Raw genomic sequence first — 69,953 nt, forward strand, 5'->3', positions numbered from 1 at the left:
ATTTGTAATATACATGTAGGTTGCGGTGACATTAAAGTGTATTTTCTTTGAAGGGGGATCACGTGGCTAAGTGGGTAAGACGCTAGCTCGCTAGCCTGGAGGTCGGGTGTTCGATCCGTGCATTGGCCGAGAAAGTTCATCCAGATTTTCCGGCTGACAAGGAAAGCTGTCTAGTCGTTCGGATGGGACGAAAAACCGAGGTCCCGTGTACACATTGGCGTGCACGTAAAAGATCCCTTGGCAGTTGGAATTCGATATAAGAGTAGGCCGTAGTGCCGCTGTCCGGGCAAAATTTCCCTCATAGCACACTGTATGGCGTATGCCCGTCTTCATTAGCTCAGGTTAGGAGCGGAACAGTAGGACGTTAAACCCCATTTCATTTCATTTTCTTTGATTGATGTTGTAATCAAAAATTTATTAGCAAACTTATTAAGTTGCAATTACTGTTCAATGAAACCCGTTTCGTATTGTTTTGTATGCATTAAATTTTGATTTATTAGTCTATAACACGACAGTGGGGTGTGGACGGAATATTTTTAAAATAAACTTCGTTCTCTTTGATATACATGTATTAGCCAAGGAAATGGTCTATTTAGTCGAGACTATGCTACTTTTATCAAAATTTTGTTCAGAATTAAGTAATTTGACTGGGGTGAGAAGTGGTATCCAAGTTTCAGGACGTCCAAGCATATTACACAAATATCTGTTTTTCTTGTAGTAGGTCAATAGTTTACGATGTCTAAATAGTATAAGAATTCCTTTAAGAGTAAATAAGTTTAAATTGGAATAAAATACAGCGGAGGACGCATAACTACACATTTTGAAGCTCGGTGTACTCTTTCTGGAACACTTGATACTCATCCAATCTAATAAATAGTTTGAGGTTGCTCCATGTGGCGGTTAGCAGATTTTAAAATACAGATGTGACGTCACCCTTTGATGTTGGCGTACCATTATTTCAAATAATCGTACGGGCAACTTGCCAATCGTACCTAGTCAAATATTAGACTCGAGTGACGTATTTCACTTTAAACACACGTGCGGGGTGTCTGTATTTTAAGATGTTTAATGGTCTCGAGCTGAGACATTGCGTAATATATTGTAAAAACACTCGGACCTGACGGTCCTCTTGTTGTTACAATATATTACTTAATGTCTCGCTCTCTACCATTAAACAATACCTAATGTTGTTGTATATTCTTGTTGAAGATTTATATGCTTTGTATAAACCCTGATGCCATAAGGACATGCTTGTTTTGTTTAGTGGTTAACCCAGAGTTGCGTGATCTGAGCATAATATAATTATATCGTAAAGCATGTCCCGACCACATTTTAGATACTTTCCCACAAATGAATTTATCGGGTGGTTATTTCAAACAAAAGTATGGCAAGTTTGGTATATATGGAAAGTGGAGACACCCAATCTTTCTAGAAAAATACTGAATTCCCTGAAAAACACCCATGGAACATGCAGTCTGACAATTAAGGGTTGTCTGCTCAAGTGACGTCAAATTTTGCACGCGAAGGTTTTCTGATCTCTTAGCGTTAGGGAGCGCTTCGCGTATATGTTGATAAACATGATGGTGAGCGGACTAGGAAAAAGTGAGAGATTTAAAAACGTTCATCAATTTCTGAGATAAAAACCACAAAAAGAAATAAGACGTGGGCAGTGGATAATCCCAGAAATTAAATAGGCTTCGATATTTATCATAAATGAATATAGGCCGCATTCCATGGGCACAAATTGTCGTTGCAAAAATATTTTCGTTCCTACAAATCCGGTCTAGAAGAAATTTTGTCAGTGTATAGTTCATATAGAGATATTCGTTTGTTGTAATGTTCCCCCAAAAATTCCATAGTTCTTCGGTGATATTCTTCGTTGAAATCCGGACTATTTATTGATAGTAAAATTCATAGTGCGCGAGGTCACTGGACATAATTCAGCGTTGTTCGCCGCGTCACGTGATCGTTTTTTCCACAATCGACCAATCACGTTATTGTCTACATTCGCGTGTGTTGTTGGTAAACACAAAATGGCGTGCTTCACGAGGAACACATTGCAGTTATACATGTAGAAGCTACACTAAATGGCGACAAAGGCTCAATTAACTTGTATTGTTCACTTAGACAGTGTTAATAAGGTAAGTGCAGAACCCTTTACAAACACAAGGTGAGATAAATGTCGTGAGGTAGCTATAGACTGGTTTCAATTGGATGGAAATGACCAATCCATTGCAGCATTTTTCGATACAAATGGATATTTTATTACGAAGGATATTATATTGAAGATACAGTCGGCAGTGGTTTTAGATTTCATCCAACGTTTTATAGATGTTTTAAGAACAAAACAGTTAAATGATGCGAGAAAGAAAGAGAGTGACTCAGTGATAAGGCAGCGTCTACATTCAGTCCAACCGAAACTAAACTGTCACGACATACATACAGACTATTAGTATTAGTATTACTGTGATGTGGTCATAATATATTTTACCAAACATTATTTAACAACTTACTATTAGTATATTAATCATTCGACAAAAATAGCAATTCACTCATAACATAATTTAGTCCAGTGCGAAATAAAAACAGCATTTTTATTATTTTATTTAAAGCACCAATAACACTTTTGCTGTTTTGATAAGTCCAGTGAAACAAATACCGGTAGCCTTATTCTAACTACTAAATGCGTTAGTGTCTTACTCTTAGTGTAAATCCTCCATTAAATTGTATTTTATTGTCCCCCGCCTTTCGAAGAAAGCAGGGGACTATTAAAATGGGTTCGTCCGTCTGTCTGTCTGTCCGTCACACTTTTTGGGACACAATAACTCTCTTCCTAATTGAGCTAGAATGTTCAAACTTGGTGTATGTGTTTATTAGGTCAATGCCTTGATGGAGTTCGAAGATGAGCATTTTCCGCTTAGGGTAAGCAGAGATAAGCAATTTGTTACTCCCTAGTTATTTCCTTTTTTTTGTCCCCCGCCTTTCGAAGAAAGCAAGGGACTCTTAAAATGGGCTCATTCATCTGTCCGTCCGTCTGTCTGTCCGTCACACTTTTTGGCACACAATAACGCGCCTTCTAATTGAGCTAGAATGTTCAAACTTGGTGTAAATGTTTATTAGGTCAATGCCTTGATGGAGTTCAAAGATGAGCATTTTTCTTCTTAGGGTAAGCAGAGATAAGCAATTTGATTGGTTGATGCTTTTAGACACGATAACTTTAGTTCTAATTAAGTGAGAAATGAAATGAAATGAAATGGAGTTTAACGTCCTACTGTTCTGCTTCTAAGCTGGGCTAATGAAGACGGGCATACGCCATACAGTGTGCTATGAGGGATAATTAAGTGAGAGTGATGAAACTTGGTGCATAGTTTCATTACATCAATACCTTGACAAAGTTCGATAATGAGCATTTTCTGCTCAGGGTAAGCAGAGGGATAAGCAATTTGATTGGCTGAGTCTTTGGAACACAATAACTCTCATTATAATTGAGCTAGAATGTTCACAATTGGCGTGGGTGTTATTAGGTCAATAACTCTCCTTCTAAATGAGCTAGAACATTCAAACTTGGTGTAGGTGTTTATTACGTCAATGCCTTGATGGAGTTTCAAGATGAGCATTTTTGCTTGGGGTAAGCAGAGATAAGCAATTTGATTGGTTGATGCTTTTTGGGACTGGATAACTTTAGTTTGGGGGGTCACGGTGGCTAAGTGGGTAAGACACTAGCCTGGAGGTCGGGTGTTCGATCCCTGCATTGGCCGAGAAAGTTCACCCAGATTTTCCGGCGTGGTTCCCCCTTGTCAGTGTTGCAGGAAGGAGGGCCTGACAAGGACAGCTGTCTAGTCATTCGGATGAAATGGAAAACCGAGGTCCTGTGTACACATTGGCGTGTGCTTAAAAGATCCCTTGACAGTTGGAATTCGATATAAGAGTAGGCTGTAGTGCCGCTGTCCGGGCAAAATTTCCCTCATAGCACACTGTATGGCGTATGCCCGTCTTCATTAGCCCAGTTTGGAGCAAAACAGTAGGACGTTAAACTCCATTTCATTTCATTTCTAATTAAGTGAGAGTGACGAAATTTGTTGTATAGTTTTATTACATCAATACCTTGACTAGGTTCGATAATGGGCATTTTCTGCTCATGGTAAGCAGAGCGATAAGCAATTTGATTGGTCGAGACTTTGGAACACAATAACTCTCATTATAATTGAGCTAGAATGTTCACACTTGGTGTAGGCATTCATTAGGTGAATGCCTTGATGGAGTTCGATGATAAGCATAGTCTTGTCTGCTTACTGTAAACAGAGCTAAGCAATCTGAATGGCTGATGCTTTGGGACACGATAACTTTGGTTAGGCTATAAGTAAGTGAGAGTGATGAAACTCTGAGTATAGATTGATTATATCATTACCTTGACTAAGTTTGATGATGAGAATTTTCTGCTTAGGCTAAGGAGCGATAAGCAATTTGATTGGTCAAGACTTTGGAATGTAACAACTCTGCCTTTAATTGAGGTAGAATGTTTAAACTTGATGTAGATATGCATTAGGTGAATGTCTTGACTGTGTTCAATAATTAACATTTTGAGCTACAGCTAAGCTAAGCTAAGCAATTTTATTGATCGATGCTTTGGGACAAGATAACTTTGATTCTGTCTGATAGAGAGTGATGAAACTTAGTGTATAGTTGATAATCAGTTTGATTGCTTGATACTTTTGAAAAAAAAAAATATGCGATTAATTAATATGTGTCATCTATTTATTTTGGGATTTCAGCGGGGAACATCAGCCTCACTATTGGCTTGTTTATCTTAGGTGATCAAAAATATTTTTCAAATCAAAGGTAATTAGTTTTGGATTTGATCGACTACATGTACAGTATCTGTTATAATTGTTTAAAAAAATCAGAATATTTATTAATCAGAAGCAAGATTCCAACATTGAAAGTGTGTTTGGCACTATGTCGTAGGTGAGCCCCATATTGATGGGGGGGGGGCATCTGGTTCATTCGCAATTGCAGACAAAACCCATTTTGAATTCATATATCTATTGTAAGCTTATACATTGTAGATGCAAAATTTTATTTTGTCCATATGGGCTTTTCCCTGACAATTCTGAGCTAGTTCAAATTATTTAAGCATTTCTTCTTAATATTTCTGCAACTTTTTAAGTTTTCAACCTTTATTTCAAAATATGTTTTTTCATTCTTAATCTTAGCTATACACTAGCCTATCCATGATCATTATCAAGACAGCAGGCTAGACAGGTTTTAAGTATTTTGTTATGTAAAATGAATGATTTTATTAGAATTACACTTATAGAAGCAGTGACCTTGTTGCATTCTCTGTAATCTCCCTTGATATTAAGGCATTTTTCTAGTGAAATAGACCGGTCCAATATCCTTAATCAGTGTCGAAAAAACCTGACTGACTGCCACATTTTATGTCAGTGTGATCTAAATACCTTTTGTGGCTCTCATACACCACTTCTTTACACGGATGGGACGTTTTTGGGGTTCATTTGATCTCTGTTCGTCCCAACCGCGAGCGATTTGCAAGGTAAATCGTTCGCATGGCTTTTTTTTACAAATGCTATGACCTGGCACTTGACCCCAGAATTTTTGACCGCAACCCCGCAAGCGAGACCGCTGATTGGATAAATTTTAAATAGATGCGCAGGATCCAACTCACATCTACGCAAATATGGCTCCGCACTATAAAGAAATAAGTCATCGATTTATAGCCTATTTCGAGCTTGAACTATTAAATTGGCAGATTGTATTGGAGAACTTTGTTGACATATTGATTGCACGATTATTGATAGTCCGATTTGCAAACCGGTTTAGCGAGAGCGAAGGTGACAAGATTTTCACCCCGAGAATACGGCCTAATAGCGATTAAAGACAACATGCAGAGAATTCTCCCCCCAGCTTTGCACCCGTTGCTAGGTACTGCGACAGCAGGGTCACGTGACAAAAACATGACTTCTTTTATTAGATTTTTTGTAGCTTGGGGTATTTCCTCGCGGATACAATGTTTTGAGAAGAACTTGAAACAAAATTTTAATAGATTAATTAGTTTGAATATGTATTTTTGTCCAAATATATCATCAAATAACCCTCTCAGTACATGGGAAGGTATCTTTGATAAGAATAGATCTCGAGCTAAACGAAAGACTCGCATATATATACTGTATATTGTCTGCTAGATGTATTTGAACGATATTGAAATCAAAATGCCAATGGTGTTGCATTTTTTGTATCATCTTTCAAGAGCCTAGAATAAAGACGGATGTTTTTTGGAAGAAAACCATTCCCCTTTTTTTGGCGCGTGATAAGATAATGGATACCATTTTCTATTAGTTTCACATTATTTTGCTTTGTGTATTATATTTAGGTAAACCAAATCTATTTATTTTTACAAAACAATTATTTAAAGGGAAATTATATAAACCATTGATGAATTTGTCTAGTATTTTGGTTTATAGATAAAGTTATCAAAGACAAACGACAATCTGATTAAAACACAGATCCTATTTAGTTTCATTTTTTATAGTTCAAAATTTCGTTTTATTTGTCTGTACTACACTAGGATCTGGAAGAGTTGTTATATAACAGGGGTTCTGGACGGCACGGGGGATTAGCCCAGTGATTCTCAACCTTGTGCCGCGGCACACAGGTGTGTCGCGAGATCTTCCTAAGTGTGCAGCGACATTTTGAACGGCACACTAAGAAATTAGGGAATATAGGTGTGTTGGCACGACTGGTCACAGCTTAATTGGTGAATTATAACTTGATAGATAAAATTTTACTAACTATTCAATATTAACTAATAATTATATAAGCTATACACAATAGTTCAATATACATTCTTTTTACTTCAATATTTACTGATAGTTTAATATACGATACTTTGCACAGTTTAATATTTACTGACAATAACTCATTAACATGAATTTTCACTGACATTTCAATATTTACTGATAATAACTCATTTAAGATATTTACTAATAATCCGTTCGAAATATCACAAAATTAACAGTGTTCATACTTTTTTCTGCAATTAATCTTTCTCTTCAATACAATACCAGTGTAACTTTACTAATAACTGTAACTTGGTGTATATATATATATATATATATATATATATATATATATATATATCCAGAAGTATTAGCACAACCGTAAAGCAGCACTACTTTGTTTCACGGTAAACGATGAAAAGATAAAAGGTATGCCGAGACAAACTGATTTCAACACTGGTTTAATAACATTTTAAAGTACTTTTCGTCCGTCTTGGGACTATTCATAAATAATGTCTTTTGTCTTTTTTTGGTGACTATGTCTGATCGGTGACCGTTAATTCTTTCTTTGAGTGCAGTCTTTTAGAACACAATTATAATCCAAGACCTAACATATCATCTCTTCTCTACCACCCCAGACCTAGAGTGGCTACATATGTTTTGATTTTCCGCTCTTGCTACGACATAATTTGTAGTGAATTGACAGTATTATATATAAGTTTAATAATCATAAAAGCCATTGTTGGAAATTTCAATCTTGTTTTTCTAATAAGGTTCCATAACGGGTTCCATATGTTGGGTTTGTTTAATAACGTGTAGCCTACGTGCCAGAAAGTCATTTTATATAAAATAGATTAAAAAGAATAAACTGAGGGGTAAACGGCCTATGTCAGTTCAAATTATTATAAGTTTGAAAAAGGGGGAAATGGGGTTTAACATCCACTCGACACAAACTAGGTAATTTCGGGACTAACATATTGTTAAATTTTATTTCAATAATTCGCTTGCGCGTAGGGGTCTTTAGCAGTGGAAGGAAACCGGAGGACCCGGAGAAAACCCACGAGGTTGGACAGGCAACCCTACTCCTTGTCACGTACAACCGGGGATTCGAAACCACGCCAGTTGACTCAATGACAGGCCTTATGATACAGCACGCACGTGCTAACCATTCGACCATCCACCCACCCCACCCCTATAAGTTTGATAAACCCAACACGAAAATAACTTCTATGATGCAGATAGAAATTGTTAAAGATGTACAAATTGTTATAAATTATTGCACACGCATTTCATGAATGGTAGCCCCGTCCATAATATTTTTTGGATTGAAATTTCGAAAAGAATCGTATGACCTGTGGCCATTGTCGTATTCCAATTTATACAATGGCACTGATTTATGATTGTTCACTGTTATAATTTGATGATAATAATGTTGTTTTGGGTGTTTCTTTTGTAAATGTTTTGGATATTCATAAGCAAACAGTTATATCGTACTTATTCTATCTTGCCAGACATGTCAGTCAACACTTTATTAGCAGATAAGTAACTGCTGGATAATCAAGCCTACAGTGCATCACGTTAAAGTATGCGTCATTGATATTTTTCGCTAAATATCAAATTTATCAAGGTTTAATCCACGCTAATATGTACTCATATTAATTTTTTAAAATTTGATTAATAAAACAACATCAAATTATTAACTAGATAATTCCCGGCATGGATTCAATCGGATTTAAAACAGGCCTATCAATATATTTTCGCGAACAAAATAAATAATGACGACGGGCATATTACATATATGAGCAGCATAGATCGATGAAATTACAATTCCACATAATTTGTAAATACTACTACTAATAATAATAATGTATATTTATAATGCACTCAATAATCCAACCATTTACGCATATTCGAAGTGCTACATTCAAGGAGTCTCTCGTCAATTAAAACACACATAAAACTAGATAAGAGAGTTTTTAAACAAATGAGTTTTTAGCTGTGACTTAAACATTCTGAAAGTTTGAGATTCTCTAATGATTACTGGCAACTGATTCCAAATGCGAGGTGCAGCAGCACTGAAATCACAAAACTGTTTCAGTTTTGTTTCAGGAACACCAAGTACATTCTGTTATGCGATATTGGTGTATGTTTGGGTTTATAGTTTGTCAAAAGTTTAGTCAAATATATAATGGAGTGAGATCATTTTAACATTGATAAACTAATGACTAATAAATCCGGGGTTCGATCGGCAACGAGTGAAGATAAATTCATGAATAGCTGATAAAAGGTGGCTGGCCACCATACAAAGCCGTTTACTAAACGCAGGAAAAACTGGAAACCATACCAATCAAATAAAATCTGTACCGAGATCTATAATTACCTTCCGCAAAAACATCTCTATACTGGCCATGAGGTAAAACTTATAAATATTCTCATTAATTTTTGTAGAGATCATGATGTCAAATCTATATTTGTAAGAAAATGCGAAAAACCACGTGATCCCAATTGAGTATTCACCGTTGTTCATAGCTATGTTTTCTTTATTTAGTTTGAGTCTTTCTATGTGTCTATGACTAGTCTCTGTCTACAGTTGTATGCCGTCTGACTTAGCATGTTTTTATTTTGCAAAATTCAAATTCTTTTCATATAATATATTTAGCCAGGTGTGTTGCTATTTTCCCATGCATTCCAATGTATGCCGTTGGCAAAAAAAGAGCGAGAACCACTGATTTAAGGTCTTTTTTTTATCTATAGACAATCGTTTGACTATCACCTCTAGTGTAGGAGCTAGGTCAAGTTTCATCTCAAACTTGCGTAAGTTGTCCCAAACGGTTCTGGTATGGGAAAAAATCGGTTCTACCTCCTGTCAGATTTTTAGACGTAAGATTATTCTGCCAATAGAAACGATTTTTACTACACCTACACCGAAAAGAAGCATAACATCTACCGAGTAGGTGACTTTTATATACGAGTTTGCTGCTTTAATATAATGTTTTGAAGACTGTTTAGTTATAATAGAATCATTAATTGTGGTCTGACTCTAGGGCGATTAATTTAGCCAATAAGCAATAATTTATAGCATACATTTACGCCTAAAGTGATAATGCCAAGAATTTCCCATCTAAAGTTGCACTGTAATAATCAACTATCAATGCTCCATCTACTTCCCAAAGCAGAATAATTTACACGTGTTCGATTAAAAACGGCTTGAGTTGTGGGCTGCATTACCATAATGGCATTACATTGCGTCTTATCTGAAAAAACCCATTCCTCAAGATTTCTTTAGCGATTTTGTTTCTCTAGTGAGATAATTCTGATTTTTTTGGCATTCAAATTAGGTGTTCTATTAAAAATGCCTCGTGCTAGATGGTACTAGTGCCTTCTTTAATACTACGTTCTTGGAATGAAATGTTTACTTCGTATTTCGATTGAAGTAGAATTTTACGCCAACTCAATGATGCGTGACTGCTAAACCCCAGGAATGAAACACTTTAGAAATCCATATTTTGGGATCACTTACCAAGTACCTACCCACATTTGAGATGAAACCTGACCTAGCTCCCACACTACTCGCTGAAATTCAAGTATGGCGTGCAAAGATAGAAACAAATAAATACAAAAAGCAAAGAGGGCGTACACGAGTATTTCAAGGGTCTGGATCATTTATAGAATATCAATGGTCTGAACAGTCAAGACGAAGCTTCCAGTCATCGGATTGGACAAAAATTATTGACAAGTAGTCTTTAAACCACCAATAATATTGCTATATGTTGGTATAGATATGTGAGTCATAATTATTGCTAAAATTATTGAACGGTGCTTTACAGTTAGAATGGGTAGATTCCAGTATGTGTTCAGATACAGTTATTGTCCATTGGTACTTCAATGTAACAACAATGTCAGACAACAAATGAACCAAGTTTCAGTATTCATTATTTGAATCTTTAATATCTGTTATAATGTATCTTTGTATATATGTACCTATCATATTCTGTTTTTAAACATCTGATTTCTATGTACAATATAACATTTCTTATCAAATATTAATAAATAATCATTTTCATCCTAATCATGTATTATATGTTCTATATTCCACCGTAACTTTAGCCCTGGTTACTTATTCCGTTTTTGTCACCAATAGCTAGTTTATTAAAAGTACAATGTTAACTATTATCGTCGTTTGTGTTGAAATAAACTGCATCCACAAGAAAAAAAACACTAGGCATACCTACCGTTCATCTTCACGTCTCATTCATTGGCTTAACATCCATTTAATACTTGAATAACCTCCATTTCCATACTTCTTACGAAACTCCCTTTGGTATACAGCCAATTAGATATATGTCTCTATCAATCAAATTCATTCTTTTCGCCAATGACCATGATTGTTTGCTAATAAGGGGTATATATGGCAAACATCAAAAAATATATTTAGGAACTTCAAACATCGAAGTGAAATGTGCACCAAACCTGTTGCAGGCCAAAGATAATAATTTTAATACGACCCAATGTCCTCATTACAGACACACATTATGTCGTCATCTTCATGGCTACTGTGACCATTATTATTCTGTTTGGCGCATGAGGTATTGAGGCATTTGAACCAAAATATCAGAAACATTTTAAAAAACAATGTACTAAAACAAAACATACTTTATTTTCACATTATATCACATGTTAAACTCTTTCTTGTTATATAAATATACACATTATCACATAACTTCGTTTCATGGTAAACACCTTACATGTATACTGGGGGTTGGGTGTCATTGAGTCAAGTCGAATGGTTTCGATTCCTCCCACAGCTAAAGACCCCTATGCGCAAGCCAATCATTGAAATGTTAGACCCGAAATGACCTAGTTTGTGTCAAGTAGACGTTACCCCCCCCCCCTCTCTCTCTCTCGTTACATATACACATACACATGGGAACCTTTTTGTAGGGAAGATGACTTTATTCCGTTCTGTAATTGACAAGGTTAAAATATATATTCAGCGCCAGCTTTTCGAAACTATTATACAGATTTTTACATGGAATCGATTGGTTGTCATTTATCATGTAAAGCTGATATCTAAGACTTTTTGTGGACATACTTACACACTTGTCAGCTGGGCATAATTTAAAAAGAGCCAAACCAATATTATCCGTAATCTTCGATATTAGAATTGGAATTTAATAGTGTTCCATTTCAACCAATATTGATGTTGTTATCGTACCGTGAAAATATCAGTTCCCGACGGCCGACAAAAAGACTTGATGAACAATTAATTATAAAGCAAAACATATCACACCAGAATTATATAAAAATGGCTGATCCATAAAAGACTAAAAGTTAATAAACAGTGATAACAGTCATATTACATTCGTCGATTTTAAGGTTCCAGAGACTAGAGATTAGCATCTTTAAAATAACGCATCAGCCAAGGTTAGCCTAATTAGTATTTTTTCTTTTTTAAATTGCTTCGTGGGATTTACATTAATTTTGGTCATTAACAATGAAGCAATTATCAGCAGCTGTTGATTGGTAACAGAATAATCAGCAGCTGTTGATTGGTAACAGAATACACTTGGATTTGTGGTTGAAAATCTATTGGAGAATGTGAGATATGCTGTGTAATAAGACGGACCCAAGGCATCCAACGGTTTACGAGTTTAACTATCGCTGATAGCTGAGTCACACCCAATATAGCTGCCCCCATGTGCTTGACCATCGATATCTTTTTTTCGTATTATGATCTATTTCGTTATCTTTGAAGTATACTTCCAAAAGAAACCGCAGAGGTCAACACTAGCTAGGGGACCTCACATCTTTCTTTCAAAACAAAACATTTGCTTCTTCGCGAACTTTTGTGGTCGATGTGCTGTATCCATTATTTGTGGCAAAAAGTTTTTTAAGTTCTGAACGGAAAACTTTTCCGGATAAAATGTAGATGAAAAAGTTACAGGCATAATTGAGGTCAGAAACCAATGCGAACAAATCCTTATATGGCGTTATTTTCATGTAAATCACCATCGACATTGGTGATTTTGATACAATGGCAACGTGAACGATGACTGAAATGATGATTGAAGGCATTAGAGTTATGACGTAGAAAAATGAAATGGCGATCAACATGAGCGTGGCTTTGTGTCGTTTGGAGGCTGAGCGAGATGTCCTCGAAAACTTCCGGTCCTCCTTGGCTCTTAATTTCTTAACTCTGTAGATTCGGTGGAGAACTAGTCCATTACAAATCATTATGACACCGATGGGCAATCCACAAATGAGACTGAATTGATACAGGTAAATATGTAGAGAAGTATAAATATTCAGATAATCATCAGTAGCCCCACAGTTACCCATAATATTTCCTATCATAAAAAAACGAAATATTTGTGTGTATGACAGCAACATCAACAAGACTATAATAATGATCACGGCACCGGTTTGTGTGCAAAAGTACGCTTTTCGCAAAGGATAATACACGGCCACAAAACGTTCTGTTGCCATCGCAACCACAAGCCACGAAGACATCAGATAGCAAAGATGGCGATAAAAATTGTACACAGAACATCCCACGTCACTAAAATTGTCGTACAATCCTGGGTCATCTGCATATAGTCTCATGTCATGTATAAGTTTAATCTCCCTGTTTATAAGAGTCAAGGAATCGAACACAGCCAAAGCACACAGGTAATGACTGTATGATTTATGACGCCAGGCTTTAGTCTTCATGACAATAAATGATAAGCAATTTCCAGCTAGTCCAATAACCACAACAACTGGCGTCAGTATCTGTTTTATCCACCAGCCCCACTTTTCTATCGTCAGTGTTGTTTCTGTGGGCACACCTGAAAATAGTCAAAGAAAAACACATTTTTATTTTGATAATTACAGTAATCGTCACAATGAAAACCATATTCATAAACGCGAGGAAAAAGGAAATGTTGGTGTAATATGCCATATGCAACCATTACAACAGGAATGCATAATTCCGTATCTACTAGTACTGGAAATTTAACAGCCAGTGACGTCAAACATACAGTTTTTCTACTTAATTTGGATATATTTTGTACGCAGTTTCAATATTATGCCTTGAAGATAGAGTCTTTGCAGACAGACCATCAAGTAAATAACATTTTTTTTTAAAATAAAAGAGCGCGTTTAGTTTTCTCATACATTGTTCCACATGTGGGGATCATAAAGTTGGTACCCACATCACCCAGCTCAGGTGAGTTACTGCGGGGAGACATCATGTAGTTCCTAGAAACTATACATGTACATGTAGCTTATAACTTAATTCCTCAAGTGACGTGCGCCCATCACTAGTGTCATTCTAGCGTTCCTCTAATCTCAGCTGTAGAAAGTTTTCTACCTTTATCCCTTAGGGGTTAAAACGTTATCGAGATCAAAAGTAACATACAAAAAGTTATCTAATTTTCATAAAACGTTGTTATTCTTTCGTCTAATATCATTATTCAATATTAAAAGTCCTTCAATATTTATACAAAAAACTGATATTTGTTGGGTCAGTTCTTTTGAAATAAGCCAAGAAATTATCGAACCAGATAAGCGGTAGTCATGTTTAAATTTCTTTCGGGTAACACTAGTTTTGTCTGGAGACTCTACCTTGTAATTTTATCCACAATTGAGTGAAAATAAATCTGTAATTATCTCCCTTTTGGGCTTAACACTTAATTTGAGGTCAAAAGATAGGAAAATAGTTATACTAGTGTTACATTACGTCATAACTATTTACTCCAACACTACATTTGACCTCTCCCAATGTTTTGAGAGGGATTTGAAGCAAATATTTGATAGATTAGTTTTTTGAATATGTGCTTAGTCAAAATATATCATCAAATCACCCAGTTTGCACGCGGGAAGGTATCTTTAAACTTCGTTATCAGTAATCACGGACTGTCCCTATGCTCTGTATATAGAAACAATCATTTTTTTGTCCGCTTTTGAAGCCTACATACAAAATGTCATTTACTACAGGAGTTTAAGTTTATTTGACGAGAAACCCGAGGTGAATTGATAAAACAAGCTAAGTTTAAAATCATTAAGTGACAATAACGACGTGCTACATAAGTTTAATCATCTTTAGATGACAGTTATAAAGCACTTGTTATTTATTGCTCAATTTGATGTCCAAAAAAACAGCTTCGGATTGAAATTGGCAGTATAGATCAGAAGTCAAGAGGAAGCTAATGAACAAAAAAAGTGTATGCAAAAACATAATAAAAACTAAATTAATTAATCAACACGACAAAGATGTGAGATTTCACTAACCCTGTTTTGCAAATAATAAACATCGCTTGATTTACTTAACTGGCTTTTATTTTGCCTATACAAATTTAAACATGCATCATTATATAATGCAAGAGCTAAATCTGCCTATTGTAAGTCTTTTTTTAGGCCTGAAATTTTGTCTAAATTATTTAGACATTAATTAACTTACCAAGACCATAATCAACTCTCGGAGTCATTGGAAGGCTGCGATATTTGGCGGATTCAAATACGTTTTGACCGTTTTGTGGTGGATGCGGTTATCGTAAAAATTGATAATCCAGACTTTGTTTATTATCGTAACAACAGTATTAATGACAATCGAGGCTATATAATCATATCGCCGATTCCCTGGCCCAGAGTGAAGTAATCTGACTGAAATTTTCAAAATATTTTCTTTTCATTATCTATTTTTTAAACTTTCACAGCGAGGGTCTGTAATAATATTGCTAGAATTTTTGCTCGAGAAATAACATATTCGCATAATATGTGATATGTACTTAAAATACTTAAATCAACTTAGTCTGTAATTGACAGTTGACACATAAAAAGAGCTATTTATCGAAAACATATGTCAATAATTTACCACCAGAATTACACGTGAGTGGAATTATTCTAATTGCATCATTTGGTTTAAAGTAACCAATCATAGCGTTAATTGCACAGGTTCAGGGCCATGAACACGCTTATTTCTGCGTGATAAACCTGGGTGCTATATAAGATATCTATTTGAACCTTTCAAGCAGACTTCTATTAGGTTCCAGAGAGCTTACATCTGAGTTCTTAGACAGCCGCGAGGCTGGCTAGGGTAGAGAAATGGTTTTAGCTAGTATTGTAATTTGTGCCATGCTTGTATACCTGTATTCAGCTATATATATATAAAATGTAGAAGCAAACTGTTGCATTGTTATTCTTGGTAAGACAAACGTCTTAAGAAAACCATTAAGAAGTAAATACACAACGTGAAGCAGAAGTAAAGACAGCTAGAGACAAATTCTAGACGATCACAAGGCTACGGAAATATGTAGTAAGAAAAGATGCATGGGTCGTACGTAAGATGTGGCGACCGGTTTCCTCGTCCGCTCTCCACGTCAGACAAAGGACTTATGGTGCTTACATATTTGATTTGGTGCCGTAACGCAGTTTCGAACTTTAGGGTAAGCAGCAAATTTGGAAGAAGAATACATATTCGATTTGGTGCACGTGACTACGAGATCGAGTAACCTGGAAGAAGATTAGAAGAAAAGAGAGTATGCATCACACGTTGGATGTTGGAGTTCTCCCGGCATATTTCCCACATCTAACCAGCGACTGCATAGCACTGCATAGTCTTACATATTCCATTTGGTTGCGTGACAGTTTCGACCTTTGGGGTAAGAAGTCACTTTAGAAGAAGAATACATATTTGAAGACGTTAAGCAGCAAATTTGGAAGAAGAATACATATTCGATTTGGTGCACGTGACTACGAGATCGAGTAACCTGGAAGAAGATTAGAAGAAAAGAGAGTATGCATCACACGTTGGATGTTGGAGTTCTCCCGGCATATTTCCCACATCTAACCAGCGACTGCATAGCACTGCATAGTCTTACATATTCCATTTGGTTGCCGTGACAGTTTCGACCTTTGGGGTAAGAAGTCACTTTAGAAGAAGAATACATATTTGAAGACGTTAAGAAGAAAACCTGTACAATCCAGCAACAGAAAAAGTCTGGTGGAAAAAATCTGGTGGAGATATTCGAAAAATTGGGTAAATACATTTTGTTTGGAAAATTAAATGTGTTAAATTTGTTTAAAGACCAAATAATATTAATTTAAAGTTAAAATCTGATAAGAAACTAAATATTTAAAATTTAACTGTATAGAGAATAAATTACAGTCATTCATAAGTTTTGATTAATAGGTATATTAAACAATATAATATCACTGGTTAGGTGTGTATATTGCCAGGTTAACATGACCAGTAGTAAATTTGAGTAAAATTAAAGTTAAAGTGAGGGTCTTTATGGAGTAGGTTTTAAAAAATAATAATGATAAGGAAACGGAATAGGGAATAAAGTAAGGAACTAATGTTGTCTCCGGGTCGCAGTAGAAAGACGGCAGATCTAAGGATGAAGTTTGTGAGTGATTAACTCTCGTTTCCAAGATGGCCGTGCTTTCTACTGTGATTCGTTAATTTGTGTTTTTTGTTGTTTCGTATACTATATAATTTTAAGGCCCTTAGTCCAGGCCTTAGAGTTGTTGTAATTTAACTTTTGATTAAAAAGTTAGGTTATGTTGAAAATCCATATGGTTCATCTAGGGATGTTGGTTGTAGTTTTCCTGGGAAAAAACTAAAATTAAAGGCTCGTTAAATTGTGAGATTATCGCAAAGTCATTAATACGAGTTTTATAGGAGGTTAAAGTTAAGAATACGACACTTTTTTAGAAAAGTGTAGGTATACGGTAGATTTTGTCCGTATATAATTTTATGTAATTAAATTTTTGCTTTAGAAACGTAATATTAACGTTTAATATATACTGCTAATTGCTTTAAGCTGTCGACATGTACGCAATGATTAGGAATGTGTTATTTGACATGAGGTCGAATTATAATAAACAATAGTATTCATACTGTGTTAAATTTGACGTGTGTAAAAGTCACGGATTGCATTAATATAATATATAGGATATAGTTAACTGTATGTGTTATTAAAAGTTAGGTATGTTCTAATTGTTTTGTTTATAGAATATGGACTGGTGTTCCGAGGGAGTGAAGTGCACGTCACTTGCTTTGAACATGATTCTAAATAATGTTTATATAATACTAATAATGGAATAGGTAACACGTGGCCTGTTTCATGTATTGGTTTTTTACTAACATACAAAATGGTGGATTATAATGATTAGGTCAAAAAGGTCACATTACTGACGGTGAAATATAAAATAACAATGTAGGAATTCTAAAACAGAAACGGAAATTATAAAACATAAACGCAATTATAAAATTGTCCATTACTGATCGAGTTAGGTCAGGAGGTCAAAATTAGTTTGAAATTTATAATTAAAGGGACACATCAAAGTTTATTAATACTTAAATAAAGTTAATTTTAATTAAGAGTAAGATTTACAAATAATTTTTCGAAATAATAATGTTAGATTAATATCAAAATAAAGTTTTAATAATTTAGGAATAGTTAGTTCTTGGTCTGAAGGCAATGACATGTTTGATTGACGGATAAAATTGTACAACCCAATCATACTTAGAAGAAAAATAGAAAGTTTCAATTTGATACTATGGTAGCTGGAACAGACCAATACAAATCCAAGAAGAAGAAATGGTTTATCAGTTTACCAAATTGAGATTTCCTGAGACAGAATTTAAAGTGAAACCTGAACTTTATAAATATTACGTGATGTGTTATAATGTTTTGAAATTAGGACACTTGGAGATTTAAAAAAGACAATTTGTGTTTTCTGTGTTTAGGCTTAGTGAATTTTCATAGGATTTTACAGTGATGAACTTTTTGGAGAACTTTTGCATGCAAATTTTAACTTTTGATTTTTGATTTTTGATTATGTGTGTTTGTGTTTTCACAGTTTTGTTATATAGTATAGTATCATTGATATTTGCCTGTTGCATGAATAATTATAGGGTTTAGCACATAGAAGTTTTAAGAGCCTCCTACCTGTTCTTTTAGCATAAATCTTGCAAGTGGGGGAGGTGATATATGTTGATTTTCTAGATTTCTGCTACATTTATGAATAGTTATATAATTCTACATATGTTGGTATGGTTATTGTAAAGGATTCAAGGGATCTTTTACCCAATACCGAGCAAAAAGTCTTAAAGGAAGGGACGAATGTAATAATATTGCTAGAATTTTTGCTCGAGAAATAACATATTCGCATAATATGTACTTAAAATACTTAAATCAACTTAGTCTGTAATTGACAGTTGACACATAAAAAGAGCTATTTATCGAAAACATATGTCAATAATTTACCACCAGAATTACACGTGAGTGGAATTATTCTAATTGCATCATTTGGTTTAAAGTAACCAATCATAGCGTTAATTGCACAGGTTCAGGGCCATGAACACGCTTATTTCTGCGTGATAAACCTGGGTGCTATATAAGATATCTATTTGAACCTTTCAAGCAGACTTCTATTAGGTTCCAGAGAGCTTACATCTGAGTTCTTAGACAGCCGCGAGGCTGGCTAGGGTAGAGAAATGGCTTTAGCTAGTATTGTTATCTGTTATGCTTGTATACCTGTATTCAGCTATATATATATATAAAATATGTAGAAGCAAACTGTCGCATTGTTATTCCTGGTAAGACAGACGTCTTAAGAAACTATAAGAAGTAAATACACAACGTGAAGCAGAAGTAAAGACAGCTAGAGACAAATTCTAGACGATCACAAGGCTACAGAAATATGTAGTAAGAAAAGATGCATGGGTCTACGTAGGCTGTGGCGACCGGTTTCCTCGTCCGCTCTCCACGTCAGACAAAGGACCTATGGTGCTACATATCGCCAGCTCTATATCTAATCTTACCTAACCTCGCTTTAAATTGCCTTTTTTTAAAAAGAAAACATATTGTTTTGAGAGCCACACATTATGAACATCTGGCAAAGCTGAATATGGCTTCACTGAGGTATTAAAACGTTGGGCTAATCCTTGTGAATTATCAATAAGATGTGTTTTAAATGATTATCAAAACAAATCCCGTAGTTAAGTACAAATTTGCGACTTTCTCATATCTAGTAATGGTTTAATGTGGGATGAGCTAAATATTGTTGTGAAGATGACAGGAACCATCTTCAAAATCCTCGCCGCTAATTAAAATTGTAACGTCTGTGTATATAGTTTATCTTCAACAAGGATCACATGGTAATATTGTGAAGCAGTCCAATAAAAACTAAAAGCCACATACTGTCTATGACTTGAATGACACGCGAGAGATCAATTTGTCTTTAAAATTCAAGACAGGTTTGTTCTATCTATCTATCTATCTATACTAATATTTGTGACTGTCGTTTGTCTGTCTGTCTGTTCGGGGTTGGCGGCTACACTAGGTCTGTTCCGAGTCTGAAATTTGGGGTATAGGGGTAGCTCAGACCGGCTAGTAACATAGGCCAGGTGGCGTTAGTCTACCACTTCCGGTTTCGGAGTTATGACCCCCGAGCGAAGCCGGTCTGTTCGGGGTTGGCGGCTACACTAGGTCTGCCCCGAGTCTGAAATTTGGGGTATAGGGGTAGCTCGGACCGGGGAGTAACATAGGCCAAGAGGCGTTAGTCTACCACTTCCGGTTTCGGATTCATGACCCCCGAACGATGTCTGTCTGTTCGGGGTTAGCGGCTACATCTGCCCCGAGTCTGAAATTTGGGGTATAGGGGTAGCTCGGATCGGGTAGTAACATAGGCCAGGTGGCGTTAGTCTACCACTTCCGGTTTCGGAGTTATGACCCCCGAGCGAAGCCGGTCTGTTCGGAGTTGGCAGCTTCACTAGGTCTGCCCCGAGTCTGAAATTTGGGGTATAGGGGTAGCTCGGACCGGGGAGTAACATAGGCCAGGTGGCGTTAGTCTACCACTTCCGGTTTCGGAGTTATGACCCCCGAGCGAAGCCGGGTATCCTGCTAGTATATATTTAAAATACAGATGTGGCGTCACGCTTTGATGTTGGCGTACCATTATTTCAAATAATCGTACGGGTAACTTGCCAATCGTACATTATTTATACTTGTGAAATATTGGACTCGAGTGACTATTTCACTGTAAAAGCATTTAAGTCGTTTAATGGTCTCGAGCTTAAGACATTGCGTATATATTGTAAAAACATTCAGGCCTACGGCCCTCTTGTTGTTACAATATATTACTTAATATTAAACAATACATATACTATATTTCATTTAAATTAAAAAAATATATCTTCGTAAATAATATGATCTACGTTTTAAGTCCCTGGGCGTGATTTGAACGATATTACATTAACAATGCGTTACAAACTATATTTTATAAAATTTGGATTATTTACACAGAATTATGAAGCGAAATTATATCGATCTATGCTACTTATGTAAATGGTACACGTTACAGTATTTCTCACTTCTCGCTTGCTTTTCTTGAGAGAATCTGTCAACAAAACAAGTGTACTTTTTTTCGAAGTTCAACTTTACGCCATCTGAATGTGTTCGTGAAATCTGATTGATGGGCCCGTTTTTAATCCAATTAAATCCAAGCCGTTTTTGTTTTCTTAATTAAATGTTAAATAACCCATCTGAGTACGTATGTGAGTATTATACAAATGTTGGTGTTCTTTTTGTAATTTTACATAATGGTATTGCAAGATCGACAAATGTGGCTTTACATTATTATAAATAGTGAATACGATAGCAATGTCAATTGCACAATCGAAGACTGACAAAGCACTATACCACAATGGTCTTTTGGTTGTTTTGTTTTTAGAGAGAGAGAGAGAGAGAGAGATATCTAATAATTTAATCCTTTAATGTTGTTCAGTAAGATGTTAGTATTAGAAATGAAATAAACAATTGAAAAACGTTGATGTGCGATCTAAATAACCTCCATTCGGTGAGATTGGAGAAACGATGGTAATTTGAAGTTAGTGTGGCAAAGAGAGAGGCCTATACAAAATAAGAGAATCAAATGAGGATTACGTTCTGATGCATCGCTCAAAATTAATGTAGATCATACGTTCACATCATCAAGTGTACGTTTAATAAAAGTGACATACCAGATAGTTTTCTTCACAAAAATGCTATTCCTTTTATGTGATATTGTTAAAAATGTTCAACACAATTAAAACTCTCGGCATAGGATGCGAATCTCTGAATCGCGCTGTCGTCAACGCTGGGAATCCCATGTAGATAGTAAAGTAATAATTGGGATCATGCATTCGATAGTTTATCTGATCATCTGTTAGCTAAATGCAAATCGTCATTGAATAATGCCATGGTACGAATGTCGAATATCCCAACAAACAGTTTATCTGATCATCTGTTAGCTAAATGCAAATCGTCATTGAATAATGCCATGGTACGAATGTCGAATATCCCAATAAACAGTTATCAAATATTATATTTTACCGACACGATCTCCGATACTGAATTACAGATGAAACGTAAAATGACATATACATCCGTTAAGCGATGGTTGGAATTAGACCATGATTTAAGATTTAGTTTTAAATGGTGTTTACTATGGTGGTCTATCATTATCATTCAGGATTTAACAAAATTTATTTTACTTTTGCGTGAAAAAAAGTTGAATGATAGCGATAGGCCGACAAATATTTTTATTTTGCTTTTTACTTTTACTTTTTAAAGAAGTTTTGTCAAATCCTGAATGATAACGATAGACCACCATAGTTTACCGTTATAATTTAGTATTTCATACAATATTCAAGGCTATGCTATTTTCTGTTAGGGCTACTACGGTTGTTACGTGATCATGTCCGCTGTGAACACGAATCAATGATAGATAGAAGGGAAATAGTTTTAACAAATTTCGATAACTTTATTTAATACGGCACTCGGGTGATTATAGACACAAAAACATCGCTATTACCCGGTAAAACCGTTGAGTTCATCTGATGATTTGTCGACAATATGCGCCTGTTCTACATTGATTCGCACTTGTCAGGAATTTATTAATAGTGCCTATTTTTATTACAGGTTTGCCCGGGGCAGTTGTGGTCAAATTGTTCATATCAAAAGACTTGTCTATCAAATGCTGAACAGCAAATCATCGGTGGTTGCCATATGGCTGGGGTTTTTTTTAAATGACGCTCACCCCAACCCCCTCTTCTAAAGTTTAAAACCACTAACAAAAATGAATCGTAAATAATGATTCTTGACTAGGTATTTTATTTTAAACATACGAGTATGGTTTACCAAAGTTAAGAAATGTACATTTCGTTCAGTTAATTTCGGGTCCCCGATTTTTTCGCGAAGGCGGCAACTAACCAGGAGGTTTTACGATCAAATAAAAGTAACTTTAAACATCCAGTATGCAAGAGCTAAATCTACCTTTTGCAGGTCTTTCTTAGCAAGTATTTCATTTACAGCCACGTCCCCACTACCTTAAAACACGTTGCTGGAACGAAGCTTCTGGTCACACGCTTGCTACGCTGTTACGACCTTTACGTTTATGAAGATACTGAACACCGTCCGTCAGCTTCAGCTTAGCGTCCAAAGAGGAAACATCAAGAAAACTAAAAATTTGTTCTTGATTGCTTGACTTTTGGTTGTTCTCTGCTTTCAAAGTGAATTAGGACGGGTGAGCATGGCGCAGTCTCTATACGTTCTCTTGGCCTTCATGCCAGGAGACCGAGTGAATAGGCTTTTCTTTTCCAAGAAAATCAATATCAGCGCAGTGGAATGAGGAATTTTCATCGTTGGATAATGTACCAAATGGGTACGACACGGTACCGGCTTTCGGGAATGTGATACAAGCTAATGGCCTACGTAGCAGAATTGGACTCAGAAACCTGTAAATAGCAACAAGTAAATAAATGATAATGATGTGTTTAGAAAACGTCCCGCCATCTTGGAAATATGCTAAATTGGTGAAAATACGATCATTTTACGCAGTTGTATATGGCAGAAATCGAATTTGCGCCCCCGCAAACATATATACTCTTCAAAAAAAGTAGGGGATATTCAGAAACAATACAAAACTGCGGAAATGCACTGCCAGGTAACCAGGTAACCAGTGTATGTTAATAAAGGAACAATTGCCTACACATGAACATAAACAGTTCTTATCTGACGACCCCATTTCACTCGCAAAGAGATACACTGTCAAAAATGAAAATGGACGTTTTTGATTTTTGTCTTAATAATGAGTAATTGCTCCACCAATCCTCAGACATTCAGCAATTCGTCATGGCATGCGCCTAATCAACCGTCCAATCACGATTTGTGGCTATCTGATACACTCCTCTTGCAGTGCTACGGTCAATTCTTGCAGTGTTGTCTGTTGACGTTGACGAACACGTCTCTCGATCAAATTAAACGTAATAAACTAAAGCAAAGATACGCTAAACAGTAAATCTTATGCAAGAACCGATAGGAAAGCAAACATGGATAGGATAAACCAGCAAGCGCCAGTTTTTATCAAACCTTCCTTGAAGTGTCAAATTTGACAATGAACCACTCCCACGTGTATGGCGCTATTGCGTATCGCAAATGCAGCTCAGTGGTTCTGTTGGGGCGATGAGTTCTTCATCTGTGAACATACTCTCAATGATGTCAAGTGTCCATGATTATTTATCATATCACAGCCAGTATAGGTAATTGCATTTCAATATCCCCTACTTTTTTGGAAGAGTATATATTGACACCAAACACCACTACTTAATCAAAATCTGCACATCATCTCATTTTAACGCCTAAAATGGCCGCCATCTTGGAAAAAAGGGCTAAGTGTGTGAACATGTGATCATTTTAAAAGGTTATAAATGTCAGAAATGGGTTTTGCGCCCCCCGTAAACATATATATTGACACCAAACACTACTACTTCTTAATCAAAATCTGCACATCTTCACATTTTCCCACCAAAAATATAAGTCGGAATATTATCGCAAAATGGCTGGCTTTCAAATAATGGCGTCCCATACTATGAAGACCTACTCAGAAAAAATGTCAACGTTAGTTTTTTTTGTCATCAAACATCAAAACCTACAAAATAAAGCTTGTTCCACGATTTCTACCGAAAAGCCGACGGATTTACATTAAGGATCGGACTATAAGCTGAAAATTTGCTGCATCTATAAAACATCTTGTAAACTGATGAAATGCGTGTACAACTTTTTGACTAATTGTAACACTGTGTCCGGAGCTTTGAAACAAATACCGTTATAATTAGAAATGAAATGAAATGAAATGGGGTTTAACGTCCTACTGTTCTGCTCCTATACTGGGCTAATGAAGACGGGCATACGCCATACAGTGTGCTATGAGGGAAATTTTGCCCGGGCAGCGGCACTATCGCCTACTCTTATATCGAATTCCAACTGCCAGGGGATCTTTTACGTGCATTCCAATATATACACGGGACCTCGGTTTTTCGTCTCATCCGAAGGACTAGACAGCTATCCTTGTCAGGCCCTCCGGTTATAATTAGAGGGAATACATTTCAGCAGTTGTGCTTTGTTTTATCTCTTATGCCAAGGATTATACTTGCTGTGATATTCGCAGACAAATTGTTGTGTTTGAAGGACCATTATTTTAAATCAATACACGGTACTAGATTACACAATTATTGGCTGTACATGGGGTGATCGAGCCGCAAATGTGCGATACCTTATTAAAAGTCCAGTTGTTTTAATGATATAACATCTTATACCAGACTGTCAAAGGATTATAATTGATCGTTTTTGCACCACATGACATTCAGCGCTTGTGTTTAAAACGGCCTGATCTCTTTCGACAATTTTTTTTTTCATTATTATTAAAATAATGATCGGCTCATTTTCACATCGAACATTGTGTATGAATCCACGAATCGTGTCATTTCGGCAATCACCAGATTTCGAATTGCAAATTACGTTCGAATCAAGTTATAAGTCACAAAATAGGAAACTCAGTCCGAATAAACACGACACCATATCTATATCTCACCATGAATTTCCAGATGTGTCTCACATTCTTCAAACAAGCAAATTTTAATGTGAGCATCCTCGACGTAATCGTTTTCTACAATGGCGGCAAATAAAATATTTTCTTCTTTAAACTGACCATTGTTTTTATTAGATAAAATACAAAATTAGTTGACATAATATTACCCAGAGAAATTTTTTTTATGGAAAATAGAAATATATATTTATTGTAGTTGACATTGGAATTACCCAGAGAAAAAATTTGTTATGGAAACTGTCTGAGGAACAAATAAAAATATATATTTATTACATGAAAAAAAAAGAAAACAAGGTTTATTATTGGCGCCATGATTAATCGCTATATTATTATCATTCAACACGCACTTTGAGTGGAAGTAACACTTTTGTGGTTGGTTTTACAACTTTACTATTTCACGCATATAACGTTGCTTTTTTTAAAAACAATATCCCGGTCATTGGGAATTATTGTGCGGAATATAAACAGATTAGCATTTGAAGGAAATGTAATTTTCAATAACAACCATTATAACAGCAAACCACACATTTCTGGATGAGGAATTCGATACAAATCAACATTAAAGTGTATGTTTTTTAAAGATACTTACTTTCTCCCATTATCATAAAAGTTCAAAAAGGCAGAGAATTACAGCTTTAAAGTTTTTGTTGTGAATCAATATCTAATATCTGCCAATCTGATTAAAACACAGATTCTATTTTTTTCGTTTTTTATAGTTCAAAATTTCGCTTTACTTGTCTTTATTACAATAGGATCTGGATGAGTTTTTATATAACATGCGTTCATATTGATTTCAGGAATTAGCCAATGAAATGGTCTGTTACGGCGAGTTCTAGGCGTTCTCTGCACGAAACTTTGGGTAAACCCCTAGAAACGTCCACGCTGATTGATTAATCAATGTCGGACGTCATAGGGGCAGAAGCCGCTCGTACGAAATATAAATCTGTATTTTAATCAGATTTAATATCTGGGTTATCCATTTTCTTCTTATGAACTTTAAACAAATAATCAAAGCTATAGAATCGTTGGCGGGTTCTCGAATGCAGATATATCAATAGTGTTATCTTGGTGATATGATTTCGTATGAACAGATTGGATGGGATTCAAAGCCCTAAACCTTAAAATAGACGAAATTGTCTCTAAAAGCACATGTCAATGTAAATATGAATGTATATAAAGTGATTTATATTCAATTTTTTAATCATGTATTGTAATTTTCCATCAATTATGTTCGATAAACAGCCCAAATTGAGCGACAATGGTTTACGCCTGTTTAACCATTCTACACGTTTTCATTATAATTCTCTCGTTTGTGAATCAGTCATTACTAATTATTTTCGCATTGTCTTGTATAATGTTTTTCTTTGTTTATTACAAATGATGCCCGAAACCATAAAGTACACTCTGTCTTAAATATTGGATATTATGATCCCATATTTTCATGGCAAGTTAACATCAATTCTCTTTGAAATGAGCCAATATTGAATTCCAATCCGTGTTTTTAATTTCGATTGTTGTCAAGAGTGTTCCGCTTCGAGCTCTAGCTGTCCGGTCACCTCTGTCTTGCGGTCGCGGTTTCGATCCCTAGTGTGAGCATGCGCTAAGCATAATAAAACAAGACATCTTGTCTGCTATATCACCATTGAAGGAAGCATACGTTAAACACTAATAGAAGACAGAAGTCTAATCAGCGCAGGGTTGGGTTAAATCGAAAGACATTTTATTATTGAGTTACATCTAGACTTATGCCTGTGAATCCTGCTTAATATAAAAGCATATTTTAGAATAACATTCTGTTCCCGAGTTTTGTATTTGAAGTCATACTGAAGTGATATTGACGTCATTAAAGTATGTCTCAAAGCTAAAGTGAACGCCCGTTTTTAAACAAAGCGTTAAGCAAAGCATTTTCGGTCGTTTTAAGGCTTTATATTAAACGCATGCCTTTAAAAGAATGCAATTATCGCTTTAATAATAATAGTGACAGATATGCAAAGTGCAGTATATTATGCTCTATCTTTCTAGAACACTCCTCCTTAGATACCTAACAAACGTTTGCTGAGCTTTTGATAGCTTTTGTCCCATAAAGTCTGGCATTGAGTCAACTGGCGTGATTTCGATTCCCTGGTTGTACGTGACAAGGAATAGGGTCGCCTGTCCAACCTCGTTGGTTTTCTTCTGGTCCTCCGGTTTCCTCCCACTGCTAAAGACAATACGCGCAAGCGAATTAGGGAAATAAAATTGAACCATATGTTAGTCCCGAAATGACCTGGTTTGTGTCGAGTGGACGTTAAACCCTCTCTCTCTCTCTCTCTCTCTCTCTCTCTCCGAACTGCACGGAGCGGTAAGTAGTGAGGTGTTTCAAACTTTCTGTAGCACATCTTTAAACTTGGGCAGTTCCGATCAGTTAATTACATTCCTACAAAAGTATTTATCGAGTGGTCATTTCCAGTAAAAGTATGGCAAATTTGGTATACATGGAAAGTATAGACGCCCAATCTTACTAGGAAAATACTGGATTACCCGAAAAAAAACTTTGGAAAATAGATCGGTGTAAACGTATAACAGACTCTGCAATTAAACGGCAGAAAAACAAGTTGGCAGAAAATAATTCAAGAATTTACTTCGGCCTCAATATGTACAGTAAGTGCCACTGGGCTAAAAAAAAAAATGGGCATACGCTATGAGGGAATTTTTGCCCGGGCAGCGACACTATGGCCTACTCTTATATCGAATTCCAACTGCCAAGGGATCTTTTACGTGCAAGCCAATGTATACCCTCCTTCCTGCACCACTGACAAGAGGAAACCACGTCGGAAATTCCCGATGAACTTTCTCGGCCAATGCAGGGATCGAACACGCGACCACCAGGCTTGCGAGCCAGCGTCTTACCTACTTAGCCACTGTGACTCCAGTTTTGAAAGGGATTTGAAGCCAATGTTTGGTGGATTAATTAGTTTGAATATGTTTGTAGTCCAAATATATCATCAAATCACACAGTTTGTAGACGGGAAAGTATCTTTAAAGCTACAATTTCATATTTTTAAGTTATATTTTTAAAATTTATGAAAATAAAGCCTTAAAATAGATGGTATCCATAAACCGTCCTACCTTGTTAAAGAATAATCCTATTAATCCTATAATTCACTATTGCCAGCTGAGAAATTGGCAAAAATATCATTTTCAACTTCAAATTCCAACGTTTGAAGGTAGCTAATGCATGGAGGCAATAGGAAAACAAGGGCGGTAATTGTGTTATTTCCTGTGTCAATGATTTTTAAGGGTGGGAAATAATGCCCATGGTCGTATAATAGTGAGTTGATAACCTATTGAGCAAAAGACATAGAAATAAATATGTTTTGACTTTCTTAGAAAATATGAAATTCCCGCTTTAAGCTCTTTAAAACCCAATCATATAGAGTGGGCGAATTGGGTTATACTTTGACGGGTTGATATATAGAATGTCACTGTAAAGCGTATGCTGGTTGCAATTTTTTTTATGTAGTCTAGAAGGTGAAATGTTTTTAAAAAAAAAACCTCTACGCAATATCTAGTGGGACGCTTGTGGTTGGAAACTCCACGGACAAAAGAAAAATATGGTAGAATTATGCTTATAAACGTTTGTTTCACTTAATCTCAGGGGACCTCTAGCTACAGGAGACCCCCCCCCCCCACACACACACACACACACACACCACACACACCCTACTGTGTTTGGGGTTTGTACAGTCGTTAAAGCCCGCGACTTAATCTGGCACTGTAATATACTGGAACAATGGGATAAATTATCGTTAAGATATCATTACAAAATTAATGAAAATACAATCTATTGTTCGGACCGATCCTCTACCAACTTCACAACATTTTGTCTTCAGAATTATCAACTGAACATCGTCTGTATGAATAGACCAAGGTTAAGGGGGCAAATGCGCGAGCTTCAACTAGGGAGATGGGCGCCTCCCCTAGAAATGTTTATAGTAGGATTACAGCAGGATGAGTTCGGCAAGAAATCACTCGGACTGTACATAGAAGTTTATGATTGTGTGGGAATGTGGGATTTAATTACCGTAGAGGGTAAACATTACCAAAACATTAGGTTTTTTTAAAATTTCGGGTGGGGGGGGGGAGACAGGCCAGATTTATGAAAGGGCAAATGCCTCCTTGCCACCTACCCCTTGTCTCCCCCAATGTATAACATCTGTGACTCTATTCGTCTGTTGGTAACAACTTCCAGAATCCTCAAGTCGTTCTGGATGAATCGTGGTAAATACCCCAATCTACCCCCATCCCACATTATTTCAACCCACATCACAATAATTTATATCGGTATTTGATAATATAGCTTTCTTTATAAGTAAGCAATTTAATTATAAACGTGTCAGTATATTGGTTGTTGTTTCAAATCACATCCGCAATTCTTTAAAAGAGCTAACCACCAGCTTCCATTTTATTTAAATTCTATAACAAACAGAACACGAGCTTTGAAGAAATGAGCAAGGTAATAATTTTCTTCCTCGGGTTATATTAATAGTTCTTTTTTTTACAAATGAACCTCCGCGTATTTGTAACATTGATTTAATTAAAGATGCCTTCCCGCGTACAAACTGGGTGATTTGAGGATATATTTGGACTAAAAAAATATTCAAACTAATCTATCAAAAGTTTGCTTTAACCCCCCCCCCCCCCAAAAAAAAAAACCCCATTGTATTCGCGAGGAAATACACCAAGATATTAAAAACATCTATTTTTAGAAGTCATGTTTGTCAAGTAACGTGATTGAAGGAGGGTCCATTTTCTGAATCTATTTGTCGTTACTTATTTTCCATTTGTCATACAATATTGAAGCCTAAGACATTCTTCTTTTTCCACCATTTAAATGCAGAGTCGTTTGTACGTGCAAGGGGGGTCGGGGGTTGCGTGGCCGAATGGTTAGCGCGTGTGCGTTGCATCATTAGGTCTGTCTGTATGTGACAATGAGTAGGGTTTCCTGTCCAACCTCGTGGGTTTTCTCCGAGTCCTCACGTTTCCCCCCCCCCACTGCTAGAGACGCCTACGGACAAGCAAATTATTGAAATAAAATTGAACATTATTATGTTAGTCCCCAAATAACCTAGTTTGTACATTTACCCCCCCCCCCCAATTGTTCCCAAAAACACCTAACCATTCGATCAAGAAATAACAAGCGCTAAGTCAAGCCGATGGGATGGTAGTTAGTGATGCCCTGACATTTTTGCCCAGTGATTGCCTCATGGGTGCTTTTCGGGTAATCCAGTATTTGCTAGTCTCTGCTTTCCATTTATACCAAATTTGCCACACTTTTATTAGACATAACTACCATATAACTACTTTCCTGAAAATGTATCTTAACATGTTCGTGATATTTTATAAAAGGCTAAGAGATAAAACGATTCGAATGTTAATATCTTTGACTTTAATCTTAAACACAAGCCTGCAAAACATGATAATACTTTTACGATGTCTAAGAAAAGTTCCGCGAGATTAAAAAGGATGTGATCAAAAACTCATTAGCAAGTTGAATATTAACAACTTTCTTGTCGATGTTTGTACTAAAAGGAGCTCGTCTTTCATTTCTTCCAAACGTAGAATAGCGTTATCAGCCAACAATACTCGTCCTCTAGCAACGCTTTGGTGTTATAGTAAAGATAATGCCAGCACAGTTTTATGATGTATCTTGCAAGTCACATAATAAGTTACTCTATTTCAAAACTTTCATTGCCACAGGGATCACACTCTATTACTTGTAATTTTGGTCAGCAGGGGCAATCGGGATCACAGAAAGGAGGCTGGGAACTTTTAACGGTAAGACAGCAAAAATATGTTTAAGATTGGAAATGAATAGATAGATTTTCCATCTGAATCGAAATAAATGCCCGTTCAATCGCTCTTTTTGACTTATTTCTTAAAAATATATTGAATTGTCAGTTAAATTAAACCGCCAAATAGTATCTTTGTGCATTGAACTGAACATCACAACTTTTTTAAAATATCAATTTAAAAAATCCCTTACGACGCTTCGCTGAATTGTTTTGTTGTGAAGGATTATCCGAAAATCGGCTTGTTTTAGCACAATAATGCTGTGTGTGTGTGTGTGTGTTGAAAACATTCCCTATAAATACTGAATGCCTTTCATCATTCATATTAAAGAAAGATATTCAGTCGGTTATATTTTGCTAAAACTATGACATCTGGACTTTTTGATTATTCAAATGTAATTGTCCTTCACGGTTGGGGTAACTTTATCAACACTGTAATTGGCTTGCGTTCACGGCGAATAAACGAGCAGGGTACAATCGAAATCAGTGCCAAAATATGCAGGGTACATGTATTACGTGAAGGCCTTGATAAGATGTAGCTTGTGTAGATAACGACCTTATTACCTACACTGGGTTCGGCAGGCGAATAGACGAGAGGCTTGCGTGGATGAAGGCCTGTGATCTAAATTGTACCCCTTAGATCTGAACCTGAGTACCTGGGGTTGCGAGCGACTAAACGAGAGGCTTGTGTGGATAAAAGCCTATTCTACATTGTCCGCCTTAAACCTCCACTTACAAACCCTCTGGCCAATAGTTGGCTTAGGTAGCTATCCGATTTTGGCTATAGGATGTAAATTTAAGTTTTTACTTTAACAAAAGTTCATGAAATTAACCATTGGGATGATGTGTGAAAGCAGGAAGATTTGTATTCTAATCATTCATGGCGGCGAAACACCAGTTCAAGAAGGATCAAAAAATTGAAATGGGGTTTAACATCCTACTTTTCTGCACCAACCAAGATAATGAAGACGGACATAATCCATGCAGTGTGCTATGAGCGAAATTTTGTCCGTACACACTGGTGTTCCCGTTCATGGGAAGAAAAGGTATGAGCTTTCCCAATGGTAACTTATTTAATAGAACTGTATGAGGAAAATCCCTGCCTTTATCATACTAATATTAAAGCGATAATAAGTCTATGCAAGCCACATAAATCATCTTATGATCACACTAATTGTTAAATATGCATATATTCAAACAGTTTAAGCTCCAGTACTTCTTTAATCATGCCCTTTACTGTAAAGTGAGGAAACCTGATGCGCCCTTAATTTCTCGGTCCTTCATAATCGCCTTCTTGATGCTTTACATTTTGCCTCTTGACTTCTCGCTGGGGGAATTTGAGATTATAAAATGGACGCAACAGGCTTGCACAGTAAACAAACCGTATTTTGGTAGCCTACCAGTTTAAGATTTAGGGTTTTCTAACATTGTACTTGAGAAATGAAGAGGTTTGTAAGATTCCAAAAGTCTGCAGATGACCATGATATAGTATGTTGAAATCAGTCCATAAGTTGGCGGTGGTTGGTGTTCATAAATTAATAACAATATTATTTCTTTAAAGAATACAAAGGTGAATAAGATTGCTACAAAATTCAATACTACTTTACCAAAGCGGTGATCGAGAATTTTAAACCGTGTGGACGGAAATCCAGAAACATTTCCAAGAAATCTGGAGATCATCTTTTGGAAACATGTATGGTCGTCTGAAGAGGGATTAAATGTCGTGGTTTATGGATAAAGATGTTAGTGGATTTTCCTATTTCTTGGAGAGGCATGACACTTTGTAAGATGAAAGGAATTTTAGACTTTTCTGACCAGAAAGTTATTTTTATTCAGTTTATTAGTTTTATGACACTTGTAGATACCAGGTTTATGTTCATTTGTGACGAAGTTCAGCCAAGTTAATGACTTACTTGACTAACGTTTAATGAGGACAGTCCAGACGTCTATAGATTTGTGGTGTGACGTGTAAGTAAAATATATTATATAGCCAGGAACTCATCAGGTACATACAAAACTGACAAAATAACTTCAGTTGGCTAATTTAATACTTTGGCCAGTCACTGTTTCGTCTGTAAAGAAAAAAGATATACTATATTGTCAAAGATGTTTCATTCTGAAAATGGAATTATTCATTTTGTGTAAAATGGTGTAAAATTCAAAACTGAAAACCCAAACTGACCAAGATTATTTTGTTAGAAAAACTACATGGAGGCCCGTTTGATGAAGGTATTTCCAAGTACTTAATATGTTGCCCTTGAAGATTTGTTCGGAATTGTTATTGTTTGAACATTTAGTCTGTTTCTAATGGGGAAAATCACATGTTCGACCCTCTATATCATATAATCCGCATCTGCGAATCGAGTAGGCTATGACATTCCATAATGTAGACTGGTAGGAGACACCCCAACCTGGGGAAAAATCCGAAATAAATGACTGTTGCTTTTTTGTAAGGAGGTATGTACATATTATCCCAAGAAAAATATCCACCGTAATGGACGATTTAGTTTTGGTATCCGACCTCAAAATGAATGAACCTTGTAAATCCGCCTTAATTAAGTTATCCTCGACTTACACACTCCAAATGTATTATCAAAGTGTTAGTAACCAAAAAAGCACTCAACACCATGATTTTTAATATATTCAATACATAATATTATGAGGGCAACTATTAAGATCCACCATACTCGTCTGATCTGGTTTAATAAACTGGCATTGAATTGTATGCTGGCGCGGATGGGTGATGGTTCAGGTCTTGTTTATGTAGATGTTCTTGGTTAAATGTTGATAAACATTGTTTAAGATTCCATTATGTACATGTAGGAGATCGTGTCCACAAATATTGAGGAAAGGGCTTCTGAATTTAGTGATGGTGGCTTTCTTGGTCTGATGTTGGTGGTTGGGTTTTTAATGGAGATACTGATGTGGGCTGATTTCCTATAAACTAAAGTTTGGAGCGATTTTTTTGTTTCTTCAGACAATGACACATAGAAAGGGAAGACTATTGTCTGTTTCTGTTCCCGTGGTGAACTTAATTTCATTATGCTGTGTGTTGGGGTGATCTAATACGGAATGGGGGTCGTGACCAAGACGACAACATCACAGGAGATGAGCTTAAATTGATGTTATTACAGAAGTCTTTGGAGTCAAGTGAGAATAATAAGATATTGGACTGTCTTGTAGTAGACAGTCTCGGGAGCATCCATGTAATCGGGCTTTAAGTGGGTTTTGTTGGTGGCAGACGTATTTCGGGTGTTTGGTTTGATGAGCAAAATGGGGTCTTTCGTTACCCGTGTGTATTTTGATGGTTTTGAAGACCACGAAGCGCCCAAAATGTCACAATCATCTTATAGCGACAGTAAATAAGATTGTATAAAGAGCTGACAGTTCTCGTTATAATATTTAAATTCACTCTGAGACAAGGAAACGGCGATATAATTATAGGCTAGCCGCGATTATCATTAATACCGTTGTTACGATAATAAACAAACTCTCGATTATCCATTTTTACGGTACTCGCATCCAGCACAAAACGTATTTGCACAGGCATCCGTTGGCATCGATTGGCATTCGTTGGCATTAATAATTTAGATAACATTTCAGGCCCAAAGAAAGACTTGCAATAGGCAGATTAGCTCTTGCATAATGCATGATTTTTCGCTACACCCGGCCAAAGAAATCCATACGCTCTGACGTCATTTACTTCTTGAGCCTTCCACCTTAAAATCGTACTATTCACCCAAACCTGGAAGAATATATTGATTCAAATACTTTTCTTCAGTTATAGACAATAAATTCAACAAAAAATGTCTTGGAAAAGATGAAAAAAGAACTGCTATAAAAAGAGGAGGTGGAAGCAATTACTAGCCGTAGTCTATAAAAATCGAGGTGAAAACGGCACCTCGCCTGTATTTAATCGAAAACCGCCCATCTATTATGTTTGTTAAATTTAAATAAAGAAAATTAATGTAAGTCTTCCGGCGCATTAAAGCTTTACGGTCGTCTCTCTTTTCATAGTTGTCAACCGGAAGTGGTAATCTGTAATACTGATCGATTCCTGTAATTGAATCTCAAAGTAGATTATATTGTATGACAAAAAGTTAACCAGCCGTGATTTTCCATAGTCTTTGCGACATTAATACCTCGCTTCTTCTTACTGATCTGAGCATAAGTTGGTGGTGCGTTAAATGTCATTAAATATTAACTTTGAGAATAAATTACTTACTAATATTACGGACAAAAAGTCCTAATCTTAAGCTTTTCATTACGGTAAATGTATAAATTGAGAGTGGATTCGTTATTAAAATTTCGATTTCATTTTAGCTTGTTATTCTTAATTAGTTTAAACAATATTTTATTCAATAAACTGAATTGGATTGATCAACAGGCAAAGGCCTATATAAGTTCTCTCCAAACATATAAAAATAGTTAAATATTATGTTTACAATACAATGGTGGACATATGTAGAGGCAGTACGTTACAAACATTTATACATTTCTTGGAGTGTAATTTTAACTTTTAAATATTAAAGTGTTAAAATCTTTTATGTATGTTTGCACTATTTCAAATGTTAGAATTAGTATTATCTGAAAGAGTTGGTTTGCCATATAAGATCAGATCAATTGTAACATTTTGTTTAAGGTGGTGTAGATTATTTTTGAGAATTGTTCTTGGGGCAGAGTATGTTGGACATATGAAAAAATTAATGGTTATTATCTTCGACTGCAGAATTACACCCAGGGCACACTTTAGTTTCACGAATAAAACGGTAGAATATGTGATTATTTAAGTTACTAGCTTTATTACTTAATTGGCAGTGGATAATATTCTCTCTCCTATTTCCAGTATTATAATATAGTAGTGATCTAATTAAAGGATACACACGTGAAAGGCCGAATTTAAATGTACTTAACGTTTGTGGGGTATTAATATTTTCAGGTAAGTTGTTCCAAAGTTTAATTGTGTAGGGAAAGAAACAATTGGAATATGAACTGGTTTTACAAAATGGTAGATTGAGGTTCAGATTTTCATTACGAAGGTTATAATTTGATACCGACGGTTCAAATTTTTTAAAGGCTTCAGACAGATACATTTTATTAAGTGAAATTATATTAATTTTATATTTCAGTATACGCAAAATATTTAGTCGACCACAAGCTTTCTGGTATAAATTTGAAATGTGTTTTGACCATAATTCATTAGAGTGAAATGTTAATCCCAAATCACAATGAGTAGTTAAGTTTTCTATTTGTATTTTCAACAATAATGTCTGGATGGATTGTATTTTTTCTAGTAAAAATAATATTTTTAGTTTTATTAGGGTTAAAAGTTACACAATATTGTTTAGCACACGATGAGATAATATTCATATCTTCAGAGTTCGTGCTACTTCGAAGATCATTATGAATAATGGTAAAAAGTAAAGTATCATCGGCGAATAGTCGTATGTTGTTAATTATATTATCGGGGATATCATTTAAATAAATTAAAAATAGGAAAGGACCCAGCACACTTCCTTGGGGGACTCCAGAATCAGTATGCAAATAGTTAGATTTGAAATCTTCCAAAACTACACATTGTTTTCTATTACTTAAATAGTGTTCAATTCAATTACATAATACATAGGGAGAGGAGTTTACTATAGGCTATGCCTGTTCCCCAATCCCTATTCAGATACAAATCTGAATAAAAATATTGCTTATAAAAAATTTACATAATATTTTATTAATTCCATATTGTTTTAATTTAGACAACAAACCTACCTATATGCCAAACTTTATCATACGCTTTTGATACATCACAAAATATAAATCGAATTTGCTTTCTTTCATCAAGATTACTTATTATAACATCACGAATTTCTAAAAGTTTATTTATTGTAGAATCGTTAGGTTGAAAACCAGACTGATACTTATATAACAGGTTATTTTCTTTTATAAAATTATAAAGATTTTTGAATAAGATTTTCTCTAGTATTTTACATAATGAGCATATTAATGAAATTGGTCTATAGTTGTCAGGGAACTGCGGATCACCCTTTCCTTTATACGCTGCAATGATATCTGAAGTCTTCCAAATATCAGGTAATAATTGGAGTTCTAATGAAAGATTAAAAAGTTTAGCGAGAGGACTTGTGATTGATGGAGTTATCTTTTTCAATACAGCTGGACTAATATTATCGGGACCAGAAGGCTTTGAACAGTTAAGAATTAGTAACTGATCTTTCACTTCTTGCTCACTTACAATAAAATGCTGTAATTCGTTGTTACTGCGAGAAGCAAAGTATGGAAGGTCGGGTACATCATTTAATTTTGAAATCGAGGCAAAATAAGAGTTTAGGATATTTTCCTTATCATGTGGGTGTGTTTAGACGCAGTTTTAAAATAATAATGGGGGAGGTGGGTACCTTCTCATTATCAAAATTTGTAATAGATTTAGCTATTTTCCCCCATTTATTTGGAGGCAAGTTTTTATTATTTATTTGTTGTTCTAAATTGTCTTTAGAATTATTTTTAGCTTCCCTAATTTATGTTATTACTTCATTTCTTCTTTTTTTTCTAAATAATAGCCAATGATTAGGACTATTTGTTGGGGGGGGGGGTTGTTTTTGTTTTTTTTGCGTTTGTGTGCTTTATTTCGTTTTCGAATTTTTATACGTATGGCGTTATTCATAAATGGCTTATCATTTGGTCTTATAGTTACTACTTTTGTTGGGATATACTGTATTAACGCGTTACTTAAAATATCTAAAACAACTTTGATAATTTTTTAATATCATCATTTTTAAAAAAAAATTGACCAATCGACAGTTAATAATTCATTGTTTAAACCTTCATAATCATTTCTAATAGTTCTTTTGTATGTTAACTGTTTGTATGCATATAGTGGCATTAACATTAGTATCCGATATACGTGATTTCCTATTAGTAATAAAAAGATCAATACATGAACCTGGTATTTATACCATAACACGAGATAGGATGTAAGATCACATATAAGGCATGTTGATTGTTTCGTTTGAGAGGCAAAATATTATTACTTTTAATCGTGGCTATCGTTAAGTAATATTTTACGTTCACATGTAAAATCAGAACAATCAGACATATATTTATTTGGGTACGTATCTATAAAGATTACTTTAAATATAGAATTAATACATTTTACACTCCTAGAAGTTGGATAAATGGAATACGAAAATGTGACAAACAAATATACAATATATTACATGACAATAAAGAAAACATCAGAACAGTATTTACAATCACAATCACAAACCAATTCATAATTATATCGAGGTATGGGTTTACATCTCCAACAGTTAAATTACTTTCTTTTTTTATTTCAAGTTTTGGAGTCGAGTAAAATTAAGATATGTGTAGGAGGGGGGGGGGGGGTCTACCAAAGAAATGAAATGAAATGGGGTTTAACGTCCTACTGTTCTGCTCCGAACTGGGCTAATGAAGACGGGCATACGTCATACAGTGTGCTATGAGGGAAATTTTGCCCGGACAGCGGCACTACGGACGAATCTTACATCGAATTTCAATTGTCAGGGGATCTTTTACGTGCACGCCGATGTGTACACGAGACCTAGGATTTTCGTAACATCCGAACGACTAGATAGCTGTTCTTGTCAGGCCCTCCGCCCTGCATCACTGACAAGGGAGAACCACGCCGTAAAAACTGGATGAACTTTCTCGGCCAATGCAGGGATCAAACATCCGACCTCCAGGCTAGCGAGCCAGCGTCTTCCCCACTTAGCCACCGTGATCCCCCGGGGGTCTAATCATATATGCAAGTAGGTAAAGTTCGTTGATAGTAATCTATATATAAATTAATACAAATCGATGGAACTTATATCTACAGTAACAAGGACACTTGGATGAAAGTGTGCTATTCGATCAATATTACAAATATTTTCAATGTCAGAGTACTTTTCATTGTTGTAGAATACTGGTGAGTACAAGATTTCTGTATAATTTAATTGATTCTAGTTCGTAAAAAGATATTCAATATACCTATAATAGGTTGTGTCAATAACTACAATATTATCTTTGTATTAGTAGAATAAGGTTGTTGTTTTTTTTGTTTTTTGGGGTTTTTTTTTTCAATAATTTAAGTTAGTGAACTGTCATCAGGATATAGTATTATTTGATATACCATCTTTCATTCAACACTATTTTCATTTCGTTCATGCTGGTTAAACATACATTATGCAAGAGCTAAATCTGATTATTGCAAGTCTTTATTTAGGCTTCAGATGTCTATAGAAATTATAAATTAGATCTTTATTTACACAACAAGCACAAAATCAACTCTGTAGACCCTCGGATGGCTTGGATTCGGCTTGGATTTAAACAGGATTTCGTTGATTGATTAAATTTTTAAATGGCGTCGTAAGCGGAGATTAACCGTTACGTTGACGTCATACTCCCGGAAATAAATTTAGATCGAGGCTAAATGATAGATTGTACGAAGCGAGGCCGCTGTTGAGCGAGGCCGCGTGTCAGTCAATTTGACTGAAAGTTTGATATATACGGCCTTGATATTATGTTTAGTTGTGGTTAAAATACGAGTTTGGATGTCGGTATTATACGCTCTTTTGTCACTTGCGTTTACAGAAAAATTGCAGCTCCATTGGATCACTATTCGGGAGTTACGTAGGCCTACCAGTTACAGTACAAGAAAGAGTACACGCAGGCCAACAAGAATTCGGCTATAATTATGCCTCATTGATTTGGTCCATTCCTTTCAAACTTTCGCTTCTTATCTATATATGAAAAGTCTTATTTTGAAAACGTTACTTGATAATTGAGATTATGTAGGTGGAGTTAACGCCTGTCAATCAAACGATTGTTTTTTCTCGGAGACAGTGAAGGGAGAGTTGACTCCTATTTCTAGTCAAAAATTACAATAGTGATAACTTTGTTCAGAATAAAGTAATTTGACTGAAATGTTCAATATGTTCTTCTTTCATCATCTATTTTTGAACTGTTATAGCAAGAATGGCCAACTCTCTATTAAAATCCATAATGTATCTTCAATTATTAAATCTTTGTATATTGCCATGTCATTTTGGTAAATCAATCAATATTTTTTATTTATAGTAATCAAATTATAAACGACTAAAGTTTGGGGGTATAATGTAGGCAGCTTTCAGTTTTATTATTTAAAATACACTTGGAAGTTCACTGGCGCACATAACATGTTGGTATTAAGTATTTACTTGTATGATCATTTATAATCAACCTTATTTATCATTTTCATTCGGTTTTGGATTGGGGTGTAGAAGTAAATAAACCTAGATCTAACTAGGACTGCTGTCGTAACAAGGGGCTTGTTTGATTTAGTTCAGCTATATTAACGGGTAGGGCTGTGGATACAGATGAAGTTGGTCTAGCTGTTTGTTGGTTTAACGTGGCTGATGCACTATCCAATGTCAGGTGATCGGGCTGAACAATCTTCATTTGCTGTTCAACAATTGCTGTATCATAAAACTGATTGATGTCATCTTCACAATTGATTAATATATTTTTGTCATCATTTAGATTTCTGACATATATCCAGCAGTTTTTATTTTATTTTATTCAGTTTGAAGAGTTCGCGTGTCTTTTTATACAGTTGAGATTGTCTATGTGTCAAGGCTTCATTAATAAAGATTTTTGTTTTATTTGCTATGTTGAATTGTTTTAGCCTCTTTTTATTGCCATATACTGCAGCACGATCCCTGTCGGTGATAAACCCAACAATTATATCTCTGTTGTAATCTTTATTACGAGATCCAACTCTATGAGTACGACCTATTTGGTTAACTGTTAAACGGTCATCTCGATCATTTAAAACATGGTTATTTATAATATCAAGCATGAGATTATCTGTATTTCACCAGCTCTCTCATTTATACCACTGAATTTGAGGCATGTTCTTCTAGAATATTGTACAAGTTCATCAATTCTTGGTCGATATTTTTACGTGTGGTTCACCAAATCAGTGGTCAGGTAGGAGGGCCTACAAAGGACATTGACTAGATGGGACGAGACACCTAGGTCCTGTGTAAACATTGACGTGCACGCAAACAACCCTTAGACAGTTGGAATTCAAAACAAGAGTAGGTCGTAGGCCGCGAACAATTGGCCTCATAGCACACTTGTGTGGCATAGGCCCATCTTCATTAGCCCAGTCGAGAGCAGAATATGTAACACCATGGGTCGTTTGTCAGACGTGAAAAGCGGGCCCTCAATTCCGGTCGCCACATCATACGTATGACCCATGTACTCTATTCTTACTACATATCTTAATAGCCAGGTGATCGTCTTGTATTTTCAATTGTCTTCTTCGGCTTCCTTTTCACGTTGTGTATTTTCTTCTTACTATATCGTTAAGACGTTCATCTTGTCATTAGTTAAGACGTTTGTCTTACCAGGAATAACAATTCAACAGTTCAGTTCTACATTTTATATAAAGCACTGAGTTACGTAGATTAGAAGCATAATAGATTACATTAGCATACTTAAAATTAACATCTTTCTCTCAACCTCAACTCCTGTAAAAGTCTAACCAGCATGGCTAGACTCAGGAAACTGCTACATCATATGGTCGTCTGAAGAACCAAGATGATGTCTACCCTCTGTGAGAATTCAGAGGCAGCCTCTAGGAACTCAGGTGGTATCTGTACGGAACCCAACGATATCTGAACTCAAGAGGCATTGCATGGTCTCTTTTATAGGACCCATATGGACATCACGCACTGACCAGGCTATTCATGACCCTGAATCTGTGCAATTACTGATATGATTGGTTACTTAAGCCAAATGATGCAATTAGTAAATTTCCATTCACGTGTTAAACATATTTTGATTCCCTCGAAACCAGCTATGTTTACCACATGATAAATCTTTTTATGTGCAATTCCGTCACTCATTATTTGAGTGCATTAGATACGACTAAATTATTTATTAAAAATATAATATAATGCTATCATTAAATTCTACAACAGTATTACAAAAAGTAAGTCTTGGTGTGGTTTTCAGCGTACAGATTCTAAAATGAAACGTCGTAATTTAGATGATCTTTAAATTAACACGACAAAGTTTACTAGTTACAAGTAACCATGACACAAGAACATTACTGATGGACATTGTACAATACCATATCGAACAAGCAAATGTCCATGTTGATCTTTAGAAACAATTTAATCGTATATGTTTGCCCTTTCATTAACCGAAATAACAAATCATCTCAACATTATAACGTTTAGTATCGTTTAGCTCCTTTAAATAAGTATTGTTATCCAGCGAACACAATTATTCTATTCCAAATGAAACCCAGTGGTGACTTAACATTGTTTTCGTTAATAGCATGCTAATTAACCATTGAGTATAACGATATCACATGGCTTCAGAAACCTTTTAAGTATTAGCTACCAGCAACAGCAGATATCGGATAAAAACAGATTGTGATGCATTAAGATCAAAAGAAAGAGATAACCTATACTAAATTGCTCACTTATTGGCACAAGATTATTTTGAAATAAATAGGGAACAACGAAAGATAGTCACACTTGTCTACGATATCACCTTAGGTGGAAGTGGACGTAAAACACCAGAAACGAACGAACGAAAGATAGTCACATCTATTATAGAGGGCATTAGGTTCAAATAAAATAAAACAATTAGATAAGATTCGAAGTCCTAAAAAACGGTATAAGAAAAGTAGTGTAATCAGCAAATAGACTGCGATCTAGAGTGAAAAATAGAAAATCAAATGTAAGAGTGATATTTTCTTGGACCGGAAAATAAACTTACACCTTTTTTCAGCTTTAAATCGTCCGATTCCAGTTTCATCGAGAGAATTTCTACTCTTTACTGTCAACTATTTCGATTTTTTAATTCAGACATTCTTCTGTAGATTTTCTCCAATAGAATTTATTTTACCGACCAGCATATTATGAAAATAAATGATATTGTGGTGTAACGTTTTAATCCCCCCCCCCCCCACCGCGAGATAATGGGGGAGAGAGAGATGGGATTTGACGTCCATTCGACACAATATAGGTCATTTCGGGACCAAAATATTATGGTTCAACTTTATTTCAATAATTCGCTTGCGCGTAGGGGTCTTTAGCAGTGGGAGGAAACCGGAGGACCCGGGCACATGCTAACTATTTGTCCATCCAGCCCCCTGGCTAATGTATGTCATGCAATACGTGTGCTATGGGCGACCAGTGACATGTGGAAACTAAGCAGGAAAATCAGGCGAAAAGGGTATCACACTTAGACATGAACTTCATTTATGTTGATATTTAGCATTTTTTGTTCAGCGATTTGACGCAGTTATTCTTTTTCTGGCGTGGGAAAAGGTCCTCTTGACATCAAACTCATTAGTCAGATACTTGATTATAAAATCCATGAAATACTTTCTCACACCTCCTTGACTGACTTTTCGCCTTTAAAGGAACCTATGATTACTAAGGCTCGATGCGTCATTTGCATTTTCGCTAAAATATCAACTTTCTCGCGGCGTGATCTGCGTTAAATATGTGCTCAGATTGATTATTTAACAATTTTCTTAAGAAACAACGCTAGATAATCCCCCGTTTGGATTCAGTCGGAGTTAAACACGGCCCACCATATTTCTCCACTACCAATAAAATACGACAGGGTCCTCTTTCTATAGCGAGCAGCATAGATCTATGAAATTTCAATTTATCATAACTTTGTAAATACTGAACGGCATTGGACCATTTCTGGACTGATATTCCTATTAGAGATCAAAATTATTGTAGTTTGCAGGGGATTAATTTAGGACTAATTTTAAATAAATGACACATTGAGTATTTATATACATTATCTGATTGTCATGTGGTTTAATCCCCATCATCATGACGTTTTCATTTTCAAGTTAAATTTTATTTTATTTTATTTATTTATTAAAGTGTCACAAATCATAAAATATATCAATATATAAAATTCAGTACATGGTGCATTAAGATTTCCGGCCAATATTGGCCTACGAGACACTGCAGTTAAATACTATATGTTAGTGTAAAATGTCCGGACATACTAAGACTTAGTAAAAACAATGTACTGTAAGATACTCTACACTATACATAAAATATATTAAGGTCTATTATTCTACATACATAATAAAATACATAATATACATAATTAAAACGTGCAACAACCAGGGTATGTTGACACGAAGAATCGCTTATTATAAAACAAAATCAAAGACAAATATATCATAGAATACGGTATGGGGAAATGTTTACGGTTAGACGGAGAGCTGTTTTCGAACATTACGTCTGTTTTGATTTAATTATATTTGACAGAGAACATCGAGGAAAACTAGACTGCGATTAACGTCACCAAAAGGGCGGAGACTCTTCAGGACTAGATCTTAACCTTATCCCATCCGATGCGAACGTTCTTAAAATGTAAACCCATTTGGATTATACCATTTCTACTCACGCGTCCTTCGTGATTAAGAAAAATTGCACCCCGTTTCGGTCTGTTGTGTTTAATATCCGAACTCTGAACGATTTAAGGATAATATGTTTATCCGTTTAGTGTTCTATCGAAAAACTAAATGGCTAAATTTTGTATTCAAATTACGGATAGTTTGTATTCCGGTAGAATGGCTGATGACAGAACCAGCGCTTTATTTTAACAGATTCTACTTGGTATTGGTGCCAGCGATAAAATCTTTATCTGGAGTTGTTCTGTTAAAGGTTGAACTTCGACTCGAAGACCAGTATCTTGTTTGTGGTGATCAGGGTTATGAAACTCGTAGCAGATTAGGTTACTCAGTATAAATTAAAATAAAATTGGAAATCGTCCCAGAGTTCTCTGTTAACGCTGCTAGTTTCATTCTTTGTTAAACTCTTCGTTTATATAGTCGTTGGGGAACGGGGTGAGCAGAAACATCATAAAGACGTGCCGTTATACAAAAAATGCTTATTTGTACAGACTTTAAACTCCCGGCCCGTTTAAAATAAATTAACATAATCACTATCAGATGGTATCATAATGGTTGAAAAGAATCATTAAAAGACAGTAATGGCTTACCATAGAGCTGTTTCATAGAAAAACAGGATGTTCCGGATGTTTTCTAACAGAGGATCTTTTGCCTTAATACCACCTTACATACAGGTCAACGCATGCTACCAATCATATCTTTTCGCCCAGTCTCGGGCTAAAGACTGCTGGTTCCTTTTTGTCTGAACTCTACTCTTTTCATACGCTCATGTCTATCGTGGGATTTGGGTGGCCGAATAGTCTATGTTCTGTCATATATCAAGTGGCATGGTTTCTATTCCCCACTTGTAGGTGACAATCAGCAGGGGCGCCTGTCAACCCTCGTGGGTTTTCTCCGGATCCTCCGTTTTTCTCCCACTGCTAAAACAAACGCAAATGTGTTATTGAAATGAAGTTGAACCACGTGTTAGTCAGTGTCGAGTATTGACAAACCTCATTAATCATTCAGTCGCATGGATTTACATTTGTATCGAATATACATAATATTATATCCTGTCACGCTAGTGCACTCCGCAATCTTGAGTTTATATTTTCAGTTTCTCGCATGAACGGAATTTTTTGGACTATGTTCCTTTCAGATATTCAATTTTTGCAATACCGTCATTTACACACATTATATTGAAACACAAATCATTAAGTGGGGCTCGCTTTAGGTTGTTGGGATATGTGTACGACGTGGGGACCTGGAAGGTGCCCCCCCCCCCATTAGCGCAAAGAAATTGTACGTTTTCAGGACAGAAGCCAGTTATTTTACTTTGTAAAGAAAGTATTAACCCTCTGTCATACTGCTAATAACCAAGTAAAGCCATCGCCGTATGTGTCACAAGCAGCAAACCTATAAGTCAATAAACTTTTGGAACACAAGGAGACCTGTAAAATCGCCCCACCTCCTCCTATGAAATAATAATTAAGAGCATTTTCCAAACTCGATCAAACGTTTACTTTAGTCTGTTACTTCACAGCCAACACAGATAAAAAAATATCATTTAGCCGTGATTACAAATTTGTTTCTTGTTAGAATGGGGAATAATACATACTTAACCCATTGCGTATAATCATTCATGGGTTCTATATTTTGTGGTAATACGACGTTACTTTAATATATAAGCCATTAAAGTTGTTACCTCCAGTTTTTACAATTTCTTCAATATATTACACTACACAAGGCATGTATAATCATTCATGGGTTCTATATTTTGTGATAATACGACGTTACTTTAATATATAAGCGATTAAAGTTTTTACCTCCAGTTTTTACAATTTCTTCAATATATTACACTACACAAATTTAAATTAATACAAAGAAGAATATAAAGCACCTGTTTAACTATTAACTAACTATATAACTTCATTTTCATGATTAAGTTCATGTACAAGCGTATATCCCATAAAATCACAGAATTTGCAATACAGATATTTGTATTTCAGAATATAGAATTGTTTAAGTAAAATTTGAAGTCGTAAATATATAAACAATCATCTAAATTTGCAATGTCAGTTTAAGTTATAAATTTATAACTTGGCAAATGTCAGATGGTGTAGACAGTAAGATTATATTAAGTGTACACTGAATTTAACACACCCACTAGTCCGTACACCACTCCCTGTTTTTGAAAGCATGATAAACAAATGGACAAACAAATTTTGTAACTGGTGAGGCTAGGTCAAACAGGTGGTATATTGATTTTGACTTAGGTAGCCAATAGCCTTGGTGGCATATTGATTTTGGCACAGGTAACCAATAGCCTTGGTGGTTTTGGGTTGTACCTTGGTGGTATTCGACTTTTAAAGTCCTGATGGAAATAGGAAAGCCTTGATGGCCTGAAATTAAATGTGCGGCAGAATTAGTAATTTTCAGTGGAGAAATTTATTATTGAATGTTATTTGTAGCAATATTAATTAATTATGAGAAATTAAAGGTACAACAGAGTAACTCAGCGTCTTATTTGTGTGTAAATTGTTTACATGCTTGATAATGGTTAAGTAGGTCGGCACACATGTTTGTATTGAATTGTAGTGAGTGTCATCGGTTATTTTCTAAACGATAGGTAAATACAAGTTAATTTGGGTCTCTAAGCAATAAATATGAACTCGAAAATGGCACACACCAGGGTTCTGTTATTAGCCCGACACTTTTCAATAGCATGATTAATGACCTTCAGTCTAATAACTACATTAAGAAACTTATTGACGTAGCGGTTTATGCAGACGACAGTTAAATCTGGCATGCAGCGAATAACTACGCTACCGTTAGAACGAGCATGCAAGAAGCTTTAGACAAATTGTCAAAATTGTCTAATGACAGGGGATTTCGAATATCTGAAAGTAAAACAGTAGGTATGCTTTTCTGTAGGGATCATATAGAAGTGTCGTCTATGAAAGTTGAATTAAACAATATCCTAACTGAATTTAAAGATCAGGCAAAGCTTCTAGGGGTCACCTTTGATCGCAAAATGACTTCCATACCAGTTTGAAAATGTTGTTAAAAGGGGACAGAAAGTTCTGAATATAATTAGATGCCTGATGGGCAAATCCTGGGGAGCCAATAAAACCACCATGCTCATGATATATAGTCCCATGATAAGATCAATATGTGACTATGGCTGTGTTGCTTTTGCGAGTGCAAATGAAACCGCTCTTGCTAAATTAGACAGTTTACAATTCCAAGCGATAAAGATAGCAACAAAATCTTCATTTGACACAAAAAGGGAAGTAGGTGAAATGTGATTCGAATTGAGGCGCAGCTGGGCCAAGTTATAGCTGTACAAAATCATTAACGAAGAAAATTAAAAGACATGTGAAATCGGAGACTCAACAGTTCGGTCACAGAGCAAATGATTTATTAAAAGATCTAGGATTAGACTACTATCAAATTACTGACAGGGTATTTTCTGAAAATCCACAACATACTCAAATGATCCCGAGGGAATTCTTGAACGAAAATTGGTCATCGCCTGTGAAAATATACACGAACGGATCACGCTACCCCAACACAAACAAAACTGCGTTAGGTGTCAGCACTCCCGAATTTAACGTTGATATATCATAAAGGTTACCAGACGTTCCATCTATACAGCAGAATTAAAGGCAATATCGACAGCCCTTGAGCGGCTTGTGCCATCCACCGTTCAAAAAGCAGTCATCGTTTCAGACACCTTTAGCAGTACAGAGTCAATAATACATGACAAAACATCAAGACCAGAAATTGTTCACAATATTCGTGCAAATGTTGATTCCCTTCAAAACAAAAATAGAACCGTAGAATTTGCAATGATAGCATCCCATGTCGGTATAGTAGGAAATGAGTCTGCCGATAATCCAGGAGACTTAAAATATAGCGCTCAGGAATTTAATAGCATTGTTAAAGCTAAAATTAAATCGAAATGGAAAACCAAGTTAACCAGAGCAAATACTTTTAGATTCAAATTAAATAACGATTTGGTTGTAATGACGGGAGTCAATCACCTGCCGCACAAAATTTGTGGGTTGATCAACTAAAGATTTAATGCGGACAACTGTTAACCGGTAATCATGTCATCACTGCGTGCAATAAATTGGAAGAAAAACGATTAACAATTACAGTGCATATAAATCTATACAATTTGTATTTAAAAATCTAGTGAAATGTATTATTCTTATAAATGTTAAAATTGTTCTGTGTTTCTGCTGGCTCATCTTTCCCTTTTCAGGTAAATTTTATCTGGGAAAAGTCACACACAAAGAAATTTTGTTAATGATCTGTGTCAAAGGACTTTTAACTAACACGGAAAGAACTGCACGAACCTTTTTATATGTATATATTCAATGGGTCCAGCTATGTGGTTTTTACTACGAGAACTTCGCTTTTCCTCATTAAAACGGCGGATTCTTTTCCCCACAGTGGAATTTATATTCTAACAAGGATTTTATATGGTATTGTAAAAGGTTATTGATATTAATATCAAACTCATTTAATATTTTAAGAATCACGGCAGACCAGGAAAGTCTAGGTAGTTTCAGGGCAATCTTAATATCTTCATCAAATGCGGCTGTCAAGATAGTGTGGGAACAAGATGAATTAGATTTTAGACCATACAATCATTTGTAGTATAACAACATTATTTGGTTCACAGAGAAATGAAGAGGAAAAAGTCCAAGTAGCCAATATTTGAGGTTTTGGTGGGGTGGGGGCGCTGCATCAGGATTGATTTTGCAGTTTTCTTTGTTATTGAATTTAATTCAATTGTTCCAGTTTTTTGTGGTATTGTTTTTGCTAGATCAATGTAGCGATGGGTGTGAAAATTGCATCATATACTTTCGGTAAAACTTCAGATGGTAAATCTTCACTGTCACAAATTTTATAACGTAAACTGAACCAGGGCCTTCTTGCTTAAGTCAGTCATAGCTGCTTTATATGAATCATTATATTTGTAAATTATTAGCTCCTTAATATTGGTATTAATATGATCTATTTTGCTATTTCCGATATTAAAATTAATGACGATTTTACTTTTTTGTTATATTTTTGGTTAGAACATATAACTTCCAATCCTTGGGGAGTTGTTTATGTTTGTTTAAACTGTTGCGTAAGCCAGGTTGAGTAGTTGACATAAGTAAAAGGTCATCCGCAAAAAATAGATGGGATATGTTATAGCTTTCCAGAATCGGAGCGTCATTATTTTCATTATGTAGGTAGGACTGTAAAACTTGTATTTGCTTATTGTTCACGTTCTTGACGGCTAAACCACGGTGCATTACTTTATTGCTGTAATTGTGTAAAAAAAATATATATTTATACTGGTTACAAATTCAGTTGTCTTACTTCTTTGATTTCTTCCAGACCTTGAATTGTAAACACAATATTGTCAAACTTGCTGGGACTGTTCGGAGACGCAAGTTGCGTTTTTCCTAAAAAAAATGTGTTTGATTTTATATAGCCACTGGTACTTTGACAACGGATTCTTCTAATTTAGAGAGGCCGTATTATATTTTGGCATCATATAAACACAACATAGTGGGATGTTTAGCATATCCGATAGAGAAAAGAAATTCAACGAAAATCCGGCGATTAAAATCACGAGATTACTATTTTCAATCATGCTAGGAATTCTGACTATTGGTTATAACGAACAGAAAATAGTAAATTATTGAATAATTACACGCCTTTTAATGAACATATTATTTTGAATTCTGAATATTTTGCTAAACTACAATAAATCTTGTCTTAAAGATGCTTCTGATGTTAAAATACATTGCGTTTGGGTGGGAACATTTCTTTTAAAAATTCTACCAAAAGTAAACATCTAGCAGATAACACTTGTGGGAATAGGTTTCCCACGCATATTAGATCAGCGGATAATTCTGCTCATTCAAGAACATAAAACTAAACTATCAATCAGAAACTATAATACTGATAATAGTTTTAATCAGTCAAACTGTCGCAAATATCATGTAAATATATTGATGTAAACAACGGAAACGGCTTAAATTCATTTTTTCTTTCCAACGTGTCTCCAAAAATAACTGGAAGTTAATGCACCATTTACAATTCACAGAGATATTGATGAATTGCAATAAAATTAAAAATATCACTCGTTCAACCTTCTTTGCTATTATTGAAATACATGTAAAATAAAACTAAGTACGAAATGAGAGCAAAATAACGAAATGGATCTTTAAGACTGATGACAGGTTGGTGATACAAGTGTTCAAGAATAGAGAACTAGTGGGCTTATTCACAAAAACTTAACCTGAAATATTTTAACAATCCAGGTTTTCATTGGCCAAAAGCTAACATTTGTGCCTGGATTTTAACTCTCAACCAATGAAATGCCTGCATCCTGAAAATAAATTAGTTTAAGTGAATTAGGTTCCAGTATACAACAAATATAAATTAGAGAACAGTATAAAATGAATAGAAATTAGAAATGAAATAAAATGGTGTTTAACGTCCTACTGTTCTGCTCCGAACTGGGCTAATGAAGACGGGCATACACCATACAGTGTGCTATGAGGGAAATTTTTCCCGGACAACTGCAATACGGCCTATCCTTATATCGAATTCCAACTGTCAAGGGATCTTTTACGGAAACGCCAGTTTGTACATGGGACCTCGGTTTTTCGCCCATCCGAATGACCAGACAGCTGTCCTTTTCAAACCCTCCGTTCTGCATCATTGACAGGGGGAACCACGCCGGAAAATCTGGATGAACTTCTCGGCCAATGCAGGGATCGAATACCCGATCCCCAGACTAGCGAGCCGGCGTCTTACCCACTTAGCCACCGTGACCCCCCCCCCCCCGAATAGAAATTAGAGAAAGGTATACAACAAAGAGAAAGAAGAGAACAGCATACAACAAAACAGAAATTAGAGAACAGTATACAACACAAAGAGAGCAGTATACAATGAATATAATTTTCTGTTCGATACCCGCTGCTACAGATTGTACCGTTCCTTGAATCATCTTTAAGTGGCATTTAGTATTTAAACAGTAACACATCACACAATATTTATGGTATAACAATTACTGGTTTATTAACATGCAACGTTTCGACGATGATACTCTCGTCTTTTCAAGCAGAATTGTTCATTCATCATGGTGTTAAACCAGTTCTATCACATATGTGATAATGAGTGATCAAATATTGTCCTTTAAGCCGCGGTCACATCTTACAGTCACGCACGTAGATGACCGTAGTTCATTTGAACGTAGTTCACTGTAGTGCCATTACGGCCAACTAGGTTAAAGTAGGGCTCAGTAGGTTCAAAATTGACAAAGACCTTACCGTGACCGTAGTTTAAACGCAGTTGATCTAGTTAACCTTACTTAACTGTGAACATACTTCACACGTGGTCAAACCCTAGTAGTTATCCCTAGTTTTAAGCGCAGTGCCATGTTACTAGGGTCTTGGAATCAAAGATCACCGTTGATATATTTTGGACATGTTGAGAATTTTTGGGCTAACCACTGTCAATTCATGGGTTTCTTGAAGTTCACACTACGGTTAACTACGTTGAACTACGGTCATCACCCACTATGGTCAACTGCGTGCGTCACCGTAAGATGTGGCCGCGGCTTAAAAGGCAGCAAAAACTATGAAAGTGAAATACGGTATAAGAAATTAGTGGCCTCGGGTTCGCTCCATGTGTTTGCCGAAAATTTCACCGGATTTTCAATCAAGGTGATAAAATGGATTTTAATGAAATGGGTAGGTACACACAATGGTAGAATTCGGTCTCCTTTTTCATCAGTTATAAATAAATAACCAGCGGTTGCCATGCAACAAACCCCCACATTTTGCAAGCTAAAACTTGATTTTTCGTACAATCAGGGGTCATAATCACCCAGGATGTCATCGAAAGGAGCCAAGATCTATGAGTTATAAATATACATTTCAAGTTTCATCAAAATCGGATAACAAATGTGACCTCTAAAGTGTCCACAATCTAAAAACATGATTTTCATACCATCAGGGGCTATAATCAATGAAGTTACGGTCCGATACATGCCAATATCGAAAGAAGCCGAGATCTTTGGGATATAAACCTGTATTTCAAGTTACGTCAAAATCGGATAAAATTGTGACCTGTAGAGTGTCCACAAACAAATTGTGGATAGACAGACAGCGGCGATAATATACGTCCACATGAAAATGTGGGCGTATTAAAACTCTAATGCATATTCATTGAAATAATTATTCAATACTTTCTTTTATCTAAACTATTTTTTTTTTTAAATATTCCAGATATCTAATATAGATTGTGGTACTGACATGCAACAGCACAGTAATATTATATTAGATTTGCACAATAGATAACCAGAACCATTCAATTTTATCACCTTCAGTGAACGTAGTGTATCAAAACTGACAGTTTCTGTAGCGAAATAAGAAATATATGATCTAACTGTGTTGAAAGTGAGGGTACTGATATGTGAATTACTGTATTTCTAATTAAGTCTGGCGATATAATTCGGTCAGTAGAATTCATTGGAGCAAAGTAGCATTCAACTTGGTTTATTCAAGCATACTTATAGATCTCGTGGCAGAACATCGTTGGAATAATAATTGGTCTCTTCAGGAAGGTTGATTTCCGGATCCAAGTAATAGTTAAACTGGTGGCATATGTACAATAGATTTTATTATTTTATAATACGTTATGTAGAGAATTACTTAGTAGCCGAGATATCGCCTTCGGAAACTCTATTTGGAAATAAGGAGAATCGAGTTAAATGACTAAAGTCGTGTGGCCGTAACTGCTTTCCAGAAACAGACAAGTACACAACTAATAACTGTAATCGTAGGAAATGCAGCACCGAAAACTGTGTATCGGAAATTTCTACATATTGAAAATGTTCTATTTCGACTAGCCACTACGAACTCTTATATTAATCCAGAAACGTTTACAACAATACAGTAAATACTTTCTTTAAAAAAAAAAAAGCAAAATGGAAAAAAAATATTCTGAACAAAAACAATAGTGTTTCACTACGCGCTACTCCATTGTGAAAACCTAATAACAATACAATAATCCATTGTTAACAACCAATTAACAGCGGATCTGAGAATTTAGAGGTCCTAGAAGACAGCGCTGAGTCTCATTCAGAGAAAAGCGAGGGGAAATCCAAGAAAGATGTCAGTCCTTGTCTAAGCGGTTTCAGAGGGTTCCATGTCTCCTCAGCGGTCTGGAACGTCTCCTCAGCAGTCTGACGGTAAATGGATGGGGGCCAAGAGTGGTTATTGATTTTGTTCCTCAAATTGGGCGGTCTTCGCCGACACCGTGGTCCCATTTCGAGCGCTTCACGTATTAATTTTGATTTCCTAAGACATTCGGGCAGATTCTTGTTTATTTCGTATTGTCCTCGTGAAGAGAAAAATGCCCAATGGCACCGATGATCACACCAAGTAAAGACGAAGATGACACGACTTGACAAGATTCTCTCGCGATGGCCTTACAAAGGGCAAAATTGACACACGAATTCAACAAGAAAATGAACCTTTGCAAGGTCTTTCGGCAATTTTCTGGCGTGTCAAAGTGTTTCCAACACTCACGAAGTTGCTGCCGGAGCCTGGGAAATTCAACAGGCGGTCATACGATAGCTTAAGTTGCTCTCACGAATGACCTAATGTTTTTACGATCAGAGCCGAAATTGAACATTTATTTTATCGTGTGACCATCTGGCGTCAATTTCGGGACAGTGTGACGAAGATATTATAATGATAATACTTCTAAAACCTCTTTATTCCCGTTAATTGTTTTTAATTTTTTGCCTTATGCCTGGCTTTCACGTGGGCTACGAATCTCCCCGAATAGTGGCGAATCGAAATTCGTGGCGATTCAGCAAAAATATCAAAAAGATCGTAGAGAATCTGAAGTAGCTGCGAAGCAGTTACGAATAGTTTACGAAAGAGTTACGATAATTCGTGGGTAATCTGCTGAAAAATATGACGGATGTCAAGGTAGGGTTCTACGAAATGAAAGAAACATCTATACGAATTAAAGCGATTCAGTTACGACTAAGTTACGGATATGCCCAATAGAGTTACGAATACACTACACTCTGCCAAAACTCTAAAACTACATTGACGCAACGTATCATGGATACGGATACGTGATATGGATGGGAAAAACTCCGCCCGCCAAAAGTCTCTAATAGCGACAATCCTTTAGTAACGCATCGCGCGACAGGTTCCCACTATCACGATTCGTGCTGCGATTGAAGTCGTGGTTTTAATCGTGGAGTAATCGTGGTGATGCTATCAGGTCTTATCATATATTGAGGTCATTCATAGCAATCGTGTTAATCGTACGGAAACGTATCTGCACGTACCAGATCATGGACTCAATAGGGACAATCCTACCGCAACCTATCGCACGATAGTGGTAATCTAGTATTAAGATTAATCTACTCGAAATAAATTGCACCTTCTCACTGCTGAACAAAAAATATACTTTTCTTTCATAGGCATTTAGTAATTGAACCTAAGAGCTTCCGCTGTGTTAATTTAGTTGTAACGTGCCCCGTAATTAAAGGTGTTAAGTTATAATTATATTTTATTGTTAATTTTGTTGATTATTCTATATATATTTATCTACTATTCACATATCTGTATCATTTGCTTGATAAAGACGAGAGTATCCTCGTCGAAACGCCGCTTAATATTAAACTCAGTAATTGTGTATCCATAAAATTGTACCTTGTGAAAAATATATTCTTTTAATTTTTGGCCGTAAATATATCCTATCCGTCGGTGTTCCCTAAGAGGGCAAAGGGTTTCATTTCAAGCTAATTTGGTGCCCTCTGGTTGTCAATAATTGTAAGACACGTTTTTCAAAATGTAGGCTATAAGTTCAAACTTTAATCTCGAGTTTAAGGCCAGTACTTATCCGAATCTCTATCAATTCTAACGTCTACTCCAGTAAAAAACTTTTCAGTAATAAGAGTCTTTACACTAAAATAGTAGACATATTTTGTCTATCGGGAAAGATGTAAACGATTTTGGCACTGTAATTTTATCACCATTAGGAAAAAAACTGAAGTTTTATCCTGGATTTTCACTTGTGGGATTTCATAATAAACAAAGTCACCGCATTGAAATATAACAGCACGCACTGAACAACTTGCAATTATTTAAGGTGAGATAAAATGATAACTTGGAATCATCTGTAGACAACGTTAATATGGACTGTCATGCTGTGAGCCAAATTGTTCTGTTATGAACCAATTGTTCTATTTTAAACACAACCAGCAGAGTATGTAGGATCTGGGTATGCACTAGGTTTCCCATTCCTATTATCCCCCCATACACAACTTATCTATGAAAATCATTATTTCTTGTGAATATATTTATATGTTTGATTTTATTGATTATACTGACTGCCTTTGATAATATTTAAAATATATCGATTTCGAGACTTGAGCGAATTAGCTCAAAATTAACAATTATGGTTACCGATCTGCATTATCCACCAATTCCTTTATTATGTTGCTAAAATTTTATGGATCATCTCTATTAAAAGAGCATTACTTAAAAACCCAAGTTACATCCTATTAAAGAACGTAAAGTTAATATAATCAGACGAATCGCACTTCTACATGATCAATTTACCATGTAAAACGATTTATTCTTTCAGTCCAACCAGACACATTAATATCAACAAAGTTTAGAAACTCGCCACTGATTACAAGCTATTCGTTACATTCATTTTAACGTTGATTTATGACGAATGTTAGCAGAGAATGGACGGAGAACGGAATTAATTTCATTGATTAGCATTAACATGGAGACCTTTTAGAATATTCATTGACCCCAGTAAAATAAGGGCATTATTTACTGACGTTCTCTTGAATCAGAAATGTTATGATTGCTAAATAATTTGGATCAGCTGAATTATCTGTTTATGCATAATTAAATAGGTATTATCACTCTGCTGAATTATCTGTTTATGGAAGATTTAATAGGTATTATCACTATCACCAAGAAAATTAATAAAGGGAATTTTCAATAATAAAGAATTCAAAAAGAACGATAGCGTTAGATTGACTTTACTAACGAAAATGCAAGGATTGGCTTACTTATAATAGTGTGTTATTTAAACTTCTCGAAAACCCCTTCAAACGTTGTCGGTGATATCACTTTGCTGGAAGCGACGTTAAATATAGCTATTTCACACACTCCCTTCAAATGTTTACTATAATCAGTAGCGTGGCAGATTTGTCTTATATTTTGCATTCAATCAAATTTAAACACGAACTGTATAATAGTATAGCGAGCGTTGTAATCGAGTGGTAGGGCATTGGCTTATCAACTAGGATGCCAAAATGGTCGGATTATAATTGCAGTCAACATAGTCTTTATCACCCTCTTATATATAGCTTGTCCTTCCATCTAAGCATGAACACTGATTGCCCAGCAGTATTAGGCACCTATTCCAATAGTATTTTTCAATTGCACCACAGAAAAGGATCAATTGGCATTCCTCGATAAATTGCTGCGTATTTGAACTTACACCCGGGAGGTTATAAGCCAGAAAGTATGAGAGATCATTAAGACTTTGAGGGCAAATCACTTAACAGTACACTGGACGAGCTGTCTGTCTGTCTTTTGGCGGTTTAACCTTTGCTTCCACGTGGAAAGCTCGAAGAAATATTGTATTCTTTCTTGACTAGTTTAAGATCTACTTGAAATATTTGATATGTACGTTTGTTTGTGATTTCTGCGTATTGTGTCTTGTCCGTAGATTTGTTTTGTTTTGTTTAAATTATGTGTGGCGCAGCCCCCACCCCCCTGCACTTACTATTAGATACCAACCAATTATAGAATGAAAACATAGGATTTGTTGTACATTGTTTGGTCACAGCTTTATTTGACCCCAGGTCCCCATTGATTTTCCAGTTGATTTTAATGTTTATTACACTTGCTACCACAGGTGGAGCAGCTGTCAGTGGCAGCCCCTTGCTCAAAGGCGCGTTTGGGGTTCACAATGGAAATCTTGAGATACACAAACTGGAAGTAGCATACTAGTAAACATGCAACTGTCGGCCCAACATTTCAACGTAACCAACCTCTTAACCCTGTTATGCATCCGCTCCAACACCATCAATATTCCCCAAAACTTGACAGGAAATATAAATTCAAAACCCTTTTTATTCTACATCAAAAAGACAGCAAAATGGGTAAAAGGTGAAGAGAGAAGGTGGCTACAGTTAGAAGACGCTCAATTCGTGGACAGTCCAAAAATTTATTGTTCTGTGCCCCTTTATAAGGCAATTCCTTTTTATAGTTCGGTAATAATGTCAACTAACACATGGGGGTGGATATTTAAGCTTTATGGTTATTCTGATATTGTATAGGCACAGCTGATTGGTATTATCTAAAGTACTGTTTAAATCTAATTTACCCGAATAATAAGTTTATATATTTAAATTATTTACTATAATCCGCTATTTATATTTAATAACCTTTGGTTCCTATAGTTTGTAGGCAATGTCTTTCGTTACGTCTTTCCGATCACGAACTGCGATTCTTTTTATTCATCAACATGTGACTATCCTTTATAGTCTGAAATAAAATCCTATAAACACAGGATGTTTACTGAAACAAATCTTCCTGTCTGTCTTAATCACCATTCACTTGGAGAGACAGATAATGGGTTTATCTTCCACTCAACAGTAATCCCTCTATTTCGGGACTAACATAATGGTAATTTATTTCAATAATAGGCTTGCGCGTTAACTTCTATTCAACATTAATCCCGTCATTTGGCGACTAAAATGTGGCAATTTATTTCGATAATAGGCTGGCACGTAAAGGGTTTTTATAAGTAGCTTGAAAACAGCGTACCGGAAGAAAACCTTAGAGGTGAGTCACCTACGACCGAACCCTAGTTAAGATGCCTTTTGATTTACAGCACGATCGTTAGAGTCATCCCCTAGTCACATTTGAAAAGCTTTACGTCAGGCTTTTCAAATCATTTAGTTGAATTTTTCCAATTTTTTAAATTAGGTGTGTTAAGATGAAATTTGTATCATCAATTAATTGGAATATTGTAAAATAGTACAATTTGTTGACCAGAATAAAGATTGGGACATATTATTCAGTTACAGCAAGAGTGGTATTGAGCCTTTAAGCACCACCAACCGAAAACCCCATCAACTTCGTGATGACTACAAATATTCCTCTACAAATTGTATGGTATGTGGAATCCCCAAAGTAATGGGCAGTGTTATTTAATATTCCAATCTATCACAATCGAGGATTTTGCAAGGCAGGAATCTAAAACTTGGTTTAGTTTTAATTCAACTGGTGTATATGTTAAACATAACTAGGACATTGAAATGAAAGTTCGCTGCACTGATTTGAAATAATCATTCCGTCTATCACAATTGGCAGAAAAAAAACTTACTTGTAAAATTGGTAAAGTTTACGCCAGCAGTACTTGAGCTCCAGTCCTCCATATTACTGAATTAGTTGACGGATTAATTTTAAACAAGCTGACAAGATATAAACCGAAGCCTTCTCTTCTTTGTTGCAAATTAAAATAACATTTCACTCCGTATTACCAAGGCGGAGGTTGATTATAACACGCGCATCACATTATTATTGAATGGATCTGAAAAAGTCTTTCTGTTACCAATGCGACGGAGTATAATATAGCAGTACAAGAATCAATCCACACAGCTAGATATAATAAGGCATCTTATAACTGACGCGTATAGATCATTTACACCACAATAAGTTTCCGACAAATGCCGATTCGTGTGACTATGATCGTGTTTTGGACCTGTTTTGGTCTAATCATTACTCTCTATGGAATCCATATCATTAACGTTATAATATTATACAACAATATAATATGGTCAATAGATTTTTCTTAAACTGGATTCGATATTTATCCCTACAGCTGTGACAGAATACCAAAAGACACTTCGATTTTAACTATAAGTAAGATTTATGTCGTTTTTAGAGTAACATCTCTTTAATATACTCCTGAAAAAAGTAGGGGATATTGAAATGCAAATACCTATGCAGGTTGTGATATGATAAATAGTCATGGACACTTGACATGCTTTGAGAGTATGTTCACAATTTAAGAACTTATCGCCCCAACAGAACCACTGAGCTGCATGTGCGACACGCAATAGCGCCATACACGTGGGAGGGGTTCATTGTCGTCAAATTTGACACTTCAAGGAAGGGTCGATGAAAACTGCCGCTTGCTGGTTTATCCTATCCATGTTTGCTATCCTATCGGTTTTTCCATAAGATTTGCTGTTTAGCGCATCTTTGCTTTAGTGTGTTACCTTTAATTTGATCGGCAGACGTGTTCATCAACGTCAACGTCAACCGACAACACTTCAAGAATTGGCCGTGGTACTGCAAGAGGAGTGGGTCAGATTGCCCCAAATCGTGATTGGTCGGTTGATTAGGAGCATGACACGACGAATTGCTGAATGTCTGAGGATTTGTGGAGCAATTACTCATTATTAAGACAAAAATCAAAAACGTCCATTTTCACTTTTGGCGGTTTATCTCTTTGCGAGTGAAATGGGACCGTCAAAAAAATGAACTATTTATGTTCATATGTAGGCAATTGGCCTGTTATTAACATACACTGGTTACCTCTAATAAAAACAGCAGTGCATTTCCGCAGTTTTGTATTGTTTCTGAATATCCCCTACTTTTTTGAAGAGTACATAAATATGGAATACAGATGTTTTTTTTCTAAAATTAATTTCTAAACTTTTTTTTTCTTCATATTTTGCGCATTGACACATTTATACAATTTCTATATTTATTCGGGGACCACGGGGGGTAAGCGGGTAAGACGCTGGCTCGAGAAAGTTCATCCAGATTTTCCGGCGTGGTTCACCCTTGTCAGTGATGCCGGACACATTTGCGTGCACATAAAAGATCCCTTGACAGTTGGAATTCGATATAAGTGTAGGCCGTAGTGCCGCTGTCCGGGCAAAATTTCCCTCATAGCACACTGTATGGCGTATGTTCGTCTTCATTAGCCCAGTTCGCAGCAGAACAGTGGGACGTTAAACCCCATTTCATTTCATTTCATTTCTATATTTATTCCCAAATTATTAGTTATTGTAATAATAGCTAATCAATCATTTGATATTATGATCCGGTTTCCGCAGCTATGTGTTTAGACGTTCTAACTTTATGGCGACATTCAGCAGACGAACACCGTCAAGGCAGGTCACATCGTTTGAATTACTACTTTCCTATGTGCCTAATTAGTGTAGTTTTTGTTTTTAAGGGATTGCTTATGCCCGAAACGTATTCATCACACTCGTTTCCACTTTATTATATTTTTCAAACTCGTAGAGCTTAAGTATTTTTAACTCTTGTTAATTACTCCCCTGTTTCAAGCTTCGCCCTACAATTTGGCTACAATTTTTTTTCTGTGTGTTGTACCTATGATTCTGCATTTGCTTGGCGTGTGTAACTTAACTAAATGCACCAATCTCGTTCGCCCTATACAACGCAAGTGTTGGCTTTTACGAGGGGCGTAGTACTATGCATCGCTGGTTAGACATGGAAAGCCCACATGCCAAATATACTCACCACAGCCGACGTGTGACGCCTCTCGTTTCTGTTACACATTTATTGGCCTTGTGATCGTCTAGTATTGTCTCTGGATTATATTTGTAATTCTCTACTGGTTGGGATATCACTCTGACATTCCACGCTGTGAATTTACTTTTAGCTTACTCAGATTATGGTTTCACGCAGGAAAAACAACGTAACAGTTCGTCCTACATTTTATGTCAAGCACTGGATACATAGGTTACAAATAGAGGTTACAATAGAAGTCATTCTCCCAATCCCACTCCCATCCAAACTCACTGATAGATCTTGCCACATCTTCCCCCTAACGAATCTCCCGGGTGTCCCCCCCCCCTCAAGATTCCAATGTGTGTCTGATCTAACGCTGCATAGGTCTAGCGTTTTCTATGTCTGGACCTCTGCTATCAATTACTTAATTGGTCAAATATTACGTAATTAATTATTCTGATTGGTTACTAAGCCTAATAACGTAATGGTAATTTTCCTATCATAAGTGATCTGGACCATAAGAATTTATCCTTGACCATAGACCCCGTTTCCTGTTATTCACATTATTTCATAAACAATTTAATTTACGTTTTCAAATAAACTTATACCAAAGTTAATATTTTGGCAATGGAGAAGACAAATAAAACATATATATTTGTCAAATAATGTAATTTCGCATACATTACCAAATAGTATGATATTAGCTATCGACCTTAACTGGCTGTTGACTCGCTTTACAAATGACAAACTAAAAGAAAACTGAAGATCTCCAGAGAATAACTACTGGACTCGAAAGGACCGTAGTGTTGTGGTGACTGGGTGTCATATTCCATTCCAGTCTATTCATGTGGACCCAAACCTGACATTGAGACACACTGGAAAACAAAGCGTGCGATAGCAGTGCACAACGATGGAACGAAATGAAATGAAATGGGGTTTAACGTCCTACTGTTCTGCTCCGAACAACGATGGAACGAAATGAAATGAAATGGGGTTTAACGTCCTACTGTTCTGCTCCGAACTGGGCTAATGAAGACGGGCTTACGCCATAAAGTGTGCTGTGAAATTTTGCCCGGAAAGTGGCACTACGGCCTACTCTTATATCGAATTCCAACTGTACACGGGACCTCGGTTTTCGTCCCACCCGGACGACTAGACAGCTGTCCTTGTCAGGCCCTCCGTCCTGCATCACTGACAAGGGGGAACCACGCCGGAAACAACGAGGAACAACATATTTAGGGCTAAAACATACAATAAAAAAATCGATTTGATGGTTAGCGATCTAGATCCGTGACGAAAGTTGCATGTTTATCACCCACCTCATAATGCGCCTTATAAAACTTCCATAGCCCTTGCATTGCAGTTATTTTGGGACGATTACGTTATACGCCATCATGTTAATAGGATATGTTGTAAGCAACCATTCCGTCGGCCCGTCAGCACTTTCTTGTCAGCGCAATAGAGGCTACAGTTTTTATCTGAAAATTTCAGGAAACTTGTATTATGACAAGACGAAGATCGCTATTTCTTTTTGGCACATTGGGTTAATATTTATAGAGTTATGCCCTATTTTGCCGAAATGTCCACACTTTCTGTCTGCTCAGTATAGAGGCCACAATCTTTAATGGATTTTTCTGAAACTTACAGGAAGCTGGTATTATGACAAGACAGGTATCCCTGCTTGTAATGTTTGTCAGCAAAATATAGTCCAGAGGGTTTATCGGAATTTTATGTAGTATGATAAGACGAGAATATCTATTTCTTTTCCTGAAAATCGGATTATTATTTTTTAGAGTTATGCCCCTTTTTGCCGAAACGTGTTCACACTGCTTGTTGAGTTTTTGATCTGATTTTTTTAGACTTCCAGGAAGCTTGTATTATGATACTAGGCGGATCCCTATTTCTTTTCGTGAAATATTTATAGCGTTATATCCCTTTTTCCAAAACATGTCGACACTGCTTGTAATGCTTGTCAACAATGCCAGCACAATAGAGGCCAGAGTTTTGATCAGATTTTTCTGAAACTTTTAGGAAGCTTGTATTATAATACACATAGGATCCCTATTTCTTTTCGTCAAATTAGGATTAATATTTTTGCCGAAACCTGTCCACACTGCTTGTAATGCCTGTAAGCATAATATAGGCCAGTTTTGAGTCATGCCCCTTTTTTTCCGAAACTACTTGTTAGCATGATAGAGGTCAGAGTTTTTATGGAATTGCTCTGACATTCTAACAAAATTGGCTTTCTGACTGGGCAAGAAGGTCTATTTTTTTCGGGATAATTATGACCCTTGGTTTTACGTAAAATGTATAAAAGCTGTCTTCAGGTCTAGGGTTTTCGTCCGAATTTCATAAAACTTGTTTAGAGGCTATAGAGGCTACACATTTGAAACTTCATGTAAAGCTTTGTGGGCATAAGAATGGCGAATCCTATCGATATTCAGAGTTCCACGAACCTCCGTTCCGGGGTTACCCATATCCCTAGGACACCACCCGGCGCACCAGTTTTAGAAAACACTGTGACTGCAATTGAGGCTATACATTTTAATATTTTTCTTTTTTCAAATTTGATGTGTGGCAAAGGGGTCATGAGAGGTCCGCGCCCTTCTTTCCCGAAGCTATGCTCCCTTGACCGAAAGCCCTACATAGCAGCGTTAAGGTCATGAGAGAACGAACCCTGGCGATATTCTGCGCCCTTCTTTTTCTCAGTTATGTTCCCTTTTCCGAAAATTTGTGAAAGTGATAAAGGCTACATTTTTTTCGAGACAAAGCTGCTGTGTTGGTGTATTTAAAAATATCGCCGTGCTAATTGTCGGTCCCAGAACCATAAACTTGATTTGATGATATATACTTTTATATATTTATTACAGGTGTACTTACTATGTTCGTATGTTATGTACGTTTGTCTTGTCCACGGGCTTGTCATGGTTATTATGAGCCACTCGTTTCTCCGGAACTTGCTAGTATAGAAAGATAAAGCATTGGAGTTTTTTTTTTTTTTAATTTAAGTTTCGAAAATAGGTATCGCTTATGAGATTGTACAGGATAAAGCCAGAGAAATGTTGGTCCCTCGTGGCCTAATATGCAATTTGTAGGCGGATCCAGGGGGGGCGAGGGGCGCCCCCCCCCCCCCTAAATTTCGACAGTGCCCTTTTTTACTACTGAAAGTGTCTTTTCTCAGACCCAAAATATGTCCGTTCCCAACCCGTTGCAGGGATCCCAAATGACTCAAACCATCGACTCAAACACACAAGCCTGGTCTAATTAATGCTTCCACTTTCAAACGAATTCTTGTTGTTTAGCTGACGTTGCCCTAATCTTATAGCGTGACTATAGACAGACACCAATGATAGCATCTTGTGGAATCGGCCGCGCATGAGTGCAACTTGATGTAACATTGTTTCATGTGTGGACAGTACACAGTACAAGTTACAAGGCTTAAATAGTGAAGTGGCTAGGGAATAGATCCGACTTTTTTCCCATCATAATGCCTCGCTTGCCTTGACAATTTTCGAGTCGCATGTTCAACTGGCTTTTTTGCTCGATTTTAAGGCTCTTTTTCAACGATTTCCGAACGATTACTTAGACGAAAATATCAGCCAAATAGCTCTTGGAATGGCTACAGATGCAAGGAAATGACGGATAATTTTCTCGGGGGACCCCCCCCCCTCCAAACCCCCATCTCAGCGGCGTTCCCCGTCTCCGCGGTCAGTGCCCTCATTTTGCGGCGCCCCCCCCCCCTTTTCAAAATTCCTAGATCCTTCCTGGTATAGGACACCCTAACTTATAAGTTTTTATCAAAAACGCTTTAGATTTACTTCATACTAGCGGATATCTACATTGCCTATTAACCCCACGTGTGTAGTATTAATAGACATTGTAAATGATTATTATGTAATTTACATAATTAAGTGACTCTATCATATTAATATTATATGATTATATATAACCCTATCCAATATATGATAAATTTATAACAGACTATGGATATATCAACCTGTTCGTTCATGTGTAGGATAATTTGGACGACCTCAGCAAAAACTACTTGATAGTATCCAAATGGAGGGTTTCTAACAAAATAAAGATAAAGAATTTGGATGGTGGATATCGCTTTGCTCGGCTGTTCCTATAACTTTAGTAGTTAACTTTAGATAGAGCATTACACGGTTCTACAGATTTATCAAGGATGTAATTCTCAGTTAATGTTGAAATCTTTATCTCGCAAATATAAAAATTGAATATAAATTTCAAGTAGAACGGTAGATGATGTTGTATCTCCTGGTTGTTTATTTATGATTGGCGAGGGACATTCTTGTAATGAGCTTTTGGATCATTAGGGTATGGCACTGTATTATATTCCGCTCAATGTAGAAAAGCAATCTGTCCTGAAAGAAGACCAAATGTAAATACTATTGATATAATATTTAAAAGTCATCGTGACAAGTCAATCTTAATCCATAATTAATCCATAATTTTCTTATATAATTTAGTAGGCCTATAACCCTTTCGTTCTTGGACGTTGCTGCTCATCAGACAGTGCCTTTATCTAAGGAAACGGAATCGATTAGGTCTCTGAATGCCTTAATCGTCTCCAACCTGTGCAAGACGGGCCTCTTATTTGGCTCAACTCGCAAGTTTGCCAGAAAACGCTTGTCTGCAAAATCACCCTAGTTGGAAGCTTGTAGATAGAGAGAGAGAGAGACTTATTAGGTCTATCCGCCTCCTCTTCATTCTATCACCGCATCGGTGTTCTATCGTCTGTAATGGTAAAATATGATAACCTGTTTTCACTTAAATGTTTATGAGACAGATGTGTCTATCATGTGACCCATCTGACTTCATCGACACACCAAGTTAAAACTTAAAGATACTTTCCCAGAAAAGTATTTATCGGGTGGTTATTTCCAATAAAAGTGTGTCAAATTTGGTATATATGGAAAGTATAGACACCCAATCTTACTAGAAAAAGACTGGGTTGCCCGAAAAACGCCCATGGGGCAAGCACTGGGCAAAATTGTCAGGGTATCACTAACTGTCAACACGACTTTTATCTGCCAGCTTATTGTGTGCCAGCTTAAGTGAGGGAGCGGTTGGTACTTCTTGATCAAATTGTTAGGCGGTTTTGGAAACATTGAGGGGTGTCAACGTACAAAAGACTCTACAATTAAACGGCAAAAAAAGAAGTTGACAGAAATAATTAAGAATTTACTTAGGCCTCAATATTTATGGTAAATGTACAGTAAGTAATGATAAATACATTCTGAAAAGTGGACCCTCCCACAACGAAGCTAAGTTGACAGACATTGCGTCTAACAACAACTTACTTATAGCTATAGGTATCCCCGGCGAATACAAAGTCTTGAGAGGGAATTGAGGCATATTTTTGATAGATTGGTTACTTTGAATATGTCCAAATATATCATCAAATCAAATGTACGCGGGAATGTATCTTTAAAATTGATGGTTTATAAAGCAAAACTGTTTTTAAAAATATCTAGTGTAGTGCGAACAGGGCATTGCATTACCAGAGACATAAACAGAATAACAGAAAATGTAAGATACATTATGCAAGTGATAAATCTGCCTATTGCAGATCTTTCCTCTAGGTTCAAATATAAATTATTATTTAGACATTTCACATGACAAGCCCATAGTCAACTCTCTAGAACATCGAATGGCCGAGATATTAAACAGGTTAAATTATCCGTGCCATTTAATAACTTAACGCTGAAACGGATAATGGAGACTTTGTTTATTATCTAACATAATTCATCTTTAATTAGTAGAAACAATTGAATTCTTCATATTTGTTAAAAGCGAAAATTGTTTATAAATTGTGCTAAGTATAGGAAACACTAAGTTCCCATGTGATGAAATAAAACTCTGTAATGGGTGGTGAATCGGGGGCGAACAACAACTCAGACACATAAAAACGAGGCAGAAAGACGGCACATCACCACACTCGTAAAATACTTGGCAGGAACAACGAGGAACGGGAAAGCATTTTACACCAACCAAAATTTTAAGCTTTGCTGTCAGAAATGGGTGGGGCAGATAAGATTGTTTTAATGCTATCGACATGTTTTGGAGCAATATTATATCTTCTTCTTTTGTGTGTGGAATTGTTGTTTTGGTTGTGCCGTCTTTATTGCAACGTTTGATCTTTTCTTGTCTTGTTCGGTTACCATACTTTATTTTCTAGTATGTATATGGTTTTAAAAATGTCACGATCTCGAGGCCAGTAATTTATCTTGACTTCGGGGGGAAAGACCTGTGTTCGTGAAAATAGATTACGGTAATATATCAGGTTTAACAAGCTCTTGAACTACATGCATCGACTATAATATCGGTCATTGGTTGACAACATAATTGACAAATTGTGAATGGCATGAGATTACACTGTTATACGTGTATATGTCATGTATTTAGATAACTCGAACTTCCTGCTATAGTCAGTCATTTTCAATCAAAATGTGTCCTTAGGAAATCTGAGTGTTAAGAAATTGGGTGTACAAATTTGCCAATGGCAATGAAAATATTACCTGTTTGATTCTGGATAAAAACTGAAGTATATACTGGAGCAAATTTTATTGTATATTTTTTCCCGACGGATATTTTGGCGGATTGACAGTATTGAGATATGGCCGATTTGGTGTAAAACAGACGAAACTGCAATTGGTATACAAACCGACATCTGTTTTCTCTCCCCATAGAAAAGTTTACTTGTTTCTAACGAGGTCTCGTTATCCTTTAATGTCAAGAATACTCCTAAGTTCTATGAAAAGTGGCACCCACGAGAGGTGTACTTTTATATTTAAAGCAGCTAAACATTTTGACTCTAGTCAAGAAAAAATTTATTAAACTGATCTGAAACGTATACCAAAGGTATAATTTTGTATTTGAAAGAGCTAAACATTTTTGACTTGTGTCAAAAAAAAGGAGTGAATTTATCTGAAGTATATGCGAGAGGTGTACATTTGTATTTAAAGGCGCTAAACATGTTTGACTTGAGTCAAGAAAATATTGAACGGATCTGAAACGTGTACGAAGGGTATACTTAAAGGTGGTAAATATCGGAGTAATAATAAAAACAAGTAATTAACTGAGTGGTGGTAGTGTTGTTTTGAGTTGGCAGGGTGTTTCAACTCATTCTTGAACATTGACTACCATTTAGTTTCTGTGTACTTTTTAATGGATTGAGTTGACATTAATGTCAGAAATAGTCTGGAGTGTCAGAAAAATAATAAAATTGAATAATGGGAACTGGTTATAATTCTATTTATATAACAAATCACCATTTACCGATATAGCTTCTTATAAACTATTTGTCTGTCTTATACATAACCACATTGTCCCAACTCCATCTAATCTTACAAAACCATTTGCAACTGAGAAAACATATTTTTATTTTTTGTGGTTAATCATTGTAAGTGTAGAAAAGGTCTGCAAACTGAAAAGACTATATATATATAGTCATACGATCGGCTTTTGACCTGAGCTGTGAACTTATGAGACCAAGTTCTTCTAGACCAGTTTTTGCGTAGATTCCGAATCGGGGGGTGGGGTGGAGTGATCAGGCGTTTGAGGGGCGTTTTCGAGATATGGCGGTCTAATGTCTACAATTGGGGAAAATGTGATTATGTTGACATAAATGATGATCATGTTATATTATTGTTAATAAAACACAAATTTCTAGGGCTGCCAATCACTAAATAAGTTTTTATGATGCCCCTGGACAACTATTTTGATTTGTGGCGAGGTGGGGTGGGTGGTTGCAGGTGTGCGTGTATAGAGGGGGGGGGGGGAGCGGTAAAATTGGCGGGAAATGAGTTCACGTCGATTTAAATGATAATTTTCTTAGAGCTTGATGAAAAATCTCTAAATATGTTTATAATATTCCCAGTGTGTGGGGGTGGACGCCAGGGTGGGTGCCCGTGGGGGTGGGGTGGGGTTAAAATGTGTTTTTGTGGACATAAATCATTTGGTTCAAAATTGACCTTAAAAGTGGTTTCTCGTTAGCTTTTTCGTTCATTGCCTATTTTGGCATAATGTCTAGGACTGTACATCTCGGTGGGGGGGGGGGGGCAGGGGAGGGGGGGGCAGGGTAAAATTGGCGTGAAATGATGATTTTCCTAGAGTTTGGTTAAAACATAACTTTTTAATTCCGCTGCACATTTCTAAATGTGTGTAAGATTCCCATTGTATGGGGCGGGGCGGGGCGGGACAAAATGTAATATTGGGGAAAGAAACGATTCGGTTCAAAATTGTTATCTCATTAGCTTTTTAGTTCAATCTGATTAAAACACAGATGCTATTTCGTTTT

At 36.0% G+C, this 69,953-nt stretch overlaps 1 protein-coding gene across 1 annotated transcript; it reads right to left on the reverse strand.

The window, feature by feature from the left end:
- Nucleotides 1-11,518: 11,518 nt before the first annotated feature.
- On the reverse strand, nt 11,519-59,594 carry LOC126814632 (FMRFamide peptide receptor frpr-18-like). The gene is made up of 2 exons (XM_050539917.2): nt 59,466-59,594; nt 11,519-13,624 (listed from the first exon to the last, which is right to left on the reverse strand). The coding sequence occupies exons 1-2, from the start codon at nt 59,515-59,517 to the stop codon at nt 12,612-12,614; spliced, it is 1,065 nt and encodes a 354-aa protein (XP_050395874.1). The 5' UTR covers nt 59,518-59,594; the 3' UTR covers nt 11,519-12,611.
- Between the last annotated feature and the right edge of the window lie 10,359 nt (nt 59,595-69,953).

This window comes from Patella vulgata, chromosome 3 (assembly GCF_932274485.2).
Source record: "Patella vulgata chromosome 3, xgPatVulg1.2, whole genome shotgun sequence".
NCBI lineage: Eukaryota > Metazoa > Mollusca > Gastropoda > Patellidae > Patella > Patella vulgata.

Coding starts and splice junctions, on each gene's coding strand:
- LOC126814632 (XM_050539917.2), bottom strand. CDS start 59,517: ATGGAGGACTGGAGCTCAAGTACTGCTGGCGTAAACTTTACCAATTTT. Junction 13,625..59,465: donor AAACTTTACCAATTTTACAA/GTAAGTTTTTTT, acceptor GACTATTTTCAG/GTGTGCCCACAGAAACAACA.